The sequence below is a fragment of the Nicotiana sylvestris genome, chromosome 6, assembly GCF_000393655.2.
Source record: "Nicotiana sylvestris chromosome 6, ASM39365v2, whole genome shotgun sequence".
Classification (NCBI taxonomy): Eukaryota; Viridiplantae; Streptophyta; class Magnoliopsida; order Solanales; family Solanaceae; genus Nicotiana; species Nicotiana sylvestris.
Window position 1 is genome coordinate 58,261,181 of NC_091062.1, and position 72,089 is coordinate 58,333,269.

General features: G+C 38.9%; 2 protein-coding genes across 6 annotated transcripts; both read left to right on the forward strand.

Annotated features, from left to right (window-relative positions):
• Window positions 1-21,440: 21,440 nt before the first annotated feature.
• On the forward strand, window positions 21,441-22,343 carry LOC138870667 (uncharacterized). The gene is made up of 2 exons (XM_070148494.1): window positions 21,441-21,998; window positions 22,101-22,343. Exons 1-2 carry the CDS (start codon window positions 21,441-21,443, stop codon window positions 22,341-22,343), a joined length of 801 nt encoding a protein of 266 aa, XP_070004595.1.
• Window positions 22,344-35,035: 12,692 nt separating this feature from the next.
• On the forward strand, window positions 35,036-46,977 carry LOC104216372 (uncharacterized). 5 transcript variants are annotated; one of them, XM_070150143.1, is made up of 14 exons: window positions 35,036-35,299; window positions 36,081-36,196; window positions 37,969-38,226; window positions 38,802-38,976; window positions 39,131-39,289; window positions 42,542-42,637; window positions 43,741-43,834; window positions 44,358-44,428; window positions 45,200-45,244; window positions 45,421-45,472; window positions 45,792-45,840; window positions 45,932-46,072; window positions 46,309-46,428; window positions 46,512-46,977. In XM_070150143.1, exons 3-14 carry the CDS (start codon window positions 38,027-38,029, stop codon window positions 46,645-46,647), a joined length of 1,338 nt encoding a protein of 445 aa, XP_070006244.1. In that variant the 5' UTR covers window positions 35,036-35,299; window positions 36,081-36,196; window positions 37,969-38,026; the 3' UTR covers window positions 46,648-46,977. The 5 variants fall into 5 exon arrangements, with proteins under 5 accessions (XP_070006244.1, XP_070006246.1, XP_070006247.1 ...); XM_070150145.1 differs by lacking the exon at window positions 45,200-45,244 and having other exon boundaries at window positions 35,040-35,299; XM_070150146.1 differs by lacking the exon at window positions 42,542-42,637 and having other exon boundaries at window positions 35,047-35,299.
• The last annotated feature ends 25,112 nt before the right edge of the window (window positions 46,978-72,089 follow it).

A 72,089-nucleotide genomic window follows, 5' to 3' on the forward strand; every position in this document is an offset into this window, starting at 1 on the left:
GTTATTTTGATGATTTGATCTTATGATCAAGTTCGTATGGTATTATTATACTTGTATGAGTGTTCAGATTGGAACCTGAGAGGCCCGGGCAAGTTTCGGATGAGTTTCAGACTAATTTGTTAGGATTTGGGATTGTTGGTGCTGCAGACCTTGCATTTGCGATGGTCTATTTGCAAATGTGAGCCTCACATTTGCAATGATGAGGAGGTGCTGGGCAGCTTTGCTTTTGCGAAGCTTTGTTCATATTTGTGGAGATTCCAGCCTTCTTGCAAAGGTATAGTTGCATTTGCAAGATCGGGGGCTCAAGAACTGCTCGCATTTGTGACCAGTTGTTCGCTTTTGCAAATATCGCAATTGTGATACTTACAACTAGGTAAAATTTTGGGATTTAGCTTATTTTATCCCATCTTTGAGACTTAGACTCCATATAGAGGCAATTTTGGAGAGCGAATCCTTCCGAACTTCATAGCTTAGTAGCTTTAAATTATTTTTGTTCAATTTTCATTTCTTTTCCATATATTTTTACTATTAGACCTAAGATTACATAGAGTAGAAATAGGGCTTCTGGGTAGAATTTAGGATTTTATAATTTTGAGATTTAGGCCTCGAATTAAGATCGGATCTCAAAATAAATTATATATTTGGACTCGAGGGTGAATGGGTAATCGGGATTTGGTCTTAATTTGGATTTCGACTACGTGGGTCCGGGTTGACTTTTTGTTAACTTTTCCAAATGTGTTAAAGATCTAACCTTTTTGATACGAGGGTAGTTTGTCACACTTGTTTTGACTTATTTGAGTAATATTTGACTAGACTCGGGTCGTTTAGAGGCTTGTTCTAAAGGGAAAGCCGTGTTGGATTGTTGATCTTGTTCCGAAAAGAGGTAAGTATCATGGTTAAACTTGATTTGAGGAATTAGAACATGATTGATCTATTGCAATGTGAATTATATATCGGGACGACACACATGCAAGGTGCGAGAATATATGCATTATCATGGGTATAAGCATGCAGGGTGTTCCAGCTTACTTCATGCCTACCATGTATTTTCCTAGTTCGTGCTTTTCCTTACTATCTGCCATTACTAGTAAAAGATATGTGCCTTCACTTGTTAATTATCTTTATTTGTTACATGCTTCTATTTGTTAGTATGCTTTGATTTAATGTATGCCTTTACTTGTCACATGCTCTTTTCTATTATTAGATAGATGTTTTTCATGCTTCATGTCTTTACTTGCCTTATTGTCCTTACCTATTCTTTGTTTTACTTTACTGTGTTATGCTGTATTGTATGACCTTAGATTGTTCTCGTGTTACAAGTTTAAGTCTTGTTGGTATATTTGACCTTCCTTGTTCGTGCTTATACTTACTTGGTGAATTTATGCATTCTAGCTCTCTTAATATTATGTTGTGAGACTTACTATATTGATTGTTACAGCATTATCAAATGAACTGATATATTTGGATCGGGTTGCGCACTAAATGGTACTGTTATTGTTATTGGTATCGGGCTGTGCACTACAACGGTAAGGATTATTATTGATATTGATAATGTGATCGAGTTGCACGCCGTGATGGAAAAGAAGTCTTGCTGTGATTATTGGCTATTTTGCTCTGTTAATATTGGCTTGCCTAGCAAGTAGTGTTAGGCACCATCATGACCCCATGGTTGGGATTTTGGGTCGTGACAATTTCGTATCAGAGCCCTACGTTGCATACGTCTCACGAGTTATTAGCGAGCTTGGTATAGTCTTGAGGATCAGTACATAGACGTCTGCACTTATCTTCTAAAGGCTATAAGGCTTTAGGAAACTTCACTTTCTTTCTTTATCTATCGTGCAAATTTGTTCTCTCATAAAGTTTGAATCTTTCTTCGTTTATTCTCTCACAGATGGTGAGGATACATACTTCGTCTGTAGCTAATCAAGAGCTAGAGTCCCATATTACAGCCACTACCATAGGTAAGGGTTGAGACAAGGGCAGAGGTAGAGGCAGAACTCAGCCTAGAGCACGCACAACGACATTTGTAGTCATCAAACCCCAGGTAGCACAAGACGATGAGATTCAAATTTAGATCGAGCTGGTAGGACCAACTCATGTCCTAGAGGGGTTCATTGTTTTCATAGTGCTTCAGGATGCCTTAGTCTACAAGGTTGGCTTCATGGAGGGTATGGATCAGGTTGGTATGTTTCCGGTGGCACTAGCCACTTCTTAGACCCACGGAGGAGTTCAGACTCCCTCTACTCAAACCCAAGAGCAGATGGCCCATGGTTATTAGACCCCAGGAGTTATACCAGTTGGGGTGGTTTGGCCTATTATTGCTACACAAACTAGGGACAGGCCAGCAATGTCAGTTGATGAGCTGAAGAGGTTGGATAGGTTCACCATGTTGTTTCCCCCTCACTTTAGTGTGCACCTTAAGAGGATTCCCATGACTTCTTGGATCATTGCCATGTGATTTTGCGCAACTTGGGACTAGTTTAGTTTAATAGAGTGGATTTTGCCAGATGCATGAGTCAGCCAAGAGGTGGTGGCAGGTTTATGAGCTAGGCAGGACAATCGAATCACCTCCTCTCATATGGGCTCAGTTTTTGCAGTTGTTCTTGGAGAGGTTCATCCTACTCTCTTAGAGAGATGAGCTGTGCAGCCATTTCAAGTGCCTTTATTAGGGTAGCATGACCTTTACTCACTATGAGACTAGATTTATTGATTTGTCTCGCGATGAAGCTATCTTGATCCCTACTGAGAGGGAGAAGGTGTAGATGTTCATAGAAGGTCTTACATATTGCATCAAACTTTAGATGGCTAGAGAGGTCGAACTAAGATTTCTTTTACTCAGGCACTAGAGATCACCTGAAGGATTGAGTGAATTAAAGGCAGGTGAGAGAGATAGCCTCTGATAAGAGGCCCCATCATTTTGGAGGATTAAAGGATACCTCATTTAGAGGCAGGGGATCCTTTGGTAGAGCCCATTCTATTAGGCCGATACAGTAAGCACTATAAGTCACACATGGTACATTAGGTAGTCGTAGTGCTTATCGATCTTGTTCCGAGCAGCTAGTGTTCAATGCACCTCTAGCTCCCACCTATTCAAAGCTATTATAGTGGTCATTCAGTTCGTTAGGGATAGTTTCAGATTCAACAACCATGCCAGCTGATGAGCTGTTTTGAGTACGGATATGGGGGTCATATCAGGAGGTATGTCCCAAATTGCAGAGCAGCATGTTACAACAGGGTACTTATGCCATGATTTTAGCACTGGTTGCTTCACCACATGCTCAGGTAGTTAGAGCCAGGGGTAAGGTAGCCAGAGGTAGAGGCCATTCAGCTAGAGGGGGAGGACAGGTTGCTAGGGCTCAGCCCCGATGTTATTCATTTCAGGGTAGGCCAGATGTAAAGTCGTCCAATGTAGTTATTACCGATATTATTTTAGTCTATCATAGAGATGATTCCATGTTTTTTATTCGGTTTCTACAAATGCTTATGTGTCTTCATATTTTGTTTTGCACTTAAGTATGTCTCATGATTCTCTTGATGCTCCTGTTTCTGTATCGACACCAATTGGAGATTCTATTATAGTTTATTGGGTGTACTAGTCTTGTGTTGTTACTATTAATGGTTTTGATACTATAGTTGATATTTTGTTGTTGGATATGGTCAATTTTGAGGTCATTCTTGGTTGTCACTGTATCACGCTATCTTAGATTATCATGCCAAAATTATGACTTTAGCCATGTTGGGGTTCCCTAGATTAAAGTAGAGAGTATGGTGGTTTTTTAAGGCTCAACGTATTGTTAAGAATGGGTATTTAGCTTATCTAACTTACATTCTGGATTCTGGTGTTGAGATTCCTCCTATGAATTCGGTACCATTTGTGAAGGAGTTCGCAGAAGTATTCCTACAGATTTGCCAGGTATGCTCCCGATAGGGATATTGACTTTTCATTGATTTGGTTCCGGGCACTAAGCATATTTCTATTCCACCCTACCGTGTGGCTCCAGTTGAGTTGAAGGAATTGAAGGATTAGTTGTAGGATTTTCTTGACAAAGGATACATTAGACTAAATGTTTCACCTTGGGGTGCTCAAGTGTCATTTGTTAAAAAGATGGATGGGTCGATAAGGATGTGCATTGACTATCGGTAGTTGAACAAGGTTACCATCAAGAACAAGTATCTATTGCCTAGGATTATGATCTATTTGACCAGCTTCAGGGTGTTAAGGTGTTTTCTAAGATTGATTTGAGATCTGGCTATCATCATGTGAAGATTAGGGCATCGGATTCCCCTAAGGCAGCTTTTAGGACTCGTTATGGTCATTACAAGTTCTTGGTGATGTCATTTGGTATGATAATGCTCCAATAGCCTTCATGAATTTGATAAACCGAGTGTTCAAGCCTTATTTGGATTCATTTGTGATTGTCTTCATAGATGATATTTTGGTTTACTCTCAAAGTAGAGAGGAACATGAGTAGCACCTGCGATTGTTCTTTAGATTTTGAAAGGTCGTCAGTTTTATGCCAAGTTCTTGAAGTGTGAGTTCTAGTTGGACTTAGTTGCTTCTTAGGTCATGTTTTGTCTTCTAATGGTATCAAGGTGGATCCTAAGAAGGTTGAGGTAGTTTAGAATTGGCCTAGACCTACTTCAGCTATAGAGGTTCAGAGCTTCTTGGGTTTAGTAAGCTACTATCGCCATTTCGTAGAGGGTTTTCATCTATATCAACCCTATTGAAAAAGTTGACTCAGAAGGGAGGTCATTTTTATGGTCTGATGTATGTGAGGAGAGCTTTTAGAAGCTCAAGACTGCCTTGACTATTTTACTAGTATTGGTGTTGCCCAAAGGTTCAGGGACTTATACTGTGTATTATGATGTATTGCGTATTGGACTTGGCATAATTTTGATACAGGATGGTAGAGTGATTGCCTATGTGTCTCGTTCATTGAAGATCCATGAGAAGAACTACCTCATGCATGATTTGGAGTTAGCAATCATTGTGCACGCGCTCAAGATTTGGAGGCATCACTTATACGACGTGCCGTGTGAGGTCTACACCAATCATTAGAGTCTCTAGCATTTATTCAAGCAAAAGGATCTTATTTTGAGGCAGTGGAGATGGTTGGATTTATTGAAAGACTATGATATCACCATATTATATCATTCGGGCAAGGCTAATATGGAGGCTGATGCCTTGAGTAGAAAGGCGAAGATCATGGCTAGCTTGGAATTTATACCGGCAGTGAAGAGACCATTGGCTATAGATGTTTAGGCCTTAGCTAACAAGTTCATGAGGCTTGATCTTTTGGAGACTAGTAGGGTTCTTGCTTGTATTGTGGCATTATCATCTTTGTTGGAGTGCATCAAGGCTCACTAGTTTTATGATCCTCACTTGTTGGTGTTGAAAGACACAGTACAGCGGGGTAGTTCTAAGGAAGTTGTGATTGGGAATGATGGTGCTATGTAGCTTCAGGGCCTTATTTGTTTTCCGAATGTCGATGGTTTGAGAGAGTTGATCCTTGAGGAGGCTCATAGATCATGGTATTGTATTCACCCAGGTGTCACGAAGATGTATCGTGACTTGAAGCAACATTATTAGTGGCGGAAGATGAAGAACGACATTGTTAGACATGTCTCTCGGTGCTTGAATTGTCAACAGGTGAAGTATGAACATCAGAAACCGGGTGGTTTGACTCAGAAGTTGGTGATACCGGAGTGAGAGTGGGAGCGCATCACTATGGACTTTATGGTATGATGCTATTTGGGTCATTATGGACCGGTTAACCAAGTCCGCACATTTTATTCTGATGTTGACTTCCTACACTGCGGAGCGATTGGCTTAGATCTACATCAGAGAGATTATTCTCCTATACGGTGTGCCCATTTCTATCATTTCAGACCGTGGCACGCAGTTCAGTTCACACTTTTGGAGAGTTGTGCAGCGTGAGTTGAGCACGCATGTTAAGTTGAGTATTGTATTTAATCCTCAGACAGACAGGTAGTCCGAGCGGACCATTCAAATTTTGGAAGACATGTTGCGGGCATATGTCATTGATTTTAGAGGCCAGTGGGATCAATTTATCCCATTAGAAGAGTTTTCATACAACAAAAACTATCAATCGAGCATCCAGATGGCTCCATATAAGGCCTTATAGGGAGGATATTTTGTTCTCTGATTGGTTGGTTTGAGCATGATGAGGCTAGATTGTTGGGCACAATTTAGTTCATGGTGCTTTGAAGAAGGTGAAATTAATTCAGGAGCAGCTTCGTATAGCACAGTCCAGGGAAAAGAGTTATGCTGATAGGAAGGTTCGTGATGTGGCTTACATGGAGGGTGAGAAGGTTCTTCTTTGAGTTTTGCCTACGAAGGGAATGATGAGATTTAGGAATAAGGGCAAGTTGAGCCCGAGTTTCATTGATCCATTTGAGATCTTGGAGAGAGTTAGGGAGGTCGCTCATAGGCTTGCGTTGCCTTCTAGCCTAGAAGGTGTACATCCGGTATTTCATATTTCTCTGCTTTAGAAGTATCATGAAGATAAGTCTCATGTTTTAAGCTTCAGCATAGTGTTGCTTGATGAGGATTTCACTTATGAATAAGAGCCAATAGCTATTCTAGATCGGCAAGTTCTAAAGTTGAGATATAAGGATTTCCTTCTATGAAAGTGCATTAGAGAGGTCAGCCGACCGAGGAGGCTACTTAGGAGACCAAGAACAACATGAGGAGTAGATATCCGCTTCATTTTACCAGTCCAGGTACATTTCTATGACTGTTCGAGGACGACCATCTCTTATAGAGGTGGAGAACGTAATAGTCTGATACGTCGTTTTGCATACTAGTTCCGCTTTATAAGATTTGAGACCTTTCATAGCGCTATTATTTATGACTTGTGTGCGTGGTCCTTATTGATTTCCGAAAATTCTAAATGTGAATATTCAAAGAAAACTTGATTTTTGAACTTGAAAATGGATAGAGTTGACCATGGTCAAGAATGTTGGTAAACGACCTCGGATCGGTATTTTGACGATTCTGGTAATGCTTTTAAACTTGCATGCATGCTTGGTTGGTTTCGACGCTTAATGTGAAAAGTTGAAATTCTGATGTACGAGCTATGAAATTCTTGAGTTTTGGTGTTTGATTCTTTGATCATAATTTCGGATTTCGATCACGTGGTCCTGAATTGACTTTTTGTTGACCTTTTCAAATGTGTTAAATGTCGAACCTTTTTTTATATGAGGGTAGTTTCTAAAGCTTATTTTGAATTATTTGAGCAATATTTGACTAGATTCAGGTTGTTTGGAGGCTTGTTCTAAAGGGAAAGCCATTTTGGATGGTTGATCTTATTTCGGAAAGAGGTAAGTATCATGGTTAACCTTGATATGAGGGAACTAGGATAATAGAAAATAACATGTGACAAGTGGAGGCATACATTGAATCAAAACATATAGCAAATAGAAACATGTAATAAATAAAGACAACTAACAAGTGAAGGCATATATGTCTCATGAAAAACAGGTATCAAGTAACGGTACCTAATAAGGAAAAACACGAAATAAGATAATACATGGTTTAATGTAAGGCATGAGGTAAGCTAGAACACCCCGCATGCTTAAATAGGTGCAACTCATGTCCATGTATCAGTTTTGATAATATAATACATGTAATATTGAGATTAATGTTGTTGATATACATTGTGATGCTTTGTTGAGTTGTGGATGTGTTGTTAGGATGGTTTTGGTGATTCTTTGACAGGTGGATAGGCCCAATTACAAAGGAGACTCTGCCGAAATTTTTGGAAAATTTGGGACTTAGTAAAAATTTGGGAGTTGGAGGTGTACGGGAAAAGGGTTAAATTATGTTATGAGTTTGGAAGTGTACTCTACTTCTTATTCGAGGACGAATATTTCTAAGTGGGGGAGAATGTAACATACCGGAAAAAAAATTGAAGTACTTAAGCGCTATTAAGAAAGTTGACGTGCGCTAATTATATTATTTTGTTTGCGAACGAGGACTATTAATATGATGGATATCAATTGGATATGATAATAAGTGTACGAGGCATATTATAAGTGATTTGGGTTCTAAGGAGAAGCCTAAGTCCAAGCCAAGTTGAAAATTTTCACTATAGACTAAAATTCTAAATGAGCACGCACAAGATCACACTTTGGACGAGTATATCTACATATATATAAGGTGTTATGTGATGCACAACCTATCAAATTCAAGGTCTTTGAGTCTAGTTTCTAACGCTTCAAACCGTTCATCTTTTGGACATTAGTACAAAGAGTTATGATTGATTTACTGAAGGCGGGTAATGCTGTGGTCTGGGGCAGAGGCAAAACGATGTTACCAAATGCGATTTATAAGTCGTATTCGACACTTGTGACTTACCTGGACAGATTACAAAACGCGAGTTTCAGCCATTTTTAACACAGTTGGAGCTATGGAGCTCAGATTGAAGCAATTTTTGAGGCGATTTTCACCATATGGATTGGGGTAAGTGATTCTAACTCGATTTTGGTTAATATACATGAATCTATTGTTGTTTTTATCATGAAATAGTAAATTGGGTTGAAAATGGTAGAAAATCTCTATACATTAGATTTAAGATTTGGAGGTCGATTTGTTGTTGGAATTTAGTAATTTTGGTATGGTTGGACTCGTGGTTGAATGGGCGTTCATATTTTGTAACTTTCGTCGGATTCCGAGACGTGGGCCCCACAGGCAATTTTTGAGTTAATTTCGGATTTTTGTTGGAAAATTAGTATTTTCATATGGAATTAATTCCTATAATTTGTGTTGACTGAATCGAATTAATTATGATTAGATTCGAGCTGTTCGGAAGTTGATACGCACATAATGGAATTTCTAGAGCATTGTTTAGCTTGCTCAACATTGGATTCGGCTTATTTAAGATAAGTAACTCTTTTAAACTTAGTGTTGAGGGTATGAAACCCCGAATTATGTATTATGTGATTGATGTTGAGGTGACGCACATGCTAGGTGATGGGCGTGTGGGCGTGCACCCTATGAATAGTGATTCTGTTGTTTCCAGGACTCTCTGTAGTGGTCCTACTTTGTTGATATCTGTGTTTTCACCATGTGATAAGTAAATTGAGTTGTATATCATGCTAGATATCATGTTTAGTCTTTATGCCGATATTGTTGGGATCCATAGTGGTCGTTTCTTGCTGTCATCTCACTGATTTCATTGATATTTCATACTCAGACATATTCATTTATTCATATAATATCTCAGTCTCTGTTGTTATTATTGATACGTTATATCATCATTTTTGGGCTGATTTTCATGACATTTTGAGCCCGAGAGACTGGAGAGATTGATGACTGAGTGAGGCCGAGGGCCTAATTATGAGGATGATTATGAGATCGGGTTGCACGCCGCAGCATGTTGTTACTGATTATGATTGAGTGAGTCCGAGGGCCTGATTGATTTATGCCACGATATGGCTTGTTATATCGCTTGGGCTGAAGGAGCCCCTCCGGAGTCTCTATACACCCCCAGTGAGCGCAGGTACCTACCGAGTGCGAGTGCGAGTGTCGAGTGACTTGGGAGGATTGAGTGATTGGGAGGACTGAGTGACTAAGAGGATTGAGTGACAGGGAGGACAAAGTGAATTGATACTCTGAGAATATGCATATGGTTTTGGTCACTATTTTGCATTGCATTGGCATGCACATTGAAATATAGGCATAGAGATGTACTTTTCTCATGCCATTTGAAAAATGAAATCTCGTATTTTGAAAGAAAATGTTATGGAAAAATAACAGTTTTCAGACTTACTCATATTTTGGTGATTTCAGTGAAAAGAATTGAGTTTTACTGTTATACTTGAAAAAGAAAATGCTTATTTTTCCTGAACTATGAACGAGCTGAGCATTTTATTATTAATTTATTCTTTGTGCTGCTTATGAATATTGTTGTGAAGTATTATTGGATGTGGGTATGGACCCTAACCTTGGTACAAGCTCGTCACTACTTTCAACCTAAGTTTAGGTTTGTTACTTTTTGAGTACTTGGGATCGGTTCTACTCATACTACACTTCCTGCACATTGCATGCAGATTTCGGATGTCAACGTTGCTGTGTTCGATGGGAGCTGACTTGGAAAATGTACCGGCGTCCCTGTTGTAGCTGCCTCTTGTTCATGGTAGCCTTAGAATTTTAAACTCTTTTATGTATTTGTCAAACAGATGATGTATTTTTTTATTTTATATCAGCTTTGTAAACTCTATTCTTAGAAGCTCATGATTTGTACTACCAGTCCTGGGGAGGTGTATAAGAGATCATTTATTTTTTCTCAGTAAATTATATTGTATTGGACTTGATGAGTTGGCTTACCTAGCGGGATGGGTTAGGTGCCATCACGACTAGTTAGATTTTGGGTCATGACAACGAGGGTGACACTTAATGTAATTGGTACATACGGTCCCTTAAGCTTAACTTTGTTAACATTGCTTGCTTTAGGGAAGCGTCTTCCTGAATGACTATTCTCTGAATTTCTCATGAACCTTCTTCTGTTATCTGTCCTATTATTGTCAGAATGTAATCTAAAATTCTCATGATGCTGACTATTACCAAATCACTCAGTCCCTAATTCATATTTAGTTTATCTTATTCACCAGTCCATACTGATTTCTATTACTCTGGGGTCTAATTTTTCCTCTTGGTAATCATGCTAGAGTTGCGGATTATTTCTCGAAATGAGGACATGACTGTATGGCCTATACTCTTTTGTTGTCCTAAGGTGTGTCACCCCTCGTCTCTTCCTTCACTTGACTATAGATTTCGTAATATTGTCATATTTTGATCTACCTTTGTCATCCATGTACCACATCTTACTCATAATGTTTCATTAACTCTCTTCTTATCTCCCGCTAATTATCTATGTCTATTGCTTTATTCTAAAAACTCGAACAAAACATTCTCTTGCTTTTGGCTCCCCTTGCTCCATACCTTGGCTCTTTCAATTTCCTAACATTCTTTCTTTACTTGGGGCGGGAGCCACACTAAGGTAATATTTATTCCTTGAAGGCCTCCGGTGCTCATATCTAGCTTTAATATTTTAGGGTGCACCATCTAGGTGTCTCACGAGGAGATCTACTAGCACATTTGCAATATCATTTGGAAATGTCATCTAAAAAAAACAATTCATCCATCATATCTTCTTATACTACTTCTATTAACCCCCATAGGGCATATCTGGAATGGGTGCGACCAATTGTATACACCTCTGTTACTATTGAATATAACTCAAAACGCTTATGTGTCTTTGCCTAAATTATAAACATTGTTAACCTTTGTTAACTGAATGCCTCGTACCATTCTTTATCTTGCTTTGTTTGCTTGTTGAAACTTGTATTTATCTTCTTAATCTCTCATTCTCTTTCATCATAAAGGTGGATAAGCATTCTTGCCTTAAGGCTTCTTATCAAGAGGCTGAAATCTTTCAGTACGCACATGATCTGCTGAAGATCTCACATTTACTTATCATAAGCATGATACAAAGTCGAGTTCCTCTAATTCAACACTTCCATAGCTAAATCTCTTATCGATCATCTTTCTGAACGTAGGCATTGTCTTATTACGAATAAAAATAGAAGTTCGGGACTTGAATTCTTATAAGTGAGCTCTACCACATGATCTAGAGTAAGAAGAAAGTGTGACAGTCTTAAATGCCCTGTAGCCTCCAGCTTATAAGTGTGGTGCACGACACACCCATAAACAAGACTCTACTAGACACGGCTTGTGGATTCCGTAGGACAAAACTGCTCTGATACCACTTTTTTCACGACCCAAATCGATGGGCCGTGATGGGCACCCGGTACTTTACTCAACCGAGTACCAACGTAATGTATCTGCCTTATTACATCATCATATACACGTGACATACGGGCCTAATAGGCCAACATGATCATTTATAAATTCAAAACATAAGCCGACAAGGCCGTACAATCTTTCACGTACACGAAATATGTCTACAAGCCTCTCATAGTACATAAATGTCATAAAGGTTGGGACAAAATCCCGCCATACCAAGAAATACATGTCTAAATCATACTAACTAAACACGCAACTCCGAAGCAAATGGAGCGCACCAACATCTTCTGCTGAGCTGATAGCCTACTTGGAGGGCTCTCGACCTGTCTGTTTGGACCTGCGGGCATGAAACGCAGCGTCCCCAAGCAAAATGGATGTCAGTACGAAATAATGTACCGAGTATGTAAGGCAATATACTGAAAGCTGGAACTGAACTGATAATATAATAACTGCAAGTAGCTGGAAGTCAAGGATAATCTGAAGATATGTTTACCTGCTGATACTGACTCAACTCTCTCAATATAGTAAGTAAAATAGTTGTCCGACCCTATAAGGCTCGTTATATATATAACTGCTCTGCCGTAGTAGGCTCGCTCATAGGCGCTCGGCAATAGCAGCCTCGATATATAACTTACCATCTGATCAGAGGTTGCCCAAAAGAGGCCTGCCCATCGATTATAGCTCGATGGTAATGAAAATACTTTTAATACTGTATATATGTAAACTCTCTGCTCTTTTGACCGAAAAAAAAAAAAGAAATACTCAACTGAATACGTAGTACCGATAAGAAGAATATGGTAACTTACAAAACTAGGAAAATATATGTAATTTGCGAGACTAGCAAAATATACGTAAATTTCGGGATACGAATTTTCTCTATACCTTGTTATCAAACTTGTGTAATTACGATATCATGCAAAAATGAAGGAAAAATTTAGTCGTAACATACATGCTCTTTGAATTATTTGATCGAAGTGAAGCTTCAGCTTCCGTAAAATATATTGGAACGAGAAAATGAAGCTTGTGCTTCTGAAATTAGAACGAAACTTTGGCTTGGATTTTCTTTAAACTGAACGAATTTTTGCTTCTGTCTCACGTTCTTGGCTTATAAGCCAACGGCTGAATTGGATTTTTGAAGCCTTTGTACAAGGCATTCTTTATAATGCTATGGATAAGATATAAAAGACTTAAGTTATGACTAGATTAGCCATCTGGCCAAATAACTACTTAGTCATTTCAAATCCTTGTGGCTTCTTGCCACGTGGGTTGGGTGGGATAATTTATTAATTTTTTTATCCATTTATTAGTTAATTGGGTAATATTCTGTTACCCGGTAATTAATTAATTACCCATATAATTTATAAATTACTCCAAATTATTTAAAATTCTATTTATTACTAAAATACTTCATATATACTTTATGTTATACTACCGTGGTCATATGGTACCTTGCATGGTACTAGTCCATAAATACTGGATATTTTAGCTCGGGCCGTATTTTACCCTAAAATGCCAAATTTGGACAAAAGTTATTTTCTTTGACTTGCTCCCCTTTTCACCTGCATGAATTTACTAATCACTTGTGAAATAGCATAATCCTTATGATCTCCAAATAATCTTTTACTTGGACTGATGTCAATTACCTTATGACAAATTTAATGTATAGTACTTCAGGGTGCAACATCGTCGTAACTTAATACTGCGAAGCGTAACATCACCACAATATATATTACTGTAGAGCATAACATCAACGTAATACTGCGGGGCATAACAGGTCATTAATAGCTACAAATATGGAAAGAATAACACAATTCCTTATTACACGGGATTTGCCATCATTGCTTCAACCGTTACAAATCAATCATGTAACAGGCAATTAATACAATAAATGACAGTAACGGGCAGAAGCTAAATAAGATAAAAAGTTACAAATAAGAGTACTATTTAAACCCCATTTCATATCTTATATCCCCATCAGAAAATACTCAATTATTCTCTGTCAATTATATTGTTCAATTTAAGCTCTTTAAGGTTAGAAAAACATCTTTGAGTTCATATAGAAGAAAACATGCACTCGTCAATAAGAGTTCTATTACTTTTCATCTTTCATTTTTGTTCCTTTTTATATCTGTTCTTTTTTATTACCATTCATATTTAGAAAAATGAACTAAATCGGTTGTTAGTAATTCAAAATATTTATTTAACTAATTTAAATAAAAAATTATTTTTTGGTTAAACAGATAGCACAAAAAATAACAGTAAACTTAGTTAGATAACATAATCCTAAAATAAACAACACCACAAGACGGCCCCTTGGTCTTGGCGGCACCACAAGATGGCATCCTGGCAAGCCTCCCAACGCCTAGTGCCATGGATGGCCCCTTGGTCTTGGCGGCACCAAGTGACAAGTGCGCTTATGCCTATGTCACCCCACCAATAGCCCTCACCAGTGCGCAACCGCAGGCAGATGTCAACAGCACCGCGCGCGTAGATAGTGCCGGGTGCAGAAACTCTGATGCTAAAGATAAGGTTGCTGCCAACAGACCTGCTTCTACCTTGTAGGAAGCTAAGTCCTTTTCATTGTAAATATAGAGTAGTTTTATTCATGTATTTCCATTATGTCTCTTTAGCTTAGTTAGGTCAAGTCTTGTAACTTTGGTTTATTTTTTTAAGCACTATTATGGGGATCAAGAAATCAAACTTTCTAGCAAGCAAACAATTCTCTGTACTGGTGTCTCTCCCCCCTCGACACCATGTTGTTTTTCTGTAATAGCTTTCATTAATGCAATCAAGCTTTCTTTCATTCTCAATTCTTTTTTTATGTTCTCTCAATAACTCTTGACATTGGTTTTTCCGTATGTCAGTGACAATCTCGTCTAACATACGGAGGGGACCCCAATTGGCGGATAGTAACTACACGGACATTTGTTGCTTCGCCTTACGTCGCCCTTCCAAGGAATCTCAGGAAGGCGCCGCGTAACAGTTTGCGTGCATTATGGGTTATTTCTTTTTAGTTAAGCCTACCTTTATTGACAACATTTAATCCTGATTTGCAATTGAGTATATTAGTTTTTGATTAATATTATTAGTATTACTGTTATTTTTAGGTTATGAATTTCAACTAGATTTATTGTTACTAGTCTCAAGGTACGCACGATGAGCGTGTATTTATCTCAATGAGTACTAATTTATTCAAATTTTATGTTTAACTAATAAAATAAAAGTATAAGTTCCCGAAGATGAGCATATATGTTAATCGTTTATAATAACTCAATAAATAAAGAAGGTCTCATAAATATCCTAAATCATAAGTCAATAATTCAACTTAAAATTTATTGAATTTTAATAATATTATAACTTTAATTTCACAAGTTATCATGTTTCCTTTTCAGTTTCAGGAAGAACAAGACCTTAAAAAAACTAAATAGTGTTGAAGGATAGAACATAAAATATATAATCAGGCAACTAATAATCTACAACTTTCATATGATCACATAATCAAATTAAATAGCAACGAAAATAAAAATAAAAATATTTAAAAGGATACTAAAGCAAGCTTGTGAGAGGTTATAATGATACTAACGAACTAGATTTCTCTTGGATATGGAAAATAAAAACCCTTACCAAATTAAAATACTTCATATGGATCGTTAAAAGAAATAGACTGCCCACCAAATACATGCTCGGAAAAGAGGGATCTGCCCCAATGACACATGTAGCATATGTAACATGGAGAATGAGAACATAAAACATATTTTCTTCAAATTTCCCTAATCTAGGTCTATATGGGAGCAAACTAAGACTGCACACAACTATCCCCTAGACTCTAATGATGAAGACGCCATGTTCAATTGGTTAAAAAACATCTTGCTTCAAGGAAACCCTTCAACAACCTTATCATGTGGACTGACTTCCTCCCCTTCCTACTCGGGTATATTTGGAGCTTTAGGAATGGGAAAATCTTCCAAGGGAACAAGCTTCCTCCCACAATTAGCCAACCTATCAATAAAACTCTCGAATTTATATTTCTGGCTAATAACCTAAGTAGTAAACTAACCAAGAGAATCATCCTCATAAAATGAAAGCCACCTGCTGTAAACCACTATAAACTCAATATTGATGGCTCATGCGCGGGCAACCCAGGGGTAGGAGGACTAGAAGGAGTGTTCAAGGATAGTAGTGGTCAATGGATTATGGGGTTCAATATGAGAATCCAGCATGCTACTAATATTTTACATGGAAACATTTGCCCTCCTTCATGGGGCAAAATTGCACTAAAAAAGTGTTACGCCCCGCAGTATTACGGTGATGTTACTCTTCGCAGTATTAAGTTACGACGATGTTGCACCCTGAAGTATTGTACGTTAAATTTGTCATAAGGAAATTGACATCAGTCCAAGTAAAAAATTATTTGGAGATTATAAGGATTATGCAATTCACAAGCGATTAGTAAATTTATGAAGGTGAAAGGGGGAGCAAGTCAAAGAAAATGAATTTTGTCCAAGTTTGGCATTTTGGAATAAAATACGGATCGAGCGATAATATCCGATAATTATGAACTAGTACCATGCAAGGTGTCATGTGACCATGGTAGTATAATATATAAAGTATATATGAAGTATTTTAAAATATAAATAGAATTTTAAGTAATTTGTGATAATTTTTAAATTATGCGGGTAATTGATTAACTACCGAGTAACAGAATATTACCCAATTAACTAATAAGTGGATAAAAACTTAATAATTATCACCATAAAAAAAAAAAAGACGTGGCAGCAATGCCACTTTCCAAATAATGACTCCTTAGTCTTCTTAGTTAGGTGGCAACCAAGTTATTAAATAAAGGACACCTCATTTATAATAGTTGGTAAAATCTCTTTATTCGTTTAATAAAGTCAAACCAATATAATTCATGACAGTTTGTCTTTCAAAGGTGGAAGCTTGATTATAATAGTTGGACACCAATATAATTTACGATGGAAGCTTGATTTACAAAGAAATAAACTTGTATGTTCTTTCAAACTACTACATTCTTGATTTATTGGACTTAAAACACCAGTTTGTCTCTTGGTCTGGTTTCACAACAAATTGCTACTTCAGGTATAATCAGAACGTTAGGAATTCCAATAAGATTTCTTGCGACCAAATCAATTCCAGCAAGAATTATTAGCACCTTAGCAGTGTAAAATTTTACGGTTCTAAAGGAGTACGGTGCAACCTTTTTCAAGAATATTGTACGGATTTTTTCCCTACTTCAGGTATGTTAAGGCCCTCCCTTCTTTCTTTTGGCATGATCTTGTCATTACATGATTTTGTTTATGAGCCATAAAGAAAAATTCGTATCCCGGAATTTATGTATATTTGGCTAATCTCGCAAATTACGTATATTTTCTTAGTTTTGTAAGTTACAATATTCTCCTTATTGGGACTTCATATTTAATTGAGTATTTTCTTCTTCCGGTCAAGAGAGCAGAAAGTTTACATATATATAGTATTAAAAGTATTTTCATTACCATCGAGCTATAATCGATGGGCAGGCCCCTATTAGACAACCTCTGATCAGATGGTAAGTTATATATCGAGCCTACTGTGGCCGAGCGCTTATGAGCAAGCCTAGTTGGTCGAGATACAGAGCCTAGTATGGCCGATCACCTATGAGTGAGCCTACTACGGCAGAGCAGTTATATATATACAGTTATATACAGAGCCTACTGTGGCTGAGCGCTTATGAGCGAACCCAGTTGGTCGAGATACAGAGCCTAATATGGCCGAGCGCCTATGAGCGAGCCTACTACGGCAAAGCAGTTATATATATATATATATATATATATATATATATATATATATATATATATACCGAGCCTTATAGGGCCGGACAGCTATTTTACTTACAATATTGAGAGAGCTGAGTCAGTATCAGCAGGTAAGCATATCTTCAGATTATCTTTAACTTCCAACTAATTGCAGTTGTCATATTTTCAGTTCAGTTTCAGCTTTTAGTATATTGCCTTACATACTCGGTACATTATTTTGTACTAACGTCCTTTTTTCCTGGGGACGCTGCGTTTTATGCCCGCAGGTTCTGATAGACAGGTCGAGAGCCCTCCAAGTAAGCTATCAGCTCAGCGAAAGATTTTGGTGCACGACATTTGCTTCGGAGTTTCTTGTTTGGTTAGTATGATTTAGACATATATTGTTTGGTATGGCGGGACTCTGTCCCCGGTCTTTATAATATTTATGTACTCTTAGAGGCTTGTAGACATATGTCGTGTACGTGAAAGATTGTACGGCCTTGTCGGCCTATGTTTTAAGTTTATAAATGATCATGTTGGCCTATTAGGCCCGTATGTCACGTGTATATGATTAATAAGAAAGATACGTTACGTTGGTACTAGGTTAAGTAAGGTACCGGGTGCCCATCGCGGCCCATCAGTTTGGGTCGCGACAAAAGTGGTATCAGAGCAGTTCTATCCTAGGGAGTTTACAAGTCGTGTCTAGTAGAGTCTTGTTTATGGGTGTGTCGTGCACCACACTTATAAGTAGGAGGCTAAAGGGCATTTAGGACTGTCACTCTTTCTTCTTACTCTAGATCGTGTGGTAGAGCTCACTTATAAGAATTCAAGTCCCGAACTTCTATTCGTAATAATACGATTCCTATATTCAGAAAGACGATTGATAAGAGATATAGCTGTGGAATTGTTGATTTAGAGGAACTCGATTTTGCATCTTGCTTATGATAAGTAAATGTGAGGTCTTTAGTAAATCATGGGTGTTCTGAAAGGTGTAAGCCTCTTGATAAGGAACCTTAAGGTAAGAATATTTATCCACCTTTATGGTAAAAGAAAATGCTTTCAAGAAGTAAAAGAAGCAAGGTGAAGAAGGGTACGAGGCACCCAGTTAAAGAAGATTATCAGTATTACAGTTCTGGCAGAAAAATATAAGCATTAAGAGTTACCCTCAACAGTAACAGAGATATGTACAATTGGTCGTACTCATCTCAGTTATGCCCAATAGGGGCTAACTGGTGTAGTTTAAGAAAAGGACGGAATACCAGAACCTGGCTGGGGTTAGAGTAAACAAAAATGGTGAATGGATTGTTTGTGTTAGTTGACATTTCCGAAGGATATTGCAAGTGTGCTAGTAGATCTCCTCGTGAGACACCTAAATGGTGCACCCTAAAATATTAAAGCTAGATATGAGCACTAGAGGCCTTGAAGGAATAAATATTACCTTAGTGTGGCTTCCGCCCCCAGTAAAGAAAGAATGTTAGGCAATTGAAAGAACCAAGGGATAGAGTAAGGGGATCCAAAAGCAAAAGAATGTTTTGTTCTAGTTTTCAGAGTAAAGCAGTAGACATAGATAATTAGCGGGAGATAAGAAGAGAGTTAATGAAGCATTATGAGTAAGATGTGATACACGGATGATAACGGTAGGTAAAAAAAAATGATGACAGTATTATAGAGTTTACAGTCAAGTGAAGGAAAAGACAAAAGATGACAGGCCTTGAGACAATAAAAGAATATATGCCATAAAGTCATATCCTCATTTCGAGAAATAAGTTCGCAACTCTAGTGCGATTACCAAGAGAAAAAGTTAGACCCCAGAGTAATAAAAATTTATATGGACTGGTGAACAAGATAAACTAAATATGAATTAGGGACTGAGTGATTTGATAATAGTCAGCATTATGAGAATTTTAGTTCGTGTTCCGGCAATAATAGGATGGACAACAGAAGAAGATTCATGAGAAATTCAGAGTCCTTTTCAAGAAGAGGAAGAATAACAACTTGTAATTGGTAACATCGAAATTTTAACGTTTGTTGACTTGGTTGTACAGGTGCATGCCTAGAAACTCATCGAGAACTGGTGAAATATTTGAAGCATTATCAGATCCCAAGAAAGTTTTCAAGGCCTTGAATTGGGCCAGCCGGAAAAACAAACAACTGAATAATTCAAACCAGACATGGGGGATCACATAGTTGACCCAGCTGCGCCGATAGCGCCAGTGGCACCTCTTGTGCTAGAGGCTGCGTTATATGACTGGGTACAACCCACAGCAGAGAACTTGGTCACAGCGATTTTAGTCCCGCATATACAGGCTGAGTCATTTCAAATCACGAACAACATGTTGCACTTGTTGCAAAATAAGGGACTATTTTCGGGGTCACAAATCGAAGATCCTCAGCAACACCTGAAGAACTTCCTTTCAATCTGCAGTTGTTATTGTTTCCATTCTCAGTGACAGGAGCTGCTCAGACCTGGCTAAACTCACTCCCCATAAATTCCATAACAACTTGGGAGGAGTTAGTCAAGCAATTTGTGAACAAGTTCCATCCACCCAACAAGACTGCCTAACAAATTGATGAAATCCTGAGTTTCAAACAGAGACTAATGGAGACACTGCAAGAAACATGGGAACGATTCAAAGGGATGTTGGTTATATATCCGCACCACGGGATTCCAGATCAGATGTTGGGGCAGCGGTTTTATATGGGTTTGGCAGATGGCGTGAAGGGTAATGTTGATGCTTCAGCTGGTGGAGCATTTTTGAGCAAAACATGGAGAAAAAGCCAGAGTTTGCTTGATAAGATGGTACAGAATTCGGGATGGACAACCAGGAATGCACCTATCACTCCAGTGGTTCACTCAGTGCCCTTAGGTCCATCCAACTCTATGGCTGAAAATATAGCCACCATATTGACACAGATGAGTATACTCACCAAAAAAGGTGGAAGAGTCAGGGCAGAAGCAGCAGGTACACATCGTAGATACTACCAACGGGGCTTGTGCACATCTTGCATTAGTCAGCCAATTGGTAACAAGTGGAATGCAGAACATGATCATCATCACTACCCTGAAGACATGAATTATGTGTCTAATTATGGAGGCCAGAGACAGGGTGGTCAGAATTGGGGCCAACAAAATCAGCCATACATGCCAGTTCAACAATAGAAACATGGGAGGTATGAGACCTCTTAATAATATGGCACCTTATCCAAAGCTATAGGGATATAATAATCAAAATCAGCAGCAGGAGTATCACCTTCCTCAGCAGCAGCATGGTGGACGACATGAAGATGGGTTTGCTCGACTTGAGGCAATGAAGCAACAGGTTATTGGGTCTAATGCAAAAATTAGGAAAATAGTAGATGCACATGATTCAGCTATCAAGAATATTGAAGTGCATATGGGCCAAATTTCGATGTCTCTAAACAATCATCTTCATGGGACATTACCTGCAGACACTCAAATAAACCCAAAAGATCAAGGCCCGAAGCAGCTGATGGTAGTGAGTCTACGGAATGACAGAGATTTAGATGTGGAGCAAGAGAGGGCGTGAGAAAGCAGACAGGCTGAGACACTCATACCAGTGCCCATTGAGCTAGATGAGTCAACGAAACTGACAGAGGTGACAGTCCAGCCTGCCCAGGAAGAACATAACATTCAAATTGAGACTAAGAAAGAAACTGAGACAGCCCAGAAACAAGTAGTTGAGGTGGCAGCTGATAAAGAGCAGTCCTAAATCATTGGGAAGAAGAGACCTCCCGCGTCATTCCCTCAGAGGCTGGCTAAGTACCAAAAAGAGGAGCAATACAAGAAATTCTTGGAGATGCTGAAACAAATCCAGGTAAATATTCCATTGATAGATGCTTTGAAAAAGATGCCTAGGTATGCAAAAATAATGAAGGACTTAATGTCCCGAAAATTCGATTTCCAAGACTTGGCCACGGTGACTCTTACTCAAACCTACAGTGCAGTGGTGACTAGACCAATTGCGGAGAAGCTATCTGACCTAGGGAGCTTTACAATTCCCTGCACTATTGGTAATTTTGCTTTTGCTAAGGCACTTTGTGATCTAGGACCCAGCATAAATCTTATGCCCCCGTCGATTTATAAGAGGCTGGGGATTGGAAGAGCTAGACCCACCTCTATGTTGTTGCAGCTGGCTGACAGGACTATAAAAAGACCCTCTAGTATCCTGGATGATGTGTTGATTCAGGTGGGGAAATTTGTGTTCCTTGCAAATTTTGTGATCTTAGACTGCAAGGTGGATGAAGAAATTCCCATAATTTTGGGAAGGCCATTCTTGGCCATTAAGAGAGCTCTCATTGATTGTGAGACTGGGGAGCTCAAGATGAGATTGAACGATGAAGAGATAACATTCAATGTGCAGAAATCTATGAGGCGACCAAGTGAATTCGCCAATTGCTCTCTTATTGATGCCGTGGATGTAATCGTAGAAACTGATGATGAGATGCTGACTATTGAGGACCCTCTTGCTGCATGTCTAATGAATTTAGATGAGGTGAATGGAGAAGAACTGGCAAAATGGGTATTGGCGTTAGAGGGCAGAGGGTTCTGGGATAGAACTCTTGAATTTGAGCCGTTGCACTTAGAAAATAGAGAAACCCCTCCAGCCAAGCCATCCATCGAAGAACCACCAAAGCTGGAATTGAAGCCACTACCCACCCATCTCAGGTATGAGTTCCTTGGACCTGATTATCTCATCTAGTTTGTTAGATGTGCAGGCACAACAATTCTTGCAGGTACTCAAGGAGTGTAAGACTGCCATTGGGTGGACCATGGCAGACATTAAGGGGATCAGCCCCGTCTATTGTATGCATAAAATTCTGCTAGAAGAGGGACACAAACCTTCCAAGGAACACCAAAGAAGGCTGAACCCCAACATGAAGAAAGTGGTGAAGAAAGAAGTGATAAAGTGGTTAGATGCGGGAATCATTTTCCCAATCTCTGACAGCAACTGGGTTAGCCCAGTGCAATGTGTGCCTAAGAAGGGTGGCATGACGGTGATAAGAAAGATAACAATGAACTGATTTTAACAAGAACCGTCACGGGCTGGAGAATTTGCATGGACTACAGAAAGTTAAATCTGGCCACCCGGAAAGACCACTTCCCACTTCCCTTCGTTGATCAGATGTTAGACAGATTGGCAGGGAGGTCACACTTCTGTTTTCTGGATGGGTACTCAGGGTACAATCAGAGAAGACATCATTCACTTGCCAATATGGCATTTATGCCTTTCGGAGGATGCCTTTTGGCCTATGCAATGCACCCGCCACATTCTAAAGGTCCATGATGGTCATATTCATTGACATGGTAGAGGACATAATGGAGGTATTCATGTATGATTTCTCAGTGGTGGGGAACCCATTTGATGAGTGCCTTATAAATCTGACTCGTGTGCTGAAATGGTGTATTGAGACTAACCTGGTTCTTAATAGGGAGAAGTGCCATTTCATGGTACAAGAGGGCATGTCTTGGGGCACCGGGTGTTAAGTAAAGGAATTGAGGTAGATCGCGCTAAAGTTGACATGATAGCAAAGCTTCCACCTCTAAATTCAGTCAAGGCAATCAAGAGCTTCCTTGGGCATGTCGGTTTCTACCGGAGATTCATAAGAGACTTCTCAAAAATTGCCAACCCTCTCTGTAAGTTGTTAGAAAAAGATCACCCTTTCTTGTTTTCTAATGATTGCAGAGTAGCATTCGAGGAGTTGAAAAAGAGGCTAGTCACAACACCCATCATTGTTGCCCCCGACTGGGAGCAACCATTCAAACTCATGTGTGATGCCAGTGACTATGCAGTGGGGGCAGTGTTGGGACAACGGAAACACAAGCTAATGCATCCAATCTACTATGCCAGTAGAACGCTGAGTGGAGCCCAGTTGAACTACACTGGGACTAAGAAGGAGATGTTGGCTGTGGTGTTTGCTTTCGATAAATTCAGATTGTACTTGATTGGTTCAAAGGTAATTGTATACACTAATCATGCAGCTCTCAGGTACTTGATTAAGAATAAGGAGTCTAAGTCGTGCCTAATTCGTTGGGTGTTGCTACTGCAAGAATTTGACCTCGAAATTCGTGACCGTAAGGGCACAGAAAACCAAGTCGCTGACCATCTATCACGACTTGAGGGAGCTGAAAACTTAGTTGAGGTTGAGGACATTCTGGAAACCTTTCCAAACGAGCAGCTACTCGCTACTAGTCTTGAGGAAGTGTCATGGTATGTAGACTTTGCAAATTACCTGGCCAGCGGTATAGTTCCCTATGACCTTTCCTCTATACAAAAGAAAAAGTTTTATCGTGATTGCCGCATGTATTATTGGGATGAACCTTACCTGTTTCGAATATGTGTTGACAATATGATCCGGAGGTGTGTCCCCGAGATAGAACAATCTTCTGTTTTGCATACATGTCATGCATCGGCGTATGGAGGGCATTTTGGAGGAGTCAGAACAGCTGCAAAAGTTCTAGAGGCTGGTTTCTTTTGGCCTATAGTGTTTAAAGATGCGCACCAATGGGTAAAGGGTTGCAGTGAATGTCAGCGAACAGGGAACATTTCCCGTCGCCATGAGATGCCCATGAACCCGATTCAAGAGGTGGAAGTGTTTGATGTCTGGGGGATTGACTTCATGGGAACCTTCGTCAGTTCCTTTGGCAATAAGTACATACTTGTTGCTGTGGATTACGTGTCCAAATGGGTAGAAGCTGCAACGTTGCCCACTAATGATGCAAAAGTGGTGGTGGGATTTTTGAAGAAGAATATTTTCACCCGTTTTGGGACCCCGAGAGCGATTATCAGTGACGGAGGCACCCACTTCTGTAATCGAGCCTTTGAGAAGTTGCTAGCGAAGTATGATGTGCGTCACAATGTGGCAACACCATACCATCCGTAGACAAGTGGATAGGTGGAAGTGTCTAATAGAGAGATAAAGAGTGTATTGACCAAGACAGTGAATGCCACAAGAACTGATTGGGCGAAAAAGCTAGATGATGCACTCTGGGCTTATAGAACTGCTTTTAAAATACCAATTGGTATGTCACCATAAAAGGTGGTGTTCGGTAAGGCCTACCACTTGCTAGTGGAACTTGAACATAAAGCTTGGTGGGCACTGAAGCAGCTGAACCTAGATATTGAGGCTGCGGGCACAACTAGAATCACTGAATTGTATGAGCTTGACGAGTTCCGACATCTTGCTTTTGAGAGCACAAGGTTGTAAAAGGAAAGAATGAAGAGGTTGCACAACCAGAACATTGTTGAGCGACATTTCAAACCTGGGGACATGGTACTGCTCTATAATTCAAGATTAAGGCTATTCCCGGGTAAGCTTAAGTCACGATGGTCTGGTCCATTTCGAGTGGTTGAAGTATTCCCTTCAGGAGCTGTAGAGATTGCCTCAGAGAAAGACTCTCACATATTTAGAGTCAATGGGCAGAGATTGAAGTGATACATAGGCATGAAAAAACCAAAGGAAGTGTTAGAGATCCACCTGATGGAACCTCAGAGGTCGAGCGAGCCTTAAATGCGCTTGTCTGCATCGTGCTGCGACGTTAAATTAGGCGCTGCATGGGAGGCAACCCATTGAATTGTTGTAATTGTCGTGCCACGACATTAACTAAGGTGCTGGTTGGGAAGCAACCCAACGATAGTAGTAGTTGTTTATTGTTAGTTTTGGGAAGTACTAACTAGTGCAGGTGACAATGGGCGGGTGATAAGGCCATCGAAAGTGGTAAGAACAGGTGAAAAATATGACAAAATCATGCCTAGGAGCGCGCCCGCGCTACAGGCCATGCTAGTGGCCACGCATATGGGCAAGTGTTCTACCTCAGCTCAAAAATACTAGCGCGACCGCGCTACAAGCTGCGCTAGTGGCCGCGCATATCGCCTAGTGTTCTGCCTGGACTAGCATGGTCGCACTCGTACTGCGCTACGACCGCGTTAGTCCCGCCCAAAATCTGATGCATTTTGTTTTGTTATTTTAATTTTTTTGTTAACTTCTTTTACTATAGTCTAAATTACCCCCGCCCCCTATCTAATAACCCCCATCTTCAATCCCAAATCCCCTACCGATTCAAGCAAATCCCCCAACCCTAAACCCCCTTCTTCTTCAAAGACTCCCCTCTTCTTCAACTCCCATCCTCTTCAAAATTCCCAACCTCACTTTCCCAAGTCTCAAGCCACATTCCCCTCTACTTTTCTTCTCTTCTCCCCACAATCTATCACTGTAGGTATGAGTTCCTTGTTCCATTTTTCTTTCATTTTTTTTCTTCAGAATTTCGTGTGTTTTTAGTTTTGCATTTATGTAGTTTTTTTTTTGATAAGTAGAATTGGTAACATATGTTGTAGTGTTTGTGGTGGTAAGATTGGTGGAGTGTAGCTTCACTTCGTATATGATTTTGGAGGATATTGTAGTGATGTTAAGGTTGGAACATGTGTGAAATGGGGTGTGAGTGTATAACGCCCATAAGGTGTTTGTGTAAATGCCTCTATGAACGTAATTGTGTAGTTGTGACCACTTATGCATGTGAAGTCTGAGTAACCGTATTGTGTCACAAGTTTGTGTTGGGCTATGCTAATGTTCTCCCATTTTCCAGGTACTATGGCTCCATCTCGAAAATGTCGCGCCACAAATGCCTCTTTTAGCAGCCAAGCTGGCTCGTCTAGGGCACGCGGGGTAGCCCCTGCCCGCTCTTTTGATAGTAACATGTTTGTCTCTGCCAAGGCTCAGGACCGCTTTGTGGATAAGGCCTCTAAAAAGCCGATTCCGGAGAGGGAAATTGACGTAGGATCGGTTCAGCTATACTACCCTTACATGTACACTGAGCTGGTGAGGCGAGGGTTGCAAACTTTCATTGACGAGCCGGGCTAGGGCAATGTAATGGTTGTTAGAGAATTTTACGCCAATGTGAAGGAGCATGTCAATGGTATAGTCACTGTGCGCAGAAAAACGGTGGATGCCTCTGTTGAGGCTATATGGACGATGTACCAGCTGCCCCCTCCTGTGGACCCATATGAAGACTTTTATGAGATGTATGGCAGAAAATACACGCAGTGGGCGATGTTATTTGAAACGATCCGTGTACTCGGGAAGGAGGTGATCTGGATGAAGTACGGTGAGAAATTTCACTCCTCGGCACTAACCTCTGAAGGGAAGTGCTGGTTGTATATTATCAACAATCGTCTGATCCCGTCCCTCAACACTACGGAAGTGAATAGCCCCCGAGCGGCCTTGTTTTGGTGCTTCATCAATGGTCACAACTTCAACGTGGCCAAAGTGATTCAGGAGGAGATGTTCATCCGCTGTCTAGTCAAAAGGTATGGATTCTTTTTCCCTTCTTTGATCACTAAAATTTGCAGGTAAGCTCGGGTGTTGGAAAATCTGGCGGTGGATGGGCTGGTGCCAAAAGATCGCAAGTTTCGGGCTGACAAGGTAACCACGGGTAAGGAGTCGGCATCAGCAGGTGGGGAGGATAGTAGTAGCTCTGATGACTTGGAGGAAGAGGAGGCCGAGCAGGAGGACGTGGGGGCCGAACCACAGGCCCATGAGTAAAGTGCAGCAGCTGCAGCACCATCTGGGACTGCAACATCTTCTAGAGCTGCCAGGGTGTCCCGTTTCACTGCTTTGGAGCAGGAGGTGGCTGGGTTGCATACCTTAGTCACTGATTTGGGTGCCCGCGTAGATGCAGTAGCTGACCGGTAGGTGAAGTCGGAGAAGAAATTCTTAGGCTGGTTGAGAGCTTTGGGTCGTGCTTGCAATGTGAACCCAGACACCGTCTTCGATCAGGAATGATATTTCAGGGAAGTTCCTTTACCTCACTGTTCTTTAAATTTTTATGCCATGAGGACATGTCTACATTTTAAGTGTGGGGTGGGGGATACTTCAATGTATGTATGTATTTGTAACAATTTGACTGTTTGATATTTCTTTGTTTTGCTTTGATTGTTTTTGGTGTTTTGAGTAATAGTTTCATTAGGTAAGTTTAAAGTAGGTAAGTGGCTTGTCCCGACGATGGATCTCTTTCGGCAGGGTTCTTGAGGGACTAAGTCGATTAGAAAAAAGGGAATATGGAGACTCTTCCTGATGACGGATCCTTTAGACAATTTTCTTGAGGGAAGTAAGTCTAGAGAAAAGACCAAAAAAGATTTTTTTATTTTTAGATAGTGTAGTAACTCCCCCTTGGTTTTTCTTTTGGCCACGGTTCTTTTCCAAAGGTTTAGCTTGAACCGGGTGTAGGTAGTTTTTGTTTAGTTTGTTTTTTTAGTTTTAGTTAGGATTGATGGGCTACGAGCTGAATTCGAAAGAGAAACCTCTAGCGTTGATACACCTGAACACAATTGACACTAGAGTGTAACGCTTAGTCTCAGTGGTTGATTCTTGCTAAAGTGCCTTAAAATTATATGTTTGTCACTGACTTGAATACTCAGAAGAGAGTGTCTTGATAAACCAATCTGGAATGAGTCATATGCCATGTGTGTGTGAGTTTTACTGTATTCCATGATTCACATTTGATGCCTAGAACTTGCCCCGTGTATTTGCAAAGCAAAATAGTAGTTTCATTCAGTCTTAGAAGTGATATAGGCATTTCTTTGTTGAGCCAGACATATAAAGTAAACCCACCTAACTGTAATACATCGTAGTCAACCCCGTTGAGCCTATAAGCATGTTTCTTTAGCAACCACATTGCGAACCTTACCCAATTGTTTGAATGCACATCTGTTTGAACCCCTTTACCTCCCATAAGCACTTGAATGGTATAGAAATCATGCAAAAGCAAAAGTGTGGGGTGGTGGTTTGGTTTTTGAGTGGAACCGTTGAAATAGAAGAAAAAAAAGGTGCAGTGTTTGGAAAAGTAAAAGAATAAGCACCACTGAAAAAAAAAGAATAAATGTAGTAATCGATAGTGGTGGTTTGTTACAATTGCACCTAATGGATGGGGATATTGTAAATAAAAAGTGGTGGAGTGTTTGGTTGACATAAGTATGGTTTTGAAGGTTAATGTAATTATATTAAAAATGCTTAGGGAGGTTAGTCACTATTTCCAAATATACCCGTCCTTAGCCTACATTACAACAAAGTTAAGTCCTATTGATCTTAGACTGAGTGGACTCGATTAGTAGAGTAGTACACTACGGGCAAGCCTATGGTACATCTTTGTGGCATATGAATGTTCTTTTTGAGAGTGAGCGAATTTTGTCTATCTAAGTTCCTAAGTGTTCTAAATATCATTATATATGGAACTACTCTCTTGTGTGATGTAAGGGCATGTGATTCATGAAGGAAAGGCAAGTCTTGACTTCTGTCTAGAGTAATTTGAGTAAGTAGAATAATGCACGGCACGTGAGAGTCGACTTTTGAGGCGAAGATTGTTCACTACTAGGCATAACTTATGTGATTTGTTCTTGGTGTGATGTGTTAGGGAATAATGCTTAGTGAAGGAACCTATATAGAGTGTGGTGGATTGCTCAAGGACTAGTAATGATTTAAGTGTGGGGTGTTGATAATAGACTAGATTTATGTAATTTGGCGATTGTTTATGCCCCAGCTTGATTATGTTTCACTGTGATAATATAGTTAAATGATGATAAATTGGCTCTAATTGTGAATTTCACACTTTGCAGGAGTGAGTAGCACATATGAGGACTTAAAGTTGTGATTGTAGCTAAATTGAAGCAAGAAAAGCCCCTAGGAGCTGAGTACATGGGAAGACTAGAAAAAGAAGAGATGAAAGAAGACCTGGACTAGCGCGGTCACTAGCGTGACCGCACTAGCCCAAATAGTCAAGGCAGAATGATAAGGCATATGCGCGGTCACTAGCGCGTCCATTAGCGTGACCGCGCTAGCCCAGTTCCGGAAAATTAAATTTCAGGGGTAAACTTGGAAGTTCGGGGATAAATCCACTTAACCTATAGAAGGTCCAGCTCGCCCAAAGATTCACTATCAAGGTTTTCATAGCTTAGTTCAAGGCAAGGAGAGGCAAGAGGCAAGGAGGATAATTCAACATCGAGTTCTTCCTTTCTTCCTTTTGTTTTTACGATTTGTGATGAAGTTGAATATTGTTATGATGAATACTAGTATGAGTAGCTAAATATTTAGTCTAAGGTTTTGATGGAACCTATTGAAGGATGAACATCTTGTTATGTTAATATAGTTTGCCTAGTTTAATCTCTATTTGTTCAACTATGTTCTTGTTGTAGTTAATTGATAGGATCCTCAATTAGCTGTGCCTATTTAGTATGCATAACTCGGGAAAGAGTGCATATTTAGGTAATTGTTGAACAACACCACTCCCAAAGTATATGAGGGATCAATAACTGAGGGTTTAAAGGCGGGATTAGGGATAATGAAGCCTTGGGTGCAATCTAAAGTGAGCTGTAATAAACAAAGCCAGCTAGCGTATCTCGGAAGAGTGCGTCTAGTAAATTATCGTGATTACTCGGGAGAGATTTACGATAATAGGAGTGCTCATAATTGATAGAGATGATTAGGCAATTCTATGTGAAACATAACCGGAATGGATTCCATCAATACGTGAAATTATAACCTTAGAACATTCTCTTGATTGTTTACAACTTAATCATAGTTAGTTTTCAATTGCTTATTTACATTCATTCTTAGTTAGTAAAAACATCCTCAATTGTTATTCAGGACGTCTGGGAAGTTGATTCCGTAGAATTTAGTAAGTCTAACGAGAGTAATTGATAGGTTAATTCCTTGTGGGTTCGACTCTGGGCTAAATACTCATATTATATTTGCAACGTTCGCGTGTCCTTTTTATAAGGCATAGTTGGGCATGATCGAATTTTGGCGTCGTTACCAAGGAACGAACCCGAGTCACCCGCGTGGCAGGCGGGAATACATACCACTATACTACAACGATGCTAAAATTTGATCACGCCCAACTATGCCTTATAAAAAGGACATGCGGACGCTGCAAATATAATCTGACAACGACGCCAAAATTCGATCACCCCCAACTATGCCTTATAAAAAGGACACGCGGACGTTGCAAATATAATCTGAGTATTTAGCCTAGAGTCGAACCCACAAGGAATTAACCTATCAATTACTCTCGTTAGACTTACTAAATTCTACGGAATCAACTTCCCAGACGTTCTGAATAACAATTGAGGATGTTTCTACTAACTAAGAATGAATGTAAATAAGCAACTGAAAACTAACTATGATTAAGTTGTAAACAATCAAGAGAATGTTCTAAGGTTATGATTTCCCCTATTGATGGAATCCATTCCGGTTATGTTTCACATAGAATTGCCTAATCATCTCTATCAATTATGAGCATTCCTATTACCGTAAATCTCTCCCGAGTAATCACGATAATTTACTAGACGCACTCTCCCGAGATACGCTAGCTGGCTTTGTTTATTACAGCTCACTTCAGATTGCACCCAAGGCTTCGTTATCCCTAATCCCGCCTTTAAACCCTCAGTTATTGATTCTTATATACTTTGGGAGTGGTGTTGTTCAATAATTACCTAAATATGCACTCTTTCCCGAGTTATACACACTAAATAGGCACAGCTAATTGAGGATCCTATCAATTAACTACAACAAGAACATAGTTGAACAAATAGAGATTAAACTGGGCAAACTATATTAACATAACAAGACGTTCATCCTTCAATAGGTTCCATCAAAATCTTAGACTAAATATTTAGCTACTCATACTAGTATTCATCATAACAATATTCAACTTCATCACAAATCGTAAAAACAAAAAGAAGAAAGGAAGAACTCGATGTTGAATTATCCTCCTTGCCTCTTGCCTCTCCTTGCCTTGAACTAAGCTATGAAAACCTTGATAGTGAATCTTTGGGCGAGCTAGACCTTCTATAGGTTAAGTGGATTTACCCCCGAACTTCCAAGTTTACCCCTGAAATTTAATTTTCTGGAACTGGGCTAGCGCGGTCGCACTAATGGACGCGCTAGTGACCGCGCATATGCCCTATCATTCTGCCTCGACTATCTGGGCTAGTGCGGTCGCGCTAGTGACCGCGCTAGTCCAGGTCTTCATTTCATCTCTTCTTTTTCTAGTCTTCCCATGTACTCAGCTCCTATGGGCTTTTCTTGCTTTAATTTAGCTCCAATCACAACTTTAAGTCCTCATACGTGCTACTCACTCCTGCAACGTATGAAATTCACAATTAGAGCCAATTTATCATCATTTAACTATATTATCACAATGAAACATAATCAAGCTGGGGCATAAACAATCGCCAAATTGCATAAATCTAGCCTATTATCAATGGTCGTTCAGGAAGACACTTCCCTAAAGCAAGCAATGTTAGCAAAGTTAAGCTTAAGGGACTGTATGTACCAGTTACATTAAGTGTCACCCTCGCGAGTAAGGGAATTTGTCATCCTTGGTATAGAAGGATTGCCGCAATGCGAGTAAGGATCATTGATGTCGAGAAACGATGCCAAAGATGAAGAGGTAATACATCTATAGGTAGATCCTCGTGGCTTCAGCTCTTAGTACACCCCTAAAGGAGGAATATGGAGTGATGTGATATTAAGTCAGAATTAAGTGGTTCTAGTGACTATGGAATGGTAAAGGAAGGATGCGATAAATGAAAGAGGAATGAGATGGCACTTATCCAAATCTTACAGGTACGCTACGATTCAAAAATATTATGCAAGCACGACATCAAGGAGAGGAAGTAAAGGTTCCTGCCCGAGATATTATTAATAAATAAGGAGCTAGTGCGAGACGTAAGTTAAGACAAAGGAAATAACCCAAGAAAGATTACGAGGAATATTGATATGAGAATGGGCCAACGAGTAGTTAGTAATTGGTTAGGAAGATCCCAGTTATGGTTAAATAGGAGGTTACAGATGAGTCATCAGATCGTGTAAGATAAACATAGTAGAACCCAGCATGGAGAATTCAGCCTCGAAGAATATCATTATAATACTTGAGATATATTCAAACAAGAGTCGGGGTAGTTAAATGTATCGTATGAGTGTTGCGGGGATAAAAGAAAGTGTCACTGGGAAGGCAGTCAAAATATTAGTTCAGAAGCAACCATACAAGCACAAGGGCATGGAAGTAAGCAACTACGGATGATTATATGCAAGTAAGGACATCAAAAAGGTCCGTAATAAGCTCACAGCTTTACGAGAGTCAAGGGTTCTCCGTAAGTACTACAACGAATGGCTAGCTGAGAAGATAAGAAAGAAGGCTTCAACCTAAGCACAACGACCTAAAGAGGAAATGGTCATGTAACAACAATCTCATAATAATATTGTAAGCATTCCAAAGGAAAATGGCACCTACCGTGGCTAATGAACGGGAAGTAAGAATTAAAAGTAATATTCGAGATCATATGAGTTGTATGAAAACTCTGGCAAGTGTGGGCACTAAGATAAGCTAAGTATGGACGCAACAAGGGGACAAAAAGACTAGGAAAAGTAATAGCTTACGTTAAAGGAAAGCTAAGATGAAACGAAATAATTATTCGATCAATGATCCAGAGTTAGTACGTTATGGATACACTCAAGATTTTGGAGCATTATCCAGGCAGCATATTTGATGATAATCATACAACCATAGAAGACTCCGGTATAAGTTAAAAGAAAGAATTGAGCCCAGGGCATAGACAAAGGAATGAATTGTTAAGAGATTGTGTCATGGATATTCCATAACGCCCATGAAAGGCTAAGGTAATAACTGATACCATGAGCCACATGTCGTAAGGTAGCTTAAGCCTACGTAAAGGCCGATCAAAAGGAGGAGGAAACTAAAGAATTACATCACCCAAGTAAATCAGGAGTTTGATTATTGGACCCAAAAAAATAGAAACATCGTGATCGAGAACATTGTAGGATCTCCCTTAAAATCAGAGATACGAGAGGGATAGTACAACAACCATAATCTATAATGGCTCTACAAGAATGCCAGTTAGAAGAACTACCAGCCTTATAAGAAGTCAGTATAAAGGTCTCACTAAATTGTATATACACCAGAGGTGCAAGTATTATAATAGAACTTCACGTTGTGAATATGAATTATACATATGTAGAGGGAAGGTTATGAAAGAGATAGAAGATGTGATGTGAGGCTTTAAGGAAAGCAAGGTAAAGGTGAACAATGTACGAGACACTCAGAAGCAGAAGGTTGAGAAGATTCCATATTTGGGATAGAAGGTTAGAAGCGCGGGGATTCAATATCCAGGAATGATAGTAGCAGCGTCAGTAGCATACCTTCCAACCTATGGTCTAGGTATCGAAAAGCCTGATTATGAGAGTAAAGAATAGTTATAGACGATGTTATGTCTCGCTTGATATTCTAGGACAACATAAGGAAATCTATGGTGCAAGTAAGTTGAAGGAAAGTTTATAAATGGATATGTATAGGTCGCAAGCTAAAGTATGGTAGAGCGACAAAAGTTTAAGGAAACATGAGTAAGGATGAGGAAAGGCGAGTGAAAAAGGTGACAAGAATGGATAAGTCTTTAGGATTAAGCCAATGAAAACAAGAAGAGCAGACAGTTTCTCTATGTTATACAAAGCTCACTGTAGCCTTAATGAACTCAAAAGAGTGTAAGATTAATAGCATTTAGAAGGAATGAAATGTTGACCTGATAATAAAATGAGGGTATAATTGTGACAGATAAAGGATAACGTTTGGGCCTTCGTTTCAATAATGATTTGAAAAAAAGAGAAGAAGAGAAAGAGAAAAGATTTCGCTGGCGGCACTAAATTACGATTAGTAAGGAAAATAAATATTTTAGAGAATAAGGTGAACGTATAAGGTGAATCACATTTTAGACACTAATAAGGTGAATTACGATTTATTATAAGGATTATGCTATTTCACAAGTGATTAGTAAATTCATGAAGGTGAAAAGGGGAGCAAGTCAAAGAAAATAAATTTTGTCCAAGTTTGGCATTTTGGAATAAAATACGGGTCGAGCGATAATACCCGATAATTATGAACTAGTACCATGTGACCACGATAGTATAATATATAAAGTATATATGAAGTATTTTAAAATATAAATAGAATTTTAAGTAATTTGTGGTATTTTTTAAATTATACGGGTAATTGATTAATTATCAAGTAACAGAACATTACCCAATTAACTAATAAGTGGATAAAAACTTAATAATTATCACCATAAAAAAAGACGTGGCAGCAATGCCACTTTCCAAATAATGACTCCTTAGTCTTCTTAATTAGGTGGCAACCAAGTTATTAAATAAAGGACACCTCTTTCCAAATAGTTGGTAAAATCACTTTATTCATTTAATAAAGTCAAACCAATATAATTCATGACAGTTTGTCTTTCAAAGGTGGAAGCTTGATTCAACGGTGGAAGCTTGATTATAATAGTTGGACACCAATATAATTAACGGTGGAAGCTTGATTTACAAAGAAATAAACTTGTATGTTCTTTCAAACTACTACATTCTTGATTTATTGGACTTAAAACATCAGTTTGTCTCTTGGTCTGGTTTCACAGCAAATTGCTACATCAGGTATAATCAGAACGTAAGGAATTCCAACAAGCTTCCAACAAGATTTCTTGCGACCAAATCAATTCCAGCAAGAATTATTAGCACCTTAGCAACGTAAAATTTTGTGGTTCTAAAGGAGTACAGTGCAACCTTTTCCAAGAATATCGTACGGATTTTTTCCCTACTTCAGGTATGTTAAAGGTCCTCCCTTCTTTCTTTTGGCATGATCTTGTCATTACACGATTTTATTTATGAGCCATAAAGAAAAATTCATCCCGGAATTTACGTATATTTGGCTAGTCTCGCAAATTACGTATATTTTCTTAGTTTTGTAAGTTACAATATTCTCCTTATTGGCACTTCATATTCAATTGAGTATTTTCTTCTTCCGGTCAAGAGAGCAGAAAATTTACATATATACAGTATTAAAAGTATTTTCATTACCATCGAGCTATAATCGATGGGCAGACCCCTATTGGGCAACCTCTGATCAGATGATAAGTTATATACCGAGTCTACTGTGGCCGAGCGCTTATGAGCGAGCCAGTTGGTCGAGATACAGAGCCTAGTATGGCCGAGCGCCTATGAGCGAGCCTACTACGGCAGAGCAGTTATATATATACAGTTATATACCGAGGTTACTGTGGCCGGACGCTTATGAGCGAGCCCAGTTGGTCGAGATACAGAGCCTAGTATGGCCGAGCGCCTATGAGCGAGCTTACTACGGCAGATCAGTTATATATATATATATATATATATATATATATATATACCGAGCCTTATAAGGCCGGACATCTATTTTACTTACTATATTGAGATAGTTGAATCAGTATCAGCAGGTAAGCATATCTTCAGATTATCTTTGACTTCCAGCTACTTGCAGTTGTTATATTATCAGTTCAGTTTCAACTTTTAGTATATTGCTTTACATACTCGGTACATTATTTCGTATTGACGTCCTTTTTTCCTAGGGACGCTGCGTTTCATGCCCGCAGGTCCCGATAGACAGGTCGAGAGCCCTCCAAGTAAGCTATCAACTCAGCGGAAGATGTTGGTGCACTCCATTTGCTTCGGAGTTGCTTGTTTGGTTAGTATGATTTAGATGTATATTGTTTGGTATGGCAGGACTCTGTCCCGACCTTTATGATATTTATGTACTCTTAGAGGCTTTAGACATATGTCGTGTACGTGAAAGATTGTACGGCCTTGTCGGCCTATGTTTTGAGTTTATAAATGATCATGTTGGCCTATTATGCCCCTATGTCACGTGTATATGATGATGTAATAAGAAAGATACGTTACGTTGGTACTCGGTTAAGTAAGGTACCGGGTGCCCATCGCGGCCCATCGGTTTGGGTCGTGACAAAAAGAATCTTCTTCCAATAGTAATTGAGACAGATTGCTTGGAACTAACCAACCTTCTTATCTCTAACAATTGTCTATATCAAAACATGATCGATTGTAGGTGCCTATTGAGGAAGGCGAATGATCCACCATTAAAACATGTGTTTAGAAAAGCTAATGGAGTAGCGGACCTACTAGATAAAGGTGGATGTAATGTGGACGTTTTTGGTTGTTTGCTTACTTATGCCTCCCCTATCACTTTTGTTTCCCATGTATTAAAAAGAGACATATTAGGCACTATGTTATCTAGACTGACGTCTCGTTGTAATAGTTCTTATGTTTGTGTTTGAATAAGTCTTTTATTACCAAAAAAAAAAAAGAAAAAAAGAAAAGCTTGTGAGAGAATTTATAATTGAAAGAAGACTAATCCATGATATATTTACTCCGGTAAATGACTTAGAATTAGAATTTAAAAAGGAGGCGTATAAGGCATCTCACTTAATTTAAGTATATATATAAAGTAAACTTTTAATATTTTAAAGTTCTAAATAGGACTTTCAGTCCAAATAAGAAAAAAATTAATAAATAAAAGTTTTATCAATTTTAAACTTCTAAAAATTATAAAAATAATTAAATACTTTAAATGAAAGTAGTTTTTATAATAATTAACATTAATTTGGAGGGACTTCAGATTTTCATTTTTGTTTTAAAGATCAAATTTGAAATGGAAAAAAGCGTTAGTATTAAATTTTAGTCTTTTGTTGAAGGTATTTTATTAAATATTCTAGAATTTAAAATATAATAGGCACATTATCTCGTATTAATAAAAGGAATGAGAAAACAAACGTGGTAAAAGTATTTTTGTGTTTTTTTCTTTCTTTTAATGATTCTTTAAGGTAAAATTTCACTAATTGATTTTGAAGTCCTGTAAATTAGGATTCATACCTATTTTAAATAAGGAAGTATTTAATATACAAAATATAATTAATTTTGAAGCCCTAAAATTTAGGCCAATAACTTAAATTACTATTTTATCCAATATACAATATATTTTTAAAGGGTAAAAAATATGAAAGATATTTCATTAATGACCTTCATGCTTTTAATATAGTATAGATATATATAGATATAGATATAAATATGGATAGATTAACAAAAGATGTAGAGTTTTAAAGAAGAAAATGAATAGAAACAGTAGAGCTTAAGAGTTCTTTTTACGTATTAATCGTTTAGCTCAAAGGAGCTTTTGTCCGGACCATGAAACGTAGCTTCAGTCTTCACTCATGTTATTTTTTTTAATCTTTTTTATATTTAATTTATTTTTAAATATTAATTTGGTTAAGTATGCTCCGTTAAATTATACAGGGGAGACTAAAACTGGAATATAGCTATAACTTAGGGAATGAAATCATTATTTTCCTTATAATAATAATATATGTAAAGAGCAATTAATGGTAATTACACGCAATATTCGATTGTTTACTCTAATTTGTTCTCTTATTTGGGGTTTAACAGCTAAGGGCGCGATTGGCAGCTTCTCTAAACCCCCCGCCGAGTAGAGAAGCAGAAGAGAATGAAGTTTGTGGTGAAGGCATGGAGCAATGGCAAAGCCCGAGCTGGTGTTCTTCAGCTGGGAAGCTGCCCTCACCCAATAGAGACACCTGCTCTCCTCCTTACAACTCGCAAAGGCTTGCCTGTTTTCATTCCTCCTGACCACTTCCCTTCCCTCCCTTCCCCTGATTCTCTCCTTTTCCATGTCAGCCCCCTTCACTTGTAAGTTTCCTTTGCTTCTCCGCTCTCTATTTTGCTAGCTGTCATAATTCATTGTGTCGCAGACAAGGTGTTTGTTTTTTTGTCCGTGCTGTAAACTTACTGCTGTCAAAGTAAAGCCATGTAAATACTCAAAGGCGGATCCAGGATTTGAATTTTATGGGATCCTTCAAGTTAATATCCACTAATAACTCTATTCACGGTCTCATATATATATATATATATATGATTTCTTAATACATGTACATTGTCTAGGCAAAAGCTACTAGATTCGGTGAACCCACATGTTACATTGTGGATCTGCTACTGTAAGTACGGGTGCTCTTTTCTTACTTCTTCAAGAGTGAAGACCAATATCAGAAAAACTAAATAAAAAGGTTTACCTCTCTTCCGTTTTAGTTTTAGATAAGGTGGTACACCACCACTGTACGTGAGAGGTGCACTCTATCGCTTGTTGAAGACCAACAAAAATAAATTTGAAGTTTTATAACCATGTAAAGAGTGTTGGTCATAGAACACTTTAACCTTTTAGATGAGGTGATTCAAACAATTCAGCATTTTTGAATTTGCTTGTTTAGCTTGGAAGGCATTTCCCTGAAAGCAATCTCAAACATTGGAGGATTGCACCCGTTGCTTGGTTTACGTGATCATATTCTTGTAGCTGTACCAAGGGATTCTATTATATCTATCCCAGACCATGACAGTACTAACAGGATTGGAGCTTCTTTTGAAACTCCTTCTGGTCGTATGTTGGTAACTTATTTATCCCTTTCTTTCTTATTTTTGTTTTTAATTGACCGCCTTTTTGTTTTAGTTGCAACTACAGTAGTTACAATCCATTTTCTTGTGTGTTTTTCCTCCCATTAAGTTTATTTTGTTCATTGAAAATTTTCTGTGTTGTTGGCAGATTAAGCCTGCAGAATACATGGAAATGATTTCTTCTATGAGGCCAAATTTATGGACCACTTTAGCTGATGAAGTTCCTGCTTGGGCTTCTGAAAAAAGGAACAAAGCCTCAGTTGAACGCACTCTAAGATGGCTTGACGAATGCATCATTTCAAACTCGGTAGGCATGTCGTACTGGCTATTTATCTATTCTGTGTTGCTGGCACTGTGTATGTGGATTTGTTTATTTACAAGCCCGATTTTGATGTCAATATGCAACATGAAAAGCACACAAAGGTGCCTATATTGTCTTGTCTATGGAATGTTTATTGTTGGTTGAACACCATTCACGTGGCTAGACGCCGTAACTTAAGAGTTCCTTTTCTGTGAAGTACCTAAAAAGGAGGTGCATCTATTACATTTTCATTGTCTGAACATAGGACAGCATAGTGTATTTTTCATCGTCTAGAAGAACAGTTTTTGATAAAACACATGGGAACTTTTGATTTTTCGTTCGAAGTCATTAACGTCTCTGTTCTTTCTATTGAAATTACGCATGCAGGTCCTTTTTTCTTTTTTTACATTTTTGTTCTATGTGTCATCTTTGCTGACTTTCGTCACACTTAATTGGTCATTTTAGTGGAGATATTCACGACCAGACAGCGACATGCCATATTAAAACTGAAAGTACGAGTTGAATAACAAGTTCAATCCATACTTTTTGTGGAAAATAAATTAGGAAGCTAATGCACTTTAAGTTGTTTTCTAGAATAATTTGATCAGATAGTAGTGTGAACAGCTTAACCACGGTAGGTGTTGAATATTAACTTTAGGGCCTCGTAAATTAGCTGATCAGACGGGTATAAAAACAATACTAAATAGTTAAGGTCAGTAGTGTTGATAAATCTCAAAATATTATTTGCACAACTAATTTCTTAATAGGAGATGAATGCCATAATGAGGCCAACCTGCCCTTTCCTTTCTCTCTCTCTCTCTCTCTATTTTATGGGAAAAGAAAAATTCGAATTAGCGAGAACTTAACAATTAACACTTTCTACATGTTCTAATTTCCCATTATAAAATGAAGTCAAAATATGAACAGAGAAAGCCCTTACATGGTATAATCAAAGTTAAATCAAGTTATAAAGGTTAGGCATTGATTTTAAATAAATGAAATATCTATTAGATCTTTTGGTCTCACAAAAGTTGTAGATATGTGTCTTAATTTTCTCCAGAATTTTGAATCACCTTAATCCGACTTCTAGAAAGATAGTTATAGTCAATTTACAAAATGCTGTACAATAACAAACGAGATCAAGTTCTTAATATCAAGTGCACTAACTAAAAACTCAACCATGTCAAAAAATAAAGTTTGATTAACAGTCTTACCACAAAAGGAGAGCGATGTCTTTTGATTCTTCCAAAATCAAGCCTACATCATTTGTTTACATAGAAGACATAATGGTTTTTAAATATAGAGTTGTGTTTTCATGAGAAAAGAAAAGTATTTCAGTTCATGCTATTGAGAGCTTTAATGGGGGAAATGAAGAAGAAGATAAGTTGTGACAAAATGAGGTTTTTTCAACCTGGTGACAATAAAGAGGAGTGGGAAAGTGTCCCCTAGATCTTAGGCTTAGAATTGCTAAAATAAGTGATTTCATGGTTCAAATAAAATGACTTAGCAAATTTGCGTTATAGATCCTCCTTGTTTTAGAGAATGTACATGAGAGTCCTTGAGGTTCTAGGTATGTAATAGTCTTCCCCCAAGATGATTTTTTACTTTATAATATAGTGTTCAATCTATGTCTATATTTCGCGAAGAGCAATCACCCAATATTACCCGGTAGGAATAATTCTATCCTTAAATTCAATTTATATCTGAGTATTTCTAAAGAATTGGAAGTACCTTCTAATCGATAAGCATAGATTATAGAGATTTATTCTCTATTAGTACATAAATGTTTAAATAACACAAATATTTGAATTTCAATAAAGGGGTGAAGAAAAAAATTTCCACACCGTATTTTGATAAAACAATGAAGGGTCAATTATAGTGCATACAATGTTCTTATGAAAATTTGAGTGTTACAGCTCTCTTCCCCTTAAAAAAATTCCCAAACAATTTGTCAATACTAGTCAATGAGTAATGTGGATACTGTAGTCGCATGTACTCTCCAGCTCCTAAGTAGTTATAAGTTTGAATAACAAATATATGGACAAAGAAATTGAAAAAGAATTATGATAGTGAAACATCAATTGTTTAGTGGCGCTTCTTAAGAATTACGCTCATTGACAAGGAAAAATATGCCTTAAAGACTTGATGACGACGCTGAAGCGCCCGCAAAGCGAGGGGAAGCGCTCAACATGTTTTGAGCCTCGCTTCATGGCTTAAGCACGCCTTTGACAACACTACTCAATTTTTTTTAACTGATGGCAAATTAAAATCCTGACTAGGCAAGCTCTACATGGTTAGACCAAAGTGCTACTCATATTTCTTAATCTTTGTTTAACCGGCTCATATTATGATATTTTAGAATGAAATATACGTTCACATTCCATTCCAAAGAAAATTGGTAAAGTAAATCTTTACATTCCAATACCCCTATCATAGATTACTAACACTAATCCCAACAGATATCTAAAAATATACTTATTTCATACAAACAAAAAAGAAGCTACCCTTTATTGGAGAATCACACGTGATAGGTGGCTCGGGGCTGGAGGTGGGGTAAAAAAAGAATTGTGGAGTCTGAGTTGGAGCGCTCAGAAATATGTAAATGCTAGAGAACAGATGAGCGATCAATGTAGTTTTTTTTTTTGGAGGGGGGGGGAGGGAGGAGGGGGAATAATATTAAGCAATTGAAAAGAAAAAAAAAGTCTTGATTTTTGAGACTTTATTATCCTTAATAATGAAGCTTCTTTAGAGCCATGATTGTATTTGTTTTCTTTTTCACATGCTTTCGTGAAATTCAGCTAGATATCTTTGCTGATATTGTTGGTGTTTTAATGTCATTTTGGGTTCTTATTTAGTTAATTGTAAAAAAAATATGATGAAGCCTGTATGTGGAATTGAAACCTTGACTTTGTTAGGATTTTGCCCTGAATTTCTATTCTATTAGGACTCTCTTTTTTGAGGGAAGGGGAAAAGAGAAAAAGACTCCTAAAAGGAATAAATTTCTTTCATATGCCTTACCATTTTCTTGGAGGAGAAATTTTGTACTTCTATAAATTGACGTTTTCTTCTCACAACATGAACACCAGCAATAACATCCACAATGCAGTCATTAAAGAGTCTTGTTTAGGGAAGATTTTTCTCTTAACAGTTTTTATATTTTTATACTAGTTTTTATATGTAGGTCAATTGATCAAACCCCATTATAATGTCATATTCTTTAGAATATTTTCTTTCTTGTCTAATTTATCGTCCACCCAGTTTTGCATTGTTAGCTTCTGCATGCACAATGTTATTTCGATCCCAACAAGTGGTATCAGAGCCAATGGTTTGAAGCAAGATCGAAGACAGATTCAGGCAGGTTCAAATCAAGTCGCAACTAATTTGACGATTATGAAGATTTTTAATTCAAGAAAAAAAATTTGTCTAGAGTACTACATGTGGTGAACAAATTTTTACCATAATTGCAATATTCCTGCTGCTTCATCTTTAAAAATAAAATTATTTTTAACTCATGCTTACTTTTAATGCATGAGCTCCAATTTTCAATCCATACCGATTTTTAATCATGGCAAGCAGGAATAATGAAGATTATGTGAAGAAGGCAAATCAAGTTTTGTCATGAAAATTCAGGCCAAGGGGAGAATTGTTAGAAATTTGCCCTGAATTTCTACTCTATTAGGCTCTCTTTTTTGAGGGAAAGGAAAAAGACTCCTAAAAGCAATAAATCTCTTTCATATGCCTTATCATTTTCTTGGAGGAGAAGTTTTGTATTTCTATAAATTGATGTTTTCTTCTCACAACAAGAACAACAACAATAACATCCACAATGTAGTCATTAATGAGTCTTGTTTAGGGGAGATTTTTCTCTCAATAGTTTCTAATTTTTATACTAGTTTTATATGTAGGTCAATTGACCAAACTCCATAATAATGTCATATTCTTTAGTATATTTTCTTTCTTGTCTAATTTATCGTCCACCCAGCTTTGCATTATTAGCTTCCGCATGCACCATATTATTTCGATCCCAACAGACTTTTCATATGGCAAGCAATGGGCATGACACTGGATTGGAATAATTCCATTTGTCAAGTGGTGTCGTCCAAATATAATTATTCTCTGTTTTATTTATTAATTATTATCTGCATGTATATTTGGTAAAGTTCAGCAAGCAGTATCACATGTAGCAACGTGCATCCACCCCTGATGGTCATTATGTACTGTACTTTTCTTGCAATATATGTTTTAGGAGGGTAGTTTTTGTGTTTCCTTGGTCATGTATATATAATTAATAGAATGTCGTCATATCATCTTGTTAACTAGGTACATACATTCATCCTATTTGTTCCTTCTCCTATTTCCTTTTCTTTTTAAAAAATTATATTCAGGTGTTGTTAGACCTACCAAGTATATTGCGATTCACAATCTCATCAAGAAGTGTTGTAACTGCTAAAGTGTAGAAGGATGGAGCAGTGTTTGGATCCATTGTTGGAGGCTCTAGGGTTGAAGTGCGCCAAAGTTGTGCCCAAGAAGTTTCTAGGAGGAATGTAGAAGGTTTGTTCTCTCCCTCTCTCTGAGGACATTTACTTCTATTGCCACTGTATTCGTAATTGTAACTGAAATCCAATCCTACGAGGAACACCAAAGTCTAGGTCAAAAAACACCTAGAGTATGTGGCAATTGTAAGTGAAATCCTCTTAATAACGAATAAAATCAATTAGAGTTTTTATTATCCAAGGTATAAGGCTTTTTCTAAGACATGCCTAAAGGCCCTAAACTGATCTTCAACAGCGTCGGAGAAAGTTCTTTTGTTTCATGAGTATCTTTACATCTGAAAATATCTTGCACCCACTAATGAATTCCTTTCACGGAAAAGACTTTCTGGCAGAATTGAACGATTACAGCTATTATCAGAGAGGGGATCTTGGTCCTTTTTGATCTGCCATCTTTTACAAGTGATTCTGTTGCGCTGAAGTTTACTTTAGTTAAATATTCAAAGGACTCATGTCTATATATTTATTTGTTTGGTCACTTGTTATTGTCCTATTAATCTTTAGAATTCTTTTGGTCAATGCAGGATTTTGGATTGGTGGATTTGGACTAGGGGAGAGCATGGAAGAGCGCAACCCCCTCCTTAGTGCTGTTATGGTATGGTTCTCTTATGGTATATCAGGCTTCTGTTCTTTTTCTTTTGGCAGAAAATACTTTTGCTTCTAAAGAAGTTCTGCTTTTGAAACGAATGTGGAAGGCAAGGATAGGCCCACCACTGTTTTTGAACTTACCTAATGCGCATAAAGATAGGAATCTGATCGTAAGATGTCTTGATAAGCAATTTGCTTTAAGTCTATTCCCCGTATACCATTTTTTTTTGCTAGTCAAATGAAAAAATCTGTTGTTTCCAGCTTCGAAACTTAGTGGATAACGAGCCCTCTCCTCTAACTTTCTCCACTTAAACACTAAACTTGGTTCCCTGGCAGAATTCAAACTCGTCACATGCGCCTACCACATCTTTCGTGCTCTTCTACTTTTGCCATTGGACCAAACCTTTGGGTGCTATTCCCCTTATACTTTAAGGAGCTCTGTTGACTACTTAGCACCTTATGTAATATAAAGTGTAAACTGATCTGAGTTTGACTTGAATGCCGCATGAGTCAATCTTTTATCAGTTTTTTAGTTTATTTGAAGGTTCATATCGATAGTCTGCATCTACGTCATCCCTCTCGAATCGGGTGCATATAGCCAAAGTGAAGAGTCCATAACATGGGTTCTTAATATTAGTTGTGGATCATCTATGGTCCTGCGTTTCTTGGAGTAGTTTGGTGCTGGTTTAAGCGGTTCATGTGCCACATTTGCTATACATGTAATCTAGTTATAGGTGGTTCTGTATTGTGTAAAGATTTCCTTTATGATCTCCTTCAGGTCCATAAATTGCCACTCATCTTCATTCAGTCTCTTCACTCGAAGGTCAATGCTCATGTTAACTTTTTATTTTTACTAATGTTAATTTCAGAGAAATGGATTTCTGTGAGTTATGTTTACAATGGTCCTTTATCGGATTTGGTACACTGTAAATGGTTTCACTTGTTTGCATACTGTGGAAAACTCAAGTTTTTGGTGGCCTATGATGTTACTGATTGCAGGATAGTTTACCTCAAGAAAAACCACGTCTTATAAGTGGCCTCGGACTACCAGGTAAAGACATCTTGAATGTTTACAATTCTATCTTTGTTCATCTCTTCCTGTCTTCTCCAGTCGGTCTTCTTTCACTCATTCGCTGTTGCACTCCCAGAAAAATATTTGCATTACCGGTGCATGCCAACGTAGTGATTGATATTGTGTTTGAAAATAGAAGAGGAGCTTGTTTGTTATATAGCTAGTCTAAAGAAATAACTTCAATATCCACCAGATTATTTAAACCCACTTGCTTTTCGCTGTGAAAACTTTTGGATATTTAAATTAAGAATTATATACTTTTTTGTGGCTGAATGGATTAAATCTTTTATCTTTACAGAAGAGGTCTTGCAAGGTGTTGCTGCAGGTATTGACCTATTTGACTCCACGTAAGTGCTAGCTCAGCATATTGGTGACTTCTTTCCTCTCTATATCTGATTCTCTGAGCTTTGCGATTGTGACATTGGAATTATTTTCCAGCTACATCTACCATCTTACACTGGGAGGCTTTGCTCTCACCTTTCCGCTTGAAAGAATAGTAACACAAATTACAAAATACCAACCAAATAGTGATTCAGGAAGTGATGGCACAAAGATAAATTTGAAAGCAACCATGTATAGGTAAGTCTTATTCTACTTCAGACTTCTTGTGATACTCGGTGTAAGTGAAATTAGCAGCATACTGGCGTAGCTACAATTATGCTCGTTTTTATACCAATAGAAATGATAGAATGTAGTCTGGCTATAACCCCTCAATAACTTAGCTTGGGGCCTCCTGGGGTGGCTTTCTTGCAAAATAATGAGATGAAGTTCTCTGATAATGCATTTTCTGTCCTCCCTCGCACCCCTTCTTGCAGGAAGGATACATCACCTATCGTCGATAATTGCAAGTGTTATACTTGCCAAAATCATACAAAAGCATACATCAATCACCTCTTCAATGTCCATGAGATGCTTGCTCATATTCTTTTGGAAATGTATGAAGCTCTTGTGCCCTTTTCTCTCGCCTTTGTGGTCATGTCTTCATGATACCTAATGTGGCTTGTTTTTCATTTCCCAGACATAACACGCATCATTATCTGGGGTTCTTTTGCTCTATCAGAGAGGCAATTCAAGAAGGAAAATTCGAGCAATTCCGGCAGAAGTTCGTAGGAAGTAGGCGTGAACATCTCTTTTCTGCTGCTTTGAGCATCTAACTTGAAAATTACTGGTTGTTGATTGACATCTTATCATGTCCTAAACTATTTGTGGAGATTTTGAAAAAGAAATAGATTTTTTTTGGACAAGTCTTGTGGAGATCTTTTGAGAAAAGAGTTCACAGTAGAAACTTTTGGTCCAAACGAATAGATTGGATAATTGTAGGCAAAGAAAGAGCCGATAAGATATTAGTTGAAGGAGATGACAGAAGTCAGGAGGTCATTGTCAACCATTCTGCTATAGCAATCAATTATATATGTAAGACGCACTTATTCAACTTTAAGCTACAAAATTATATTTATCACATTAAAGTAATTGAATTTTATTTATTATAACAGTCAGTAATTACTCCCCCTCTCCCCCTCCCTCTCTCCCTGCCTTTTTTTTTTTGCTTTGGAATTGCGGGGTTATGAGAGGAGGGGGAGAAGTAGGGTTATTTAGTATTTTATGTTTTGAATTATATCATTTATCTTGCTCAGCTCTGATGTTACTGGATTATAATTCCAGTGAATGCGGATGATCACATATAAAATTTGTAAAAGATTTTTGGGGTATTTGGTCAATGGTTATTTATTTCTTTTTCATATGGACGTGATATTTGACTTTTCAGATGGTAGAATAATTTGAAAGAATTACAAGAAAATACACATGACTTCACATCAAAACAAAAAATGGCCCATGTTTTTAAGATTTATACCACCTAGCCTACATTATACATATTTTGAAAGCACTAGCAAATTCAAAATTTATGTTCTTACAACCATTGCTTCTAAAAGCTATGGAGTTAAATTCGTGTTCTCACAATCATTGCTTTCACTCTCTTCTTCTCACATCTTCTACATATGCTTCAAGGGACCGTGTATTTTCTGCTTCTTATCTTGTGTCACCTACTTGCAATGTAAGAAAATTGAAGAGTAGAAGTCCACCATTGAAGACCATTCAAAGCTTTGCTTTTGAAAATGAGGTTTTTTGAATTTGTTAGTTGTTTGGATTGGGTGTTATTCCAATTGATTGAAAATATCAAAAGGAGTTCAAATTTTAAATTTGAAGTGATTTGGAGTAGATTTGAGCAAGATTTGAGTTAAATTTCAGAAAAGACGCAAGGAAGAAGACGAAGTTAGTTTTTTTGTATAATTATGTATAATCTTGTATAATAGCGTATATGAGTGTAGAAACACACCTTATACACTATTATACATTTTTATACACCTTTATATAAACGTCTGTAGACGAACTTATTCCACGATTTTCAGTTGCAATTCTTGTTCAAAACCAGTTCAAATCTCCATTAAATGACTTCAAATTTTATTTACAACCTTCTTATACTATTTCTAACAAGTCTAAATAATACCCACTCCAAATTACTCACAAAATCAAATTCGGAATTTAAACCCACATATTTAAACTTGTTAAAAATCTAATTTTCACCACCCAAATGAATTTGGTTTGTTGAATTAATATTTGAGTCACAGTTACTGATTCGAAAATTAATTTAAAAGCTTGAGGAATCTTTTTTAAAAATTAAATAGTAATTTTGAGAACCTATTGGAGTTGAATGTTGAATCTTAGCCTATTATTTTTGGGTTAGTTAGTTGTAAATTGAAATATGACTATAAAATTGAAAAATAGGGAGCCCAGTTATTCTAATGTGAAATTTTCCGGAATAATTTTACCTTTTAACTTAAAGACTTTATGATTAAAATTTGTGAGATCCATGAATTGAGCGTAGATAACATTTTATTCATAAGTTGGCGTGAATTTCACATGGTAGTTTCCCGTTGAAAGCCAATTAATATTTGCTTAATTATCACAAGTTAAATTTTATTTTAATAAAACTTGAAATTTTTTATGCCCAAATTCAAACTGAAAAGTAGGCGCCCCTTTGACCCTCGTGCTACGAACCCTTTCACATAACTGGGATAAAAGGATTAGTGTCAAATACGGGTGTGCATTCGAATCGCTTTATCCATAAATCGAATCGATTATTTGATATCGGTTTATCGATTTATTGATTTCGATTTCGAAATTTTCCTTATCAAGTTATCGATTTCGATTTCGATTTTATCCTCTTTGGTTATCAGTTTATCGATAAACCGATAAAATATACTAAAAAGAACAAATATACCCTTATTCTATAATACAATTTCCTTTACCTTAGGTCCCTAACCCTATTATTTCATCTACCCATTCTTCAGTGCCGCTTTTACCTTTCTCCCTCTCTCCCGCATACCTCCTATGCATATAAATGGAGTTCTTATGATCGGAGTTGAACTAGTGGATCCAATACAACGTCAGGCACTGAATTGTAGGCTCAACAAACAAGGATTTATACCTTTACCACATACTCCCTCCAGTAAAAGCAATAATCCAATTCCATTTCAAACCTCCTCTCATCCTCACTATCTACAAAATGGCAGCAATAGTGCAAAACAATCATCTGGATCTGTTGCTACCCCAGCCAAATCTGTGGTGTCCAAAATTGTGGACTTATTGTTTGGCGTCTAATCTTCCATGTTTCTGTTGTTCTTACGTGCTTTTGTGTAATTTCTACTCTATAGTGGCAAAATTCAAAAGCTGCTTTTCTTGAATACAAATTGACTCCAAAATACAGTTGATTTCTATGTGATTCTCACTCCCTTCTCCCCCTTCGCCTCTATTCTCTTCTCGTTTCTCCTCCAAACGCTTGTTCATGGTGTATTTGTATCAGCTTGAGCCCCGTAGGGTCATGGGGCTTTGTTATAATGGAGATATAGAAGTTTAAATCTCTCTCGCTTTGTCAATGTATTTTATTGAGTGTGAATAGTTGGCATTTTGTGATCGTTTCTCGTGACGTATGATCTTTGGAGCATGACAATCTCTTTTATGTGTTTCCCAATATTGAGGACCCATTTTATATTATCCACGCTCGGATTGTGGCCTAGGCATTTGGGTGTGTTACAGTGTTCCACATAGTTTGACGGATTGCATAAATTCATAAAATCCTCACCCGATGAGCTAATTTTTGGAACTAAGTTAAATCAACGGTCCCTTTTTCCTATCATAAGCATATGCTTTAGTTTCGTTGCATGTGCTTATTGACACAGTTTTTATGTTATAAACGGTGTTCGTCTTATTTTAGCTTCTTTTTGTCCATATTAGTTAGGCGTGTTTATAGCGATATACTTTCCGTGGAATCCCGCAAATTTTCTTATTGGTGTAATCGATAACCGAATCGATAAGCCCCAAAAATCGATAAATCGAAATCGAAAAAATCGAAACCTTATTGAAACGATAACGATAAGCATATGTACAAATCGATAATCGATAAGTAATTATCGATAAGGGTCAAAATCGAATCGATAAATGGAATGCACACCCCTAGTATCAAAGTAAGGTGTTATAATCCTCGTACTCCGAACCTTTCACGTATTTGGGATAAAGGGAGTAACATTTCACTTTTTCCATAAATCTTTTGAGGAGTAATAATTTTTATGCTTATTATTTAGGCAATATTTCCTCAATGCTCTTATGCTTTTAGATTTATGAAACAAGCTTTTGGAGAAAAAAACAAAAAAAGAAAAAGATGCTTTAACGCTTAGAAGAATGTAGGAAATCATTTTTTAATTTTAAGGTACATGATGACTGATGACATAGCAAAAAGGGTTTAGCTTGGAACTACTACTTCAAGTATTCTGACCATTTCCTTGATCTTATTCCCTCGGATACACTCTCATTTTCAACATATTTTAGCAAACAGAATGAGCGATGGCATTGTACTACTATTAATTAGAACTCTAATATTTCCTTTATATTGGTCACTCCTAAATATTGGTGGAATTGAGAAAGATGGAGGGAGCTAAAGAAACAAACTTGGAGTATACACCAACATGGGTGGTTGCCTTGGTCTGCACTGTTATTGTTGCTATATCTCTTGCCGTTGAAAGATTTCTTCACTGTGCTGGCAAGGTAAACTCACGACGTAGTAAGTCTTTTCCAGCTCAAGTGCATTTAGTCATTGACTATCAATCATGACCATTCCTGGATCACTGCTATACAAAGGAATAGGTTGGGTTAGGAGCGTTTTCAATATGATTCTTTTCGGGATGTATTTGTTCAATGAGAAATGCAAGTCAGTTTTGTCCACTTTCTTCATCCCCTGTGTCAAAATGATCAAAATGGAAAGCGCTCTCTTTTTTTAGTATCATTGATGGACAATAACATGTTTGGAATTGAACTGCACACCGACCTTACTTTCTCGACTAGTCTCTATCTAACAATATGAGTACCAATTTGTGATCTTCTGTCTCACAGTAATTTGCTCAAAAAAGAGCAGAAGTCTAGCAAAAGATCTAAAAAGGTGAACTTTTGGTTTCAAATGCTGACAGCCATCACCAATTGTTTAACAAATTGGTCTGATTATTGGTCTCCATTCCAAAAACTTGATGTTTGGCGCAGGTACTACCTCAAAGTCTCCGAGCAGGTACTAGCACAGATCTAGCAATCACCTCGTCCATATGTACCTGGATCTGCACACGAAGTGAAGAGTATAGTATGAGTAGAACCAACTTCATGTACTCAATAATTAGCAAAACTAACCTTGGGCTGAAAGTAGTGACGAGCTCGGAAGGTTACAGTCAAAACCAAATATAATGACAACACAAATATGATAATGACAATGACAATAAATAACTCATAGAAATTCCATAATCAGCTCGTTCAGGTACAAAAATTTAGACATGCTTTAAAATTCAATATTAAAGCCTGACGCATATAAAAATATGTCAAGTGCAGCTAGCATGAGGAATGGTACATCTTTATGGCTACATATTTTTATACATGTCAAATGTATGATTTCATAGTGATATTCCCAGGTACTCACACTCTCAAAGTACACAATTTGTCTGTCTCAAATGCCCACTCATCACATACACAATCACTCAGCACTGTACGGGTGCCTGACATCAATGCCCTTCACCTAAATCACGTATATATATCATTGTGCCTATGCTCACTGCTGGTATGTCAGAATATGGAGGGGTGGATCCTACTCATGCGATAATATAAAGCCTAAAAGGCCTGATGCGGCATACAATCCAATCCACAATAATAGATAAGCCAATACGGCCTGCTGCGACGAGCAACCCCATCCTCAATAACACTCACAACACAACTCTTAGGCCCACCAAGTCATCAATTTCTAAAGTCTCACAGGCTCACAAATCTCGTACCACTCAGCCCAAACAATAATAACATGTGATATAATAGTGAATAATAACAAAGACTTAGGTATGCTATGCAAATGAAGAATCAAGACTAAGCACATAATTACAGTTAATGCAGATACTCAAAACAACAAAAATAACTTCAGTGGGTCTCAATCAAATAAGCATATAGTCTAAACATGATTTCTAACATGAATCACAACTCAATTACTCTAGCACATAGGAACTACACGGATAAAACAAGACTTGATATCAACACAGTATAAGAATCTATATGGAACACGATTACCACGGTGCACGCCCACACGCCCGTCACCTAGCATGTGTGTCACCCTAACACAACCATATAACATATTTTTCTAGGGATTTATACCCCCAGTTCTAAGTTTATAGGTATTACTTACCTTAAAGCGCACAACTCACTACTCCAACAAGCCCTTGCCATGCGAATCAGGCTCTGAACGACTCGAATCTAGTCTCAAACAGTTTAATATAATCAATACAAGTTATAGGAATAAATTCTATACGATAAAGCTAAGGTCTTTAACCAAAATCAAAAACACAACCCAGGACCCGCACATCGTAACTCAACAAAAATCACAAATTCTGGACACCCATTCGATTACGAGTCCAACCATACTAAAATTGTTCAATTGCAACCTCAAATCTACCTTCAAACCTCCATTTTTCATTTTTGAAAAGTTTCCACAAAATCCCTCATTTCTTCACTTTAATCCACTAATTAGATTCTAAAAACAAGAATGGAATCATGAAATAATAAAGAGCCAAGCCTATGCGAACACCTACCCGCATCCGCGAATGCAAAGGCTAAAAGGTTTGGTGCCCAAGCCGGCCTCTCTCTTCTACGTGAATGCGGCTCCTCTCTCACGACCGCAATGCACAGACCCTCTAAACCTTCGTGAACACGTCACCTTCTTCGCGTTTCACCTTCTTCGCAAACGCAAAGAACAAATCCCCCTGCCGCTGAATAACACTACGCGAACACGATCCCCATGCCGTGATCACGATGAAGAATGCACCAGATATCATATCAGCAAAGTCGAACTTCGTCTGAATCACACCCAGACCCCTAGACCTCATCCAAACATACCAACATGTGCTAAAACACTATAAGAACTTAGTCGAAGCCTCAAATCAGATCAAACAATATGAAAATCACAAATCGCACCCAATTTAAGCCTAATGAACTTCCAACTTCTAAAACTTACGTTGAATCATACCAAACCAACTCCGATTGACCTCAATTTTTGCACAAAAGTCATAAATGACACAACGGACCTACTCCAACTCGCAGAACCAAAATCCGAGCCCAGTATCAACAAAGTCAACTCTCAGTCAAACCTCTCAACCTTTCAAACCTTCAACTTTCCAACTTTCGCCAATTCAAGTCAAAACGACCTACAGACCTCCAAATCAATATCCAGACATAATCCTAAGTCCAAAATCACCATACAAAGCTATAGAAACCATCAAAATTCTATTTTAGAGTCGTCTACATAAAAGTCAAATTCCGTTCCAACCTTGGGACTAAGTGTCCCAATTCACTACGAAACATCTCCGGAACCAAACCAACCACCCCCACAAGTCACATAATCACAAATGAACATAAAAGAAGTGATAAATGGGGGAAGGGGTTTACAATACTCAAAATGACCGACGGGGTCATTACATTCTCCCCCTCTTAAATAAACATTCATCCTGGAATGAGTTTAGAATCAGAACTGGAGTCTCAAATAGGTATGGATTGCTGCTTCGCATCTCCTGCTTGGTCTCACAAGTAGCCTCCTTGACTAGCTAGCCTCTCCACTGAACTTTCACCAAAGCTATATTCTTTGATCTCAACTTTTGAACCTGCCAATGCAAAATGGCCACCGACTCCACATCATAAGTCAAATCCCCATCTAATTGAACCTTGCTAAAATCCAAAACATGAGATGGATCACCATAATACTTCTAGAGCATAGAAACATGAAACACTATGTGAACACTCGATAGGCTAGATGGTAATGCAAGCTTGTAGGCTACCTATCCAATCCTTTCAAGCACCTCAAAAGGGCCAATACAATGAGGGCTCCACTTTCCCTTCTTCCCAAACCTCATCACACCCTTCATGGGCAAAACTCTAAGCAATACTGTTTACCTTGAAAATGGTAGTTACAATTAGATTTGATTTTGTGGTTCTAAAAATATTTAATCTATTTTTATGCTAGTTGTTAGGCAATTGATGCTAAGTGAAAGACTTGGAAGCAAGATAAGAGGTTGAAAACAAGGTGATAACCAAACCGAGTGGCTGATAATCGGGGCCTCAAGGTCGAGTCTGATGCCCTGCCGAGGGTAGTCGATGGACGACTAATAGTTATGATAAAATCACTGATGGCTTTTTATGGCCAATAATAAACAATAAATGAAGAACAATAAATAGAACACAATAAATATAAGCAATAAGATCAAGAAAATATGTTAGAGGGCAGAGAGAATGTTCTAGGGTATTCAATATTAAGCATCAGGTGTTTACAAAATGGCAAGGATCCCCTTTATATATGAGGGGAATCCCCCCATAGTACAAATACATTTATTGAAAAGACATATGGCTGGTACAGCCATTTAATGCCCTGATTCGGGTTTGAACTAGCCTGCTAAACTTTGTCAGCTCTTGTCGCGTGCCTTGGGAGCCTCCCACTTTTTCACCATAGCTTAATCAGTCCGTACTGCCTCGAGGCTGGACGTCGATAACCTCTCGGATGTTAATCTCGAGCCTATAGAAATGTGCTTATGAAGCATCGTAGTGACCGAAAATTGGACCCTCCGATTTTACCGTATACAGATATTCCCCACCTTTCTTGGAGTGAAATGATAAGAAACGACTCTGATATCCATCTTCTTGACTTTCCCGCGATGATATCATACTCATGACGTAAGCCTTTGTGATAACTGAGGCGTCTCGTCGATTCACCTTTCCAGAACCATTCAATGTACCTTTCTATAATCGTTCGATGTACCGCCAATTCATATTCTCCAAAGTGATAATATCACCGCCGGTCCAGTTCCTAAAATGTGTTGATTGCACCTGCCGGTACGTCTTTCAAAGATATTGATTACGCCGTCGGTTACGCTGCCACCTTTCCTATAAATTGAAGCCTTCTTGAATCAAAATTTCATTCAAATGTTCTTCAACAGCCCTTTACCCCTTTCTTCTCTTCATATTCATCCATTGTTATTTCCTATGTTTGAGGTCTGTGGCCTTAAGGTTACATGGCAGTGCCAGAGCTTAGGTTACATAGGTCTCGCAAGTCATGATCCGGTTTAGTAGAGTCTCGCAGATCGGTATGGAGATGTCTGTATTTATCCTCGAGAGACTGTAGAAACTTTAGGAAAAATTTCATATTATTGGAATTCTTGTCGTGCGAACTTGTTGGTCCGAGTACTAAACTTCTGTTATTCCATTCTCTCACAGATGGTGAGGATGCGACCTACCGGACGAGGTGGACGACCACTAGTGCCACCAGCAGAGACCAACAGAGGCCGTGGACGCGGTCGTGGTCGTGGCAGAGCAGCGAGGGCAGCACCTGTATATCCACCAGCTGCCTTAGCTCCGGATCAGGCTCCAACTATGGATGCTCCAGCAGCACCGGTTTAGGCACCAACAGTGCCCGTCGTGATTCCGGGTCTACAGGAGGCCTTGGCATAGATCTTGACAGTTTGACAGGCCTGGCTCAGGCAGTTTCTGCCACCACAGCAGCAGCTACTTCACAGACCGGGGGAGGCAATCAGACCCCCGCTGCTCGTACACCTGAGCAGGTAGTACAGGGATTGCAGACACTAGAGGCACCTCCAGCCCAGCCGGTTGCACCAGCTCAAGAGTTCACAGTACCAGTTATGCCAAATGATGAGCAGCGTTGTCTTGAGAGGTTTGGTAGACTCTAGCCTCAGTCATTCAGTGGTGCTAAAGGCGAGGATGCCCAGGGTTTTATTGACAAGTGTCAACGGATGCTCCGTACAACAGGGATTCTCGAGACTAGTGGTGTGGCATTTAACACCTTTTAGTTTACTAGGGTTGCCTTCACTTGGTGGGAGGCATATGAGAGGCGTAGGCCGGTTAGTGCAGTGCCCCTGACCTGGCAGGAGTTCTCCACTCTCTTCTTGGAGAAGCATGTACCGCAGTCCCGCAGGGAGGAGTTGCGTAGGCAGTTTGAGTGGCTAAAGCAGGGAGATATGATTGTGTCATAGTATGAGGCGAGGTATTCTGAGTTGGCTCGTCATGCCGTTTGGATGGTTCTGACCGATCGTGAGAGGATCAGGAGATTTTTGGATGGCCTTAACTACCATATCCGTATCTTGATGACTAGAGAGAGGGTATTGGGTGCTACATTCGAGGAGGTGGTTGATATCACTCGTCAGATTGAGATAGTTCGCCGTCAGGATAGAGAGGAGAGGGAGGCTAAGAGGCCTCGAGGCTCTAGCAGTTTCAGTGGTGCTCCTTCGAGGGGCCAATTCCAGCAGGGTAGAGGTCGTTCTTTTAGGCACACTCAGTCGGCCCATTTAGAGTATCGTGGGGCATCCTCAGGTCGTGGTTATCATGGGTTGCAGTAGGGCCAGTCATCACTCAGTTCTACCAAACCTCTCAAGACGGTGATGCTCATCGTCTGGCATAACTGGTACTGTGATCTCCTGAGCTAGTGCAACCGGCTGGGCTGGAGGTGCCCCCGGTGTCTGCAATACCTGCTCAAGTGTGCGAGCAGCGGGGGTCTGCTTGTCTCCCCCGGACTGTGAAGTAGCTGCTACTGTGGTGGCAGAAACTGCCTGAGCCAGGACTGTGCAAACTGTCAAGATCTGTGCCAAGGCCTCTTGTAAACCCGGAATCACAATGGGCACTGCTGGTGTATGAATCGGTGCTGCTGGAGCATCCATAGTTGGAGCCTCATCCCGAGCTAGGGCAGCTGGTGGATCTACAGGTGCTGCCCTCGCTGCTCTACCTCTGCCACGACCACGACCGCATCCACGACCTCTGGTGGTCTCTGCTGGTGGCACTGGTGGTCGTCCACCTCGTCCGGTAGCTCGCATCCTCACCATATGTGAGAGAATGGAATAACAGAAGTTTAGTACTAGGACCAACAAGTTCGCACGACAAGAATTCCAATAATATGAAGTTTTTCCTAAAGGTTCTGCGGCCTCTCGAGGAAAAAACAGACGTCTCCGTACCGATCCGCGAGACTCTACTAAACCGGCTCATGACTCACGAGACCTATGCAACCTAGGCTCATTCGGACGAGATTTGATAGACTTTTTGATTGAAATCATAATTTAAGAGTTCTCAGAGTTCTTAGGCTTGAATCCTATGTTAAATTGGTGATTTGATGTCCTTGTAAGTGTTCCTAAGTGTTGAACAAGTTTGAACGATGTCATGGGATGCGTTCGTGTTTGAAGTTCCGGGGGTCCCGGGTAGGTTCCAGGATGTTTTAGGCCGAAAATCATAGCTGTAGCAGGTCCAGGAGGGTTGCAGGCCTCGGAACCCACCCACGCGGTCTGCACAAAAAGGAGTGTGGCCATGGTAAGTGCTGTGCGTACCGCACAAAAAGAAGTGCGGCCGCGATAGGTGTCATGCGGACCGCACAAAATGGTGTGCAGCCGCGGTGAAGAACATCCACTGGTCCTACTTCGGAAGCTCATATCCTTTGATATACAAGGAAATTTGAGATGATTCAAAAACAAAAGTTGTAGCCCATCGTATATAGTTTCTAGAAAGGTAAAGATATTGCAATTTGGATATCTGTAGCAAAAGTTATGGACAAAATACTAAAGCCAGTCACTATAGAGGAAAGCCTGTGCGACCGCGGTCGCTTTTGTGCGGACCGCACTGGCTTGCGCGGACTGCGTCGATTTGGTGCGACCCGCGGAGGCTGAAATCTGAGGGGTACTCTATAAATACGAGGTTTTGGATTTTATTTAATATTTTAACCTAGAGAGCTCGGATTTTGGCGATTTTTCAAAGGTTTTTCTAGAAATTCATCAGTGTAAGTGATTTTAACTCAGATTTGGCTAGAGTACACGAATATATAATTGAATTCATCATTTAATTCGTGATTTGGGGTGGAATTTGGGAAGAAAAATTGTGAAATCTTTCAAAAATGTAAAATGATGATTTGAAGGGCCAAATGGTATCAGAATTGGATAATTTTCGTATGGTTAGACTCGTGAGAGTATAAGGATTTTAGTTTTGTGAATTTGGTCAAATTCCGAGATGTGGTCCTGGGGCTCGGGTTTTGGTAATTTCGGGGATCGTGCCTTTTGTTGATTATTTTCGCTTGGGCTTTGTTCCCTTAGTATATTGTGACATATTCGTTCTGATTTTGGATAGATTCAACACACGTGGAGGCCGATTTGAGGGGCAAAGGCATCGCGAACTAGAGATTTAGCTGGTTCGAGGTGAGTAATGATTGTAAATGATGTCCTGAGGGTTTGAAACCCCGAATTTGCACAACGAAGTGCTATATTGAGTTGAGACACACGCTGTATGATGAGCGTGGGGTCCATTACTACTGGGGATTGTGACTTGGTCCATCCTGATTGATGATTTCACCGTATTTTTGACTAAAACTTATTTAATATCATTATGATTTGGGCTAGTTGCCATGATTGGGGCCTTGTGCCGACCTGTAGAACCTTTAGGGGCATTTTGGCTGATTCTTATCACTTTACTTGTTAAAAATCATATTCTCAGTCATGTTTCTATTTGTTTAAACAATAAGAACTAGTTTTATCAATGCTAATCCTAAATGAGAGGAATATGTGGGATGAGATCCCTACCTTATATTATTGTGCCGAGAGGCTATGAGTATAATGACTGAGAGGGGTTGAGAACCCAACAGTGAGGATGTTATGTATGTTATGGATCGGTCTGCACGCCGCATCAAATGCTTATATGGATCGGGCTGCACGCCGCAGCAAATGCTTATATGGATCGGGTTGCACGCCGCATCGGTTATTTTGAGAGATATATGGATTGAGTGCGGAGGATAAGTACTAATTAATGGATGGTATGCTCGAGGAGCGGATTTATACTTGTTAAACACCTGATAAGTTACCTGTTTTACCTGATCTAAAGAGATTTCACTTGACTTCTTCACTATTTTGCCGTTTTAAGTTGTTTTACTGCTCTGATATAGAACCGCTTAGTGCCTTTACGTGTTTTCGTACTATCAGCCATTATTTATGATTATTACTCACTGGGTCGGAGTACTCACATTACTCCCTGCACCTTGTGTGCAGATCCAGGTGTTCTCGAGGCATAGAGAGAGCTTTCTTGCTATTCAGCATTCACCGGAGTCATCGAGATAGCTGCATGGTATCCGCAGACCCGATTCTGTCCTTCTAGCTTTTATTCTTTCAGCATTTTTAGACTATCTCTGTAGGCTGTCTAAAACTTGTAATAGAGGCTCTTGACTTGTGACACCCCGGTTTGGGCTGTGTTTGGATGGGTTCTTCTATTGTTATCTAAATTTTCGCGAATTATTGCTATTAAATCATGCTTTAAACCGTTTTATGATAATTAAATGCTTAAAGAAGTGTATTGTTGTTGGACTGGCTGGCATCATGACCGGGTTCGGGGTTAGGGTCGTGACAAGTTGGTATGATCATTTACCATGGCCTCTTTCCAGAGCTTTCCCTTCCCGAGCGAGATTGTACTGATTTGTTGTTGTTGTTGGCCCAAGGTAATGAGATAGGGGCGCTGATTTCTTCCAACTCAGGAAGATATTTGGACTCTACACTGCTGCTCAGGAGGATGTTCGGTCTTTACACCGCTGCTCACCTCCCTACTCCGGCCTGGTAGGGCACTTTATCCCTTTTGCTTTCCGTAGGGTGAAGTGGCACTACCGGCCACTAACTTGCACAGCACAATGTTCCAAGAAGTGGACTCAAAATAGCCGTGCAGGTAAGGCCGATGCTCGCCAAGTCTTCTATCGGGCCATGATCTTCTTGGCCTAGTAAAGCTTTTGCTCTTTGGAGGGCTACGACTTTTTCTTCATCTTTTTCTACTTCTTCTGCCTCGTTTTACAGCCTTTTCCTCATCCTTGAAGATGTCGTTAGGGAGGCTGAGATGAAGCCCTGAAGAAATGATTCTTGAAGGAGCTGCTCCCGAGGATGTACCCTCGAGAGTAGATTAGACTTTTAGCTGTTGCTTTTGTTTCTTTGTTTTTGTGTAAGGACCCTTCGTGGACTTTTGTAATCATGTGTAAGGACCCTTCATGGGCTTTTGTAATCATCTTTTGCTAATAAAAAAGTGTTTCTTTAATTCTGTATATGATTTATGCCGGATTTCCCGCTACTTGCGTTTGTGAAGCATCTGAGTGCATGACTCTATCGATTGGTACGAATACCGAGCCTGGGTGTAAGTATTTATCTGTCTCTTGAGATTAACACGATTCCTTATGGAACCCTTTGCCATTCCTTGGACCGAGCCCGGATTGGATTGATAAACTCTGGTCGTCGGGACCCCCGACTTCGAGTTGAATAAGAGTAGAGATTCGAACTTTCATAACAAAACTTAGCTTTTCAGACCCCATGATAGTCCTCGAGGGGGGATTTGCTCGGATGACTAAGAATAAAGATAACCTTTAGGCTTTTAAGAGCTGTCCCCGAGTGGGGGTTCTCTTAAGCTCGGGCGACCTAGAAACTTGTTTTGAACTCAGAGTGAAGATAACCTTAAGGCGTTGCAGATAGATCCCAGATGAGGCCTTGACAAGATTTAGATGGTCCCTAGGTTAAAGTAATCGAGAGGACGGTTTTAACTCGACCCGTGGACTTAGGCATCTAGAGGGCCGGAGGGTCAGGTAAATGACCCGTACTTATAATAGCAAAAATCCTTAAGGTAGGGTACCCTCTCGAGGTCAAGCCCATATGAGTAGGTTTTTAGAGTGCGTCTTCTTTTTGACATAGATCCTAGAGATCGGGTACCATCTCGTGTCTCGTAATGATATCAATGGCTCCTTAGAGCCTATCTTCTTCTTGACAGAGGACCTCGAGATTGAGTACCATCCCGAGGCTTATAATGATGTCAATGGCTTCCTGGAGCCTATCTTCTTTTTGATAGAGGTCCTCGAGATCGGGTACCATCTCGAGGCTTGTAATGATATCAATGGCTTCCTAGAGCCTATCTTCTTTTTGATAGAGGTCCTCGAGATCGGGTACCATCTTGAGGCTTGTGATGATGTCAATGGATTCCTAGAGCCTATCTTCTTTTTGATAGAGGTCCTCGAGATCGGGTACTACCTCGAGGCTTGTAATGATGTCAATGGCTTCCTGGAGCCTATCTTCTTTTTGACAGAGGTCCTCGAGATCGGGTACTACCTCGAGGCTTGTAATGATATCAATGGCTTCCTGGAGCCTATCTTGTTTTTGATAGAGGTCCTCGAGATCGGGTACCATCTCAAGGCTTGTAATGATGTCAATGGCTTCCTAGAGCCTATCTTTTTTTTGACAGAGATCCTCGAGATCGGGTATCATCTCGAGGCTTGTAATGATGTCAATGGCTTCCTAGAGCCTATCTTCTTTTTGACAGAGGTCCTCAATATTGGGTACCATCTCGAGGCTTGTAATGATGTCAATGGATTCCTGGAGCCTATCTTCTTTTTGACAGAGGTCCTCGAGATCGGGTACCATCTCGAGGATTGTAATGATGCGGGGGTTTTTGATCCCCAAAATATCGTATGGCAGCATTAATTGCATGACATTGTTATGAAGCGACCAAGGAAATTCTGCTAGTACAACTTCCCACAACGAAAAATGGCTTAGTTAGCATTTTTAATTGGCCTTTGAGGTAGGCGGATAATCGCCGCTTTCTCCACATATAGGGTTATATTCCTTCTTTTGAGGATTCCACTAGTCAGAGTAGTTATCCTCCTCTATAGAGTTTTCTTTTCCTGCATTAGGCCCTTCACCATTTCAACTTTAAAGCCCTTGCTCCAATTCCCTAGTTTTACCACTGTTATGGCTGCTACACCAGGGTCCACTCGGCAAGGAGAGGGGAGTTCTGCCCTTGAAGGATTTTTGAACCAAAATGCTCAGGCTCATGGGGAGTATGCCTCAAAGTTTATTTCTTTAGTAGGAGAGGGGCACCTTGAGTCATTGAGGAAAGATTGCGGATGGGGGGAAAAGGTAGTATTGTGGGCACCTTCCCCTAAAGAGAACATCATGGATCACGCCTAGGGGTTTTTGAACGTGTACACGTACCCCTTTACGTTGGGCCCCCCTGATAGGTTTGTGATCGACTTCTGTAAAAAGTACCAGGTTACCTTGGCGCAGGTTCACCCGTCATTTTGGAGGATAGTGTTGATGATTAGGTTCTTCGCGGAAGAAGCAGGGCTTGAATTCACTCTTAGTCATCTCATCAGGCTGTATCGACTTTTTCACCATCAGGGTCTGTTGACCCTATGATGCCGATCCACCAAGCCTTTTGTTGTTGATGATGAAGAAGACGGGGATCGGGGATAGATGAGTTGATCGAGTACAAACTGTCTATATTATCCCTGTGGAGTTTCTGCCATTTCCCGAGGAATGGAATTTTACATATAAGTGATATACTTGTGCCTTTGTAGTTTTGCTTATGGCGTAGACTGGTTCTGTAAATGCGCCTTCATTTCCCTTCCTACAGCAATTTCATGGACGCCGCACGAGGTCCCCGACCTGATGGATTGGGCTCAGAAGCTGGCGACTTACTCGACTTATAATGAGTGCAAGTGGCGAGCTTTGTCTAAGGGTAGATGAGAGGCCAAACACCACGGTACGTGCTATGTGGCTTGCTCCTTTTTTGAAAGGCACTTTCTTTTTACGTATACTAACCCCTTCATCGTAGGCATCGGGGAGTCCTTTGAGGCGAGACTGTTCCCTCTCATAGAGGGAGAAGGATCGCCAGCTTCTAGGCTACGGAATGATAATAATAAGCAAAAAGGGCCTTTCGCAGGGCGACGATGTTTATAGCAAGACGAGTCCAGGCCGGGGGTTCGAAGAGGATGTGTCGGCTGAACCTGCTGTGCCCAAGATCTCTGGCTTTAGAAAAATGGTTCCACCTCCGTTGTCATATTCTTTTCTCGTCGAAATCACCTCGAGGAATGAGAGTTTTCTATCACCGACTTCTTCTCCCATCGAATGTACTTCGAGGGATGTTCGAAGCCAGAGGCTGCATACACTGAGTGATCGTGCCCCAACCAAGAGCGGTTCTACCGGGGTAGATGGAGCCAGGCTAGTAGATGTGCACTCAAATTTTGAGAAAGCTCAGCGGCTCTATTCTAAGGTGAGTTTTGGCCGTCCATGTTGATTTTATAGTTTGTAATTTTTACTCTCTTATCGAGTTTCTCTTTCATAGGATTTTAACAAGCTCAAGTTCGAGTTGCTCCGTCGTGAGACCAGGTTGCGAGAAGCCATGGATGCTGAGAAATCCCTCAGGCTTCTCTTCGATAAACGGGAAGACGAGTTGGCACACTTGCGGTATGAGGTGAGTCGAAGTCTGAACTACGAAAGCTACCTCGAGAAGCAGGTAATGTTTGTTTCAAGAGAGTGCGTGTTTCTTCTTCTACCTTCCGAGGCTAATGTCTAGTTTATTTCGGTTGCAAAAAAAGATGTAGGACCTGGAATGCCTTAGGAGCGAAGTTGGTCAAGCCAAGTGCGAGAGTGACGAGCTAAAGGCTCGGGTGGACACCCATATGTCGACTAAGAAAGATTCTCTGGCCAAGGCTTCCGTCCTCGAGGTGCAACTTTGCAACGCTCATGAAATCAACTTGGTTTGAATGGACATGATTTCAAGGCTCGAGTTTGAGCTCCTGAAGGTGAAGGCCAAAGTCATGGATGCTCGGGCTGAAGCCAAAGTAATCCGAACTAAAGCTGATAAGAAGGTGGCTATCTATTTGAAGGACGTTGCCGATGCTCGTGCTGAGCTAAGAGGGGATCTCGACCAGGAGAGTAGGAATAAAGAGTACATGAGGTGTAAATCTTGGAGGGAACCCCTCGAGGAAATACATGCCAGGGGCTTCGACCTCTCGGAAGAGATAAAGCAGGCAGAGGTGGAAGAATATGGTGCTAAGCTCCTTCTGTCCGATGCCGAAGATTGCGAGAAGAAGGCCGACAGACCATAGTCCCCGAGGGGGACGTAGATTAGGCCCTTCTTTTCTTGTTTTGTGTATAGTGCTTTCAAAGAACTTTGTAAATGAAGCTTGTATTCTCTCGCATACATGTATAAAAGGAAGCCTCGCGGTTTTATTTTTCATGTATTTCCTTTTGCTTTGATATTTGTCAGTCGTTATCCATATGAATTGGTATTCGGGTTAAAAGGAATCCTTAGATTCATAGTATGGCCCTGGGGCTCATTAGCCTGGCCCGTAGGCTTTTACGCGCTTTGCTCAGTATGACCTTTTAGTATAAGCCGACATTTGAGCTCTTATGCTTTTGCTCTTAGGCATATTTAGTTAACTGTTTTAGGTTCAGTCTCCGAGTCGGGTTTCGCTCGAGCTCATTTGACACTTAAGTTTTTGAATTTAAAGTTGGCCCTTAGGATCTTACACGTTCGGTCGGTATGACCTTTTATATGGGCTGGCGGTAGTGGCTCTTACGCATTGAGTCGGTACAACCTCTAGTATGGGCTGGCGATAGTGAATTTTACGCATTTGGTCGGTATGACCTTTTATATGGGTTGGCGATAGTGGCTCTTACGCATTGGGTCGGCACGACCTCTAGTATGGCTGGCGACAGTGGCTCTTACGCATTGGGTCGGTACGACCTCTAGTATGGGATTTATTTTTCCCTCGTTAAGGACTTTTGAAATTGTGTTTGTCTGACTCTTTGACGGTTTGATAAAAATCCTCGATTGTGAGTCATTATATGGCGATGATCAAGCACCTTGGGGGGTTTGGCTCGGTGGTTGAGTATCTCGAAGCCTAGAGTTTGGAGCTGATATGGTCGAAGCTCTTTTGCCTATGTCGAGGGTAGCCTATTTAACCGGTTCTTTTCAAAGTACATTCGAAGTAATTGAAGGCCTATGATTTTATAGCGACGGTCGGGTGTCCCCGAGTCACGTTAGTTTGGCTGGTACAACCTTGTGACCGTAGTCATTGTGTTTGGCCGGATCCTTTCAGTACCCGAGTGAAGTAGTTTCGGCTTCTATATCGAGGGTATGCGTTTTTAGGGGTCTTATAAGTTCGATATATAGCCTTAACTTTAAGATCGGTTTTATGCCTTTTGTAAGGTCTTACAAATTTTTACATGTCTTACTTGAGGTCTTACAGTTTTGGTTACTTGGTACAAGTAAGGTTCATGCCTTGTTTGAGGTCTTACAGATATTGTTACTTGGTACAAGTATGGTTCATGCCTTGCTTGAGGTCTTACAGATATTGTTACTTGGTACAAGTATGGTTCATGCCTTGCTTGAGGTCTTACATATATTGTTGTTGCCTTATATAGGTCTTACGAAACCGAGGCTTCCCACATGTGGTCTTATGGCCTCGGGTTTTGATAAGTTGATAAGGGTGGCGATTGGCGGTGTGAGCACGTGATTTTTGCCTTACGAAAACTACTCCAAAATAAATCAAAAATAAAATAAATTTCTTTTACTGTGCAATTTTTGAATTTGCGTGGTGTTTGTTAAATATTTGTCTTATATCCGTAAATGTTTACTTTGTCATAACAAAATGAAAATTAAAATAAAAATATATGTTTCATGCATATCTAGGATTTAATTATGCATTTAATAATTGATTCAAAATAAAATCACAAAATATGCATTTGTTCTATTTCACTGTGTGATAATGTTTGGTCTGTGTGTTAAATAATTGTTAAAAGGTAATTAATATCTTTGGAAGGGTAATTTTTGTTTTTATAATTTTAATTAAGATTTTAATGATTAATAATAAAATTAGAAAATAAAAAATATAAGTTGTTAAAAGAAAATCGGACCTGGACCTAAATCCAGGCCCAAACAAAATGAGCCCCATAAGCCCAGTCCAAACAAGCCTGTCCGGTCCAATTTACATGAGCCAAAACGACAGCGTGTGGTCACGCTTCATCAAGGACCGTTGGATTGAATCAATCCAACGGCGGAGATCTCACCCCCTTACCCGTAACCCTTTACCCGACCCTTTGACCCGATCCAACCTGACCCCGAATTTCAACCAAACGACAACGTTTGGTTAAGTGGATTGATCTCAACTGTGCATCTTAATTGATCCAACGGATGAGATCAATCCACCCCACCCCTATATAAGGCCCAAACCCCTACCCCGGCCCCTAACTGAACACCCCCTCCTCTCTACTGTTCATCATCCCTTCCGAAACCAAACCCCTAACCCTAGCCGCCCTTATTCCCCACCGCCTGAAACCCGGCGGCATCAACGCCGCCGGTCACCACCTTAACACCCCAGAACCCCCTGAACACCCTCTATCCGAATATGTTAGCCGCTTGGCTCGAATCTTCCTGAGGGTTCTCGAATCTTCATTTGAAGATTCGAGCTAAACTCAGATCTAAACCAAACAGCCCCTAGTTAACACCATAGCACCCCCTAGCATGCCTCGTTATGGATCCGGTGTTTGTTTGGCTCGAATCACTTCAGAGCTTCTCGAATCTTCATTTGAAGATTCGAGCCAAACATGAACTCACCCAGATCTGTTCTAAACTAACACCAAATCACCCCTAGGCTTCCCTCACCCTTGTGTCGTCTTTGGTTCCCTTCGAATCTACCCGGAAATGTTCGGATTTAAAATCCAAGATCTGAAACCCTAAATTTCCAATCTTGGAATCTTTTTCAATACAAATGAAGGATTGAGGTTTAATCTACCTTAGTCAAAGTATTTTCAGTTGAAAATACTTCGACTAAGGTCTGTTTGATTTCAAAAAGTCAAGTGGAATTCTAGTCTGAATAAATTTGAAGGATTCAGAGGTATTTTTCTATTTCTTTTGTGTATTCTACGTGTATTTTTGTTTGTTTTAATAACCTGTTAATTTTTCATATTTTTGTTTGATTAATTTCTGTCATTTCTGTCTCTTACCAGTCTACTTAATCAAATAAATGAATTGTTTCTGTTGGTTATGTTTGTTCACAATGTGTGTAATCGACTCGATTAAATTCGTCGATTAGTTATATTATGAATTCCCATTTGTGATAATACTGATTGAAATAATCTGTTTCTATAGACTGTTTGTTGACAATTGTTATAAATAATCAGCTTAAGTTAATACTCGTCAAAGAAATCACCCTTGTTTGTAAATCAATAAGTCTGTCAGAATAATTGTTGTATGTATATTGTTTCCTGAACATTAAGTTTCAGGGCATTGTCAGTATATTGACAATGCTCCTGTTTGTTTGATCTTAGTTCAAAAGCTGAAGTTCAGTTTGAATTATTGTACGGAGTTCAGTGTAATGTTATTGTGATGCTAGGTTTAAACTCCATTTCACAAGTATTGATTAGATACCCTTGTATTAGAAAGAGTATATTCTCAGTTAAGATTCAATTCAGAACTTAAGAGAATTAGTTGTAGCTGTCTTAAATCAGATTAATAATCAGGTTTAAACAGATTTTAAAATCTGTATTGTTAGATTCTGATTTTAAGTTTGAAAGCAGTAATAACAGTAATTACAGTAGGATTTCTGGGGGCATTTCTGGGACAGAACAGTAAGGGTAATGTGATAGTATAGTGGGCTGAAAGTGGAATGTTAATGACTATAGTTTAATATGATAATGGGAAACAAAGGGTAATGGGGCTGCTTAAAATCAGGATAAGATCACTTAAAGTATTTAAAAGCAGATTTTAATGGGACTTTCTGATTTTTAAAGAGGAAAGGGGTCCAGGCAGCACTTAAAAAGAAAGGGGCAGGCCTGTATAAATACAGGGAGCTGGACAGAGATAGAAGAGGAGAAAAAAATAAGGAGATATTAGGAGAAAAATCTGATTTGAAGGACAGATTTTAAAAAGGGACTGAAAATCAGTTTTCAGAGAGAGTTTTTAAGAGAGGGAGAGAGATTTTGAGAGTCTGATTTTAAGGCATTAGAGATATACACAGAAATACATATACATAGAGAGAAATCTGGATAGAAGAAGAAAAGAAAACAGAAACAGAAAAATCAGAAATAGGAATCAGAAACAGGAAGAAACTGAAATCTGAAAAAATGTTATTCTTCTAAAATATATCCGTTGTTTGTTTGTGGATATTGTTCAGTTTGAATCTGAAATCTTTCTCTCAAGTTTCTGTCACTGTTCATCTGGGTTAACGGGTCTTGTTCAAGACTTGCTGTGTTATTGGTATATCTTGCCGGTATTTTGTTACTGCTGAAACTGCTGAAATTTACTCCTTCTATCTTCATTTCCAGGTACATATCTTTTAAATTCTATGTTGGAAAGAGATTCAGCATGACAAATCAATGAAGCTTGAATTGCAATTCTATTTTTATTTTGTCTAAGTTCATTATTTTAAAAGTTCAGTCTTGTTTCATGTTTGGTTAATATAGTAGTATGTTTGACATGATAATTAGTAGTTGATCATTCTCTTTTAAAACTCATATAAGTGCTGTAATAGTATTATCTATACCAGAATTTCTCATTAGTATAGTCATATTTGAGTTGTCAAAACAGGGAATATGGCATAAAAATGGGCCATTGATTACATCCCGTAATACCTTTAGCTAAATGTAAAGTAGAATGGAAGTATTAAGAAATTACATTATTAGTATATCTTGTAAAAATATGATTTTGTTTAGATTGATATAAGTTATATGTTCATATATGACATGATGACAGGTATATTTATAATCATACGAGTAAGGTGAGTTGGTATAGCTCGTTACGATGTTAAGAATATTATGAATGTTTAGGCGCACAACTATGTTGCATGTAATACAATTTTATTGAATCAATTCGAATAATAACCCCTTTCTCATCAATTTGATTATTTATCGTTATAAATAAATTAACTAAGCAATTATAATTTTGGATTAAAAACAAGCATGTGAGAATGAGATGATATGTATAAGCACAAATTGCAACACTTTATATCAATGGTAAGTAGAAATAAAATTTGCACTAAATAAAAATAATGAAAATTCTTGAAAAATATTTCTTCCCTTTATAAATCATTTTTTAGTTTCATATGCAATTCATTCTTTGGTAAATATATATTTTGTATTTTCCAAAAATAGCGTTAATCATATTTTTATTCTTTTCTTTGAACTTGAATAGTCTCGATGAATATAATTTATACACGGAAATTATAATCGACGGTCAACATTTAATAAATTGTGAATTCTTTTAAAAGAATTTAAAGGCATCCCTTGAATGTGAATTTCTCATGATTTTCATATAAAATGTGTAGTTATAATAAACAATTTGTGGAAAATCCATAATATTATTAAAAAGATTTTGCGCAATTAGGGATGCGTTCGCGTACCCTGATTATATTTTAAAAAGCAAATTCGGATTATGCGTACGCGCAATTTCGAGCGAATATTTAATAAAAAGGATTTCTCCAAAAATGTTAAAATAATTTCATATAACCGGGGATGTGCAGTTCACTGTTTAAATATAAGGGTGATGCCGTTCATAATTTTATTTTAAATCACGAACATATGAATTTGTAATAAAGGACATAATATGGTCAATTATATTGTGTACACATATGCGTGACATGATCCCCTGTAATTATGAAAGGTATATAATACGAATATACGTACGCGTAATTCGTTTATATAATTGTAAACAATAAGTAAAAGCGGTAGTAAAATCATGCAATAAAAACGTATTTAGTAAAATCAAGATAATTAAGCCAATAAAAACAGTTGAGCGACCGTGCTAGAACCACGGAATTCGGAAATACCTAATACCTTCTTCCGGATTAACAGAATTCCTTACTCAGGATTTCTGGTTCGCAGAATAACAAACAGAATCATATTCTCCTCGATTCAGGGATTAGAAATTGGTGACTTGGGACGCCTTTAAAATTCCCAGGTGGCGACTCTGAAACAAAAAAAAAAAAAATCCCGTTTCGACTGTCCTTCAATTGGAGAATACTCCCTACGCACCCTCGCGGGCGCAGAAAAAGGAGGTGCGACAGCTCTGGCGACTCTGCTGGGGACATAAAACCCAGAATCTCTAGTTCAGGGTTTAAAGAATTCAAGCTTAAAATAACTGTTATAATTGGCTTTATTTATTGTCTGATTTTTACATGATATATGCTCAATGTGCTAAATGAAATTTTTACTGTTTTAATATTATTTGAATTATGCATATACAATTGCTACGAAACCTCCTTCTTTCTGAGTCTTCTGACCAGCTTAAATGAAATCATGGTAAGAACCGAGGAATAAAATGGGTTGTTTTAAAAATTTCCAAAAAATAGTTTTAAATCTTGAAATAAAGGTATTTAATAAATAAAAAAATTTGAAAATGATTTTTTAGTGTATATTTTCAAAATGAGTCTTGACTTTATTAAATTAAATTTCAGATACAAAATGAGCACCACGCAAAACCCCCCATCCACGAATACAGAAGAGTTTCTATTTCAGCTTCAAATGTGGTGGTATGATTTAGGCGAAGATGGTCAAAAATGGGTCGTCAAGCATTTGGGAAATCTCACGGATATTATGAAAGTTAAACCCCGTGATGATCTGATTGCGGCGTTAGTAACTTTTTGGGACCCTGTTCACAATGTCTTTCGTTTCTCTGACTTCGAGCTTACTCCTACATTAGAGGAGATAGCTGGATATGCTGGTTTTGACGGAAGTCTAAGAAATCAAAGCCTGATATTCACAAAGGCTCCTTCGGTACATCGATTCTTCGGTCTTCTGAACATCAGCAGTCAAATCAGGAAAAGCAATGTCATCAATGGATGTTGTTCCTTCAACTTTTTGTATTCAAGGTTCGGAAAGTCAGATGGGTTCGAAATTCAAAACAAAGACACTTGGCAGATTCACCGTCGCTTTGCCTTCATGGTGGCTTTTCTAGGAATCATGATCTTCCCAAACAAAGAGCGAACAATTGATATTCGCACCGCGAAAGTTGTGCAAATCCTCACCACCAAAGAAAATCACACCCTTGTCCCCATCATTCTCTCAGACATTTATCGGGCTTTGACTTTATGTAAATCAGGAGCAAAAGTCTTCGAAGGATGCAAAATTTTGTTGCAAATGTGGGTGATTGAACATCTCCAACAACAGCCCAAGATCATACAGTATGGGTCAAACAATGATAATTGCATCGAGAGTTATGAGGAAAGAATAAAAAATTATCAGGCTCCAGAAGGGATAGAAGCATGGGTATCTCATCTAAAGGCTTTAACGGCAAATCAGATTGAATGGACTTTGGGATGGCTCCCGATGAGGGAAGTGATACACATGTCAACCTCAAATAGTTATCTGCTACTATTGGGATTGAGAAGCATCCAGCCGTATGCGCCACTAAGAGTCCTAAGACAACTAGGGAGATATCAAGTAGTTCCTGATGATGAAGATTTGAGTATGCAAGTAATCGAATTACACCCAGAAGCCACTATTCCCGAGGCTCTACTTCAGCAGATGTGGAATGGATGTCGATACTTGAAAAGTGATACTCAAGTCCCAGACACTACAAAGGGTGAGATAAATCCTGGATATGCAAGGTGGTTTGAAAAACGGTCTCGCGTGGATGATGTACCAGAGCCTGAGCTAAGAAGGCCAACAAAAAGACCCCATGTTCAAAACTTCAATGATAAAATCCAAGAGCGGTTGATCTGGGGAGAAAAGGAAAAAGGGTACAAAGCAACTATCCATGCCCTAAAAGAAAATCTGAGAAGCCTCAGTTTGGAGAAAGATTTGCAAGCACAAGAAGCCGAAGGCGAGAAGAAGAGTCTAGCTTGTGAGAATGAAAATCTTCATGCTCGATTCCAAAAAATGAAAAGAGTTTCTGAGACACCAAAGAGGAGCTGGAAGGATCAAAAAACCATCGCCAATCTTTTTGAAAGAATGCAAGATTATGATTCCATTCTTGCGGAAAACGAAAGGGCGTTGAGCAAAGCAAAAGAAAGGATCCAACAATTAAACGAAGAGGCCAGATCTAATAAGGAACGCCAAGTAAGGCAATCCGAAGAAGACAGGGCACAATTCAAGAAGGAAAAAGACCATTGGATACGATCAGAAGATCAGCTTCGTGCACAACTAGAAGAGGCAAGAAGATGCAACAGAGAACATCAACAAGCAGACATCGACAGGGAAAG

Excerpts from the sequence above, each read along its gene's own strand:
- LOC138870667 (XM_070148494.1), top strand. The coding sequence starts at position 21,441 with ATGCTGAAACAAATCCAGGTAAATATTCCATTGATAGATGCTTTGAAA. Across the intron at positions 21,999-22,100 it reads ATGAAGAGATAACATTCAAT|GACCCTCTTGCTGCATGTCT; the intron begins GTGCAGAAATCT and ends CTGACTATTGAG.
- LOC104216372 (XM_070150143.1), top strand. The coding sequence starts at position 38,027 with ATGAAGTTTGTGGTGAAGGCATGGAGCAATGGCAAAGCCCGAGCTGGT. Across the intron at positions 39,290-42,541 it reads AATGCATCATTTCAAACTCG|TTTTGCATTGTTAGCTTCTG; the intron begins GTAGGCATGTCG and ends TCGTCCACCCAG. Across the intron at positions 46,429-46,511 it reads GCTCATATTCTTTTGGAAAT|ACATAACACGCATCATTATC; the intron begins GTATGAAGCTCT and ends TTCATTTCCCAG.